We start from the raw sequence: 72,089 nt of genomic DNA, 5'->3' as shown, positions 1-72,089 counted from the left end.
TATCTTGGGAAATACTTAGAAATTAAGAAGTAATTAAGAGTGAATGTATTAATATTTTGTGTATAGGTTAGGCGTAGGTTTCTTCTTTAAAAAAATGGTAGATATGATGTAGGTATATCAATGATCAGGCCTCACTTTTAATTAAAAAATATATATATTTAAGGACATTCAATATTTACAAATTATTACTGAAAATTCATGGACTGAGTCACCAACTAAGAAGTTTTGCTTACTTAACACGTTGCACCTATAGTTAAACCTAATATAATGTACAGGTTAATTAAGACTAAAATACAAATAACTGTTTACAAAATATACATACATAGGTACATGCATACATACATACTTACATACATACGCTTGAAAAACATAACCCTCCTTCGGGCAGTCGAGTAAAAAGTTAACATTTCAGGAAAATGGGTAGAAATACGAAAAAAAAATTTTTCTTTTCCCGTAATACCTAAGTAAATCAGCTGATCGGGCTTTTGACTGGGAAGACGAAAAACATTTTTGATTTTAAGACACATTCACCCCTTAATTAAATAGTGTCGGGTAACTATTTATACACCTTCAGTGTAATATCACAAAGATAAACATTAAATAATATAGAACTAGGTTATGTATATATAATAATTACGTTAGATACTTAAATAAAATAAGTTATTAAAATTTATCATCATTTAATGATGATAACAATAAAATTCAATTTATTAAAATCTCAACCACAGGGAATTTGATTCTTGTGTACGCGGCAACACAGAATGGCGTTTAGGGTTCATGTTATGTTATTTTGTAATTTCGAAATTATACGATATTTACTGATGGTATGTGATCCCAGTGTCCGTCTTATTTCTTGTAGTATTATTTTTAAACAGTTTCACTGCGAAAACTGGCATTTTACTTCGGTTTATGACCAAAATTTAACAAAAATTTGGGACATGCACCTTACGCACAGTTTGCAACGCGACTGACTCGCCTCGGGCTCAGGTACGCCGATTTCGGCGTACTATTTGTTGCCGCATTTGACAAGTACGCCGGCGGTATCTAGTCGAGCGAGCGCGCGAGACCAATCATTTATCTAAGGGGTAGAATATCCACTACAGATGAACATAGCGAAGGCCGCCAATTTATAGCCCATTGAAGATAATTTCTCAAAAATTGGAAAATCTTGTTTTGGCAGATAGAAGAATACTCATTATCATTACTTTTGGATCACCCCTCGTAGTTGTATATATTGTATTAAGTGATACCTCACCTATTCCAAGATTAGCATGCATGCCATCCTTAAACTCCAAAGCTGCCCTCTTAATAATTCGTTCCCTTACAAGATCAGATGCCTTCTTCTCTTTTTGAACTCCAGTTTTTTGTACAATTCTCCTTTCAATTCGTTTCTCATATTTCTCTCCCTTAATCACTCTATGAACAAATATAGATGGCACATGAATAAAATCGGGATCAATTTCATCAACAATTTCTTCAACTTCAGCAATGGTTATTTTGGCAGCTCTGCACATTGCAGGGTTGAAGTTGCGAGCGCTCTTTCTGAATATCAAATTGCCGTGTCTGTCAGCTTTCCAAGCTTTCACAAGAGCATAGTCACCGACAATTGCTTCTTCCATGATGAAGTCTTTACCATTGAACCGCTGCACGATTCGTGATGTGCTTGGAATATCAATCTGAAATGATGGTTTTGCTCTCTATAATAAGGTCTACCTTGGGAAAGAACATAGGCTATCTTTATCGCAAAACAAAGACTTTAAAGGTCAACCCAATAGGGGATGAAAGTTTATTTGGTGGAACTTCGTCGCTGTCGAATATAAAAGCCGATATTTGTTTGAGCTTTTTTGAAAATTCGACCTGTGAGGGGATGAAATAGGGATTGACAGTTTATATGGAAGGTCGTCATAATCGAAGATAAATCGATGAATCTTTATTAAACTTGCCATTTAGGCACGTGATACGAGATAAATATATATTTATTCGCGCGTTTTTTTAAATTCTTCCTGTGAGGGGGCGAAATAGGGGATGAAAGTTTATATGACTGGAAGATCATCATTGTCGAAGACAACTCGATGGTTCTTCATGAAACTTGGCATTTGGGCACTTGTAAGAAATAAATAGATATTTGTTCAAGCGTTTTTGAAAATTTTACCTGCGAGGGGATGAAATAGGGGATGAAAGTTTATATGGAACGTCGTCAGTATCACAGATAAATCGAAGAATCCCATAAAACTCGGCATTTAGGTGTTAATGAGAAATAATTAGATATTTGTTTGAGCGATTTTTTTCATTCTACCTGTGACAGGATCATATAGGGAATGAAAGTTTATATAGAAGGTCGTCATTATAGAAGATAAATCGATGAATATTTGTGTTAAGGTTGTGGAAAGGTGCGGGGTTAGGTTCGTAGGAGGATAAACAGTCTTTAAGTATAATATCAAACACTTTACACCACCGGGGCTAATAAAAAAAAATACAATTTGTAATTTTTTTTGTACTTTATAAATGTAAAATAGACATCAGAAGATTCCAGGTTCGAATCCTGGCAGGGTCGTCATGTGAAGAGGTGCGGGGTTAGGTTCGTAGAAGGATGAACACGTCTTTAACTTTATTACGACTGCGCTTCTTAACCAACCTACGTACATTTACATATATGCCCACTACAAAGTATTCGATAAGAACTAAAAAAACGGTTAAATTCGACTCGGACTCGCGCATCAAGGGTTCCGTACAAATTTGTAGGTATTTATGAATATCCAGTGTTAGCATAGCCTTCTAAGCTCATGAGCAACATGTACGCAATGTGGGGTCATTTTAGATGGCTTACTGACATAGACAGTTAGACATGAAAAATTATGATTTTCAGATTTTTCTTATTTATTGTGATATAAGAGCTACCTTTATGCAAAATTTCAAGTTTCTAGGACAGCCGGAAGTACCCTATAACTTTTCTGTTAAAGCGATTTGTATGGAAACACCTTTTTAATTACTGTAGCTTTTGATTGCCTTGACTTAGACGTTTGATTTCTCACAGCTTTCTGGACTATTGACCTGAGTTTCGGGTTTTAATTTCAACTCGATATCCATACTCCGCGCGTTTACGAGATAAAGGGTCTTGACAGACGGACGGACGGATGGACTTGACGAAACTATAAGGGTTCCGTTTTTGCCATTCTGGCTCCGGAACCCTAAAAAGGACGTAAGGTGTCAAGAGTTCACTATGAAGCATTATTCCTTTCGTGTTGGCAGGGTAGAATGTAATACACGTCGTATTGCTAAAATGTGGCTACCCGCAAAATATGTATGTTTTACCAAGGACCATATACACTACTATGGTACTTTGGTATATATGGTTCTTGGTTTTACCAAAGAATGGAAGAACAAAAAAAATTAGTTTATACGAGTATTTATAGCAATATATTAGGTATATAACATGTTATTTTCAGTAAACCGTCGAAGTTTCTATGTGCTATTATTAGCAGAATAGGTATCCTAAATAAAATAAATACTTCCCAAAGGTACTATTCCGCACGGACGAAGTCGCGGGCAAAAGCTAGTAATGTTATAAATGCGAATGTAGCTCTGTCTGTCTGTCTGTTACGCTTTCACGTCGAAACCACTGAACCGATTTTGATGAAATTTGGTATATAGGTAGTTTGAACCCCAAGGATCAACATAGGATACCTTTTATTCCGGTAGAGGGCACCACCGCGCGATAACTTAGATCCGCGCAGACGAAGTCGCGGGCATAAGCTAGTTGTTTATAGTTGATACCATCTTGCCTCAATATTACCTTGCCATCCTTTGTATATTTAATTGGTGAACCACCTTCTTGAATAAGGGTGCCATAACCAGTGGGTGTGAAGAAAGCTGGTATACCGGCTCCTCCAGCCCTTATTCTTTCTGCTAAGGTTCCTTGTGGAGTCAGCTCTACCTGAAATATTTCAATATTATAACCCAGGCTATTAAATTCATGTTTAAATTATATATACTATACAGACAGTGGCGGCCTTAGGGGGTGGCGAACAGGGCAATCGCCCGGGGCCTCGCTCTTGCAGGAGCCTCGCGCAACAACCCAAGCAAATTTTAAAAAATATAGATTTTTTAAATATATTTTCGCATCACATCACATACTTTTCACAAAGGACAAAGGGCCTCATAAAGACCGCCCGGAGCCGTCAATGGGTAAGGCCGCGCTGTATACAGAACAGACCTACTAAACAATAATGCACAGACTAAATCAATGGTGCTAAGCCCTTGAAATTTGGCAGTCTTGTACCTTGAGTAACATAGACATGCACTAAGAGGGAATTTTCTAGATTCTTATAGGATAGTCAAGAACTATTTTTTTATTCTTCAATGGGGTGAAATTAAAATTTATTACAATTAGGTATTGTTAAGTTTTATTACTGAGCAAGGATTTGTCTTTCATAGTTACTCACTTTGGATTATTCCAATATTACATTATGTGTTTATTAAACAGTTAGATACCTTAGCACTCTATAAAATTTTGTCAATTTAAACATAACTACCTATTTTGGTCAAACAAGCCAAACAAGTACCAGTTAAATTAATCACAATTAAAATAAAGTACCTGGGGCCACCTAGCGCTCCTCGGGCTAAAACTCGGTAATAAGCGTTTTCCCAGAGATAAAACCAAGCTAGATCGATTTATCATCCCCGAAATCCCCCACATACCAAATTTCAGCTAAATATTTCGAGCCATTTCTGAGATTCTATATACAGGGCATCCCACGGCTATGCCACATGGAGGGGAAGTACCTTAAACATTGTAGATAGACAATTTTACTGAAAGGAGACTTTATTTTGATTTTATAAACAATTTTTAACTGCATTCAAAGATTTAAATGTATTATTTCATGATCTTCCTTTTATTTAAGATGCTAATGTTACTTGGAAATAAATAATTCTTCTGATTGAGCCTTTCAATCGGTGTAGTAAAATTATGGGTGTTTTTTTACCATTTGGCGGGTTAGATTCCCGTGCCCCTAGTGTAATTTTTCGGTTACAAAATACGTCTCGATCGCGTTCGCGTAAAATCTCAATTTGTATGGAAACACGAACATCGCAAACGTTCCGCTAGAGGCACTGTTCGTGTTTCCATACAAATTGAGATTTTAACGCGAACGCGATCGAGACATATTTTGTAACCGAAAACTTACGCTAAGGGCACCGGTTCAGACAGGCAATTATTCAAAAAACTCTGAATGCAGTTAAAATTGTTTTTGAAAGGAAAATAATGTCTCCTTTCAGTAAAATTGTCTAAGTATCTACAATATTTAAGAATTGCTTATTAAGAGGTATTGGATGTAACAGAACATTGTTGTTCTTAAGCTCAATAAATTGTTACAAAATTAAGGCTTACTTCTAATTCTCCAGTCAGAAACTGTCTCTCAAATTCAGCATTTTCACCCACATAGGATGAAATCATTCTCTTAATTTGCTTGCTTTTTAGTAGCACACCAAGACCAAAGTCTTCCACGCCTAGAAAAAAGCTTGATTTTAATTAGAGGGCATGGCACTGATGAATATGGACTCCATGCATTAGATTAGAAGTAATTATGTGAATATTATATTAGCAACAAACACAAGGATTCAGTCACCTCATGTGCCCTTACGGGAAAGACTGAACCTACTGCAAGATAGGTTCATTTTATAGAGGCCTTCATTTGAATGTGCTTCAGCCAATTACATAGATCAATAACCCTGCTGAAGACAATGAAACTGCTTCAGACTGCTTGAGACAATTAAGCAGAACATTTCTCAAACATTATTAAAAGCTAAACAAAGGTCATAAGGCCAATGTTCCAGACAAATCTGGTCACATATGGTTGGTAACCCTCGACCTAGGACAATATTACCTAAAAACACAAGTAAGAAAACTAAACATAATGTACATACAGTAGTGTTCTAACCTGCATTATTAGAAACAACAGTCAAACCGCTGACTTTTTGCTTGTTTATTGCTTGAATTAAATTTTCGGGAATACCACACAATCCAAATCCACCAACTAAAAGTCTAGATCCATCTTTAATGTCTTTAACTGCGTCGTTAACGTCTTTGTAGATTTTGCTTTTATTCTTAGAAGTGCTATAACTTGCACAGAATAAAACCTGTAAATATGGAATGTAAATTAAAATTACTTTTTGTTGCGCAATATTCAAATAAAAAAATAATTGTAAAAACCATAGTACGGTGCAGTAAAAAAATCAAGTAATTTAGAATTAAAATAACGTACCTTGTTTATTTTGTTAAAGGGTTTGTTTTTCGACAAATTAAGAACTCGAACGAGCGTTATTGTGGCCATTTTTGCACCTATTTAGATTTTTTATTAGAAATTTGTCACAAAAAACTTGTTGTGATGTTTATTTGTTTTGTTTTGTTTACTTTACGCAGCTTAACGCACTGTACACACTTACAGGGCCAGCACGGCCAGCTGACAAGAAGTGTCAAATTGCCGGCAGCCGCTGTAGTCGACCGGTATTTCAAAACTTTTTAATAGATTTTTTTACGACTATTGTTTCACCATAAGAGGCCCAGACTGCGGTTGCTATGTATCAACATTCGCGATAAAATATAAAATGATAAGAAAGAGAATCACTTGTTTGCGTCTTCGGTGGGTGGGAGCGAGGTCAACTGGTAGTCTGGTAGGTAGGTAAATATGTAACTTGATATAATGTGATGCCATTCGTTATGTAAATTCAAAGTATGTAGTATATTATGCTTCCTAACCAGTTTATTTTATAACGTTGTTTCACATTTCTATCGCATTTTTATCGTTGTCTATCGCATTGGGCATATTTACCTGTAAGGATAGATTTAAGTTTTGTGAAATTATAAATTAATAAACATGTTGATGTATTTTCGCCATTATGTTAATTTAATTAAGTAATATTTTCAACTAGGTACTTATTTATATCTGGAGGCGAGTACGCAGGTACAGCGTGGCGTGCCCCTGCCCCTCTGCATCTGCAGGGCTATACTATACATACGAAATTCGAAAATCGACGAGTTTCGTAGTAGTCCTGCTGTTGTTGCTGGGAGCCTAGCCTACTGCTAGCTACTGCGAAATTAGAAAAACGAAGTTCGTGTCATCCGTCCCTCTCACGTATTAAAATATAAATGCGTCAGCGGGACGGTACGACTACGATACGAACTTCGATTTTCGAATTTCGCTTTGAGTATTTATCTATAATGGAAGTATTTATTCTAGATAAATACTCAAAGAATTTCGGAGTAGCCCCCCCTATTCCTTGTATTATTTGGAGAATGGAACAATGTGAGTGAGTGAAAGAGATACTTGCTGTCGTACATAATGTCATATTCACTAAAATAAAAATTAAAAACCAGACTACCTTAAAAAAACTAAAAAAAAGGCACAACGGGTGACACTTTCCCGGCCCGGATAATACCGGGATGGAAATACACCGTTTTTCATGTACACTCCCATACACCTCCCATAGAAGCTCACGTCAGTTTCTATGGGTGTGTACACAAAAAACAGGGCCGGTATTTCCATGTCGGTGTTATCCGGGCTGGGAAAGTGTTACCCGGCAAAACTGTCTAATGAGAAGTACATTCAAGTACATTGTATAATTTTGTTAAATGAAATCGTACCTCACGATACTAACGCCATCTAACAAAACGATAATGCGCTTATCATAAGAGCATTTCTAAAAAAGTTTGTACATTTTGCGAAAAGCATAGGCTAATTTGAAATTAATAATTTTGTATATTATTTAATTGCATATTATTACCTAGTTCTTAAAGATTCTAAATAATATATTTCTTAGAGATTGTATCTATAAAATAAGCTGTAAAGTTTAATCAACTGAGTCGAGGCAGTCGATAATTCCTATTTTGTGACTAAGATTCAATTAAGTATAATAAAAACCACACACATTATTTAGTTGCTTTTATTGAAGAAATAAGGTAGCACTTATAACATTGTTGACGTTTTAATGCTAATTCTTACTCTTTTAAGGTCATTACAAAAATAATGAAGATAATTACTCCTTTACGTTACCATTTGGTCAAACGTACCCTGAAAAGTTACAATATAATGCACATTTCTAAAGTTCCATTAATATTATTTGGAAATTATCATTATTAAATTGGTAAATATTCATCTGAAATATTTAAAATATATGATATTTTAACAAAGTATAAACAAAAAATATCAAAACTTCGTATTTTTTTACGGGACAGTAACAATAATAGGAACATTGGTAACAAATTAGGAACTCTAAGGCACAGTATGCATTAGACGATTTTAATATTATAATTATATTATAAATAAACACACAAAAATAGTTTTTCTTCATATTAAATAAAAACAATTATTATGTAATTAAATCATATAATACAGGGTAAAATCAAAATGTTGATACAAAATGTTGTGTTATATTATTTTTTCATACCTTCTTATTATAAAGAGATCGCAGAAAAAACATTTAAAAATATTAACTTTTGACGTATGTATGTAAAGTCTTTAATATTGTACATAAAAACATGAAATTAACAGTTAACAAGAGAAATAGATGTACAATGATGATGATGATCTCTCATATTAATAAACAAAAGACATTCTCAAATTTAATAGTCTACACACTGCCTTAGGGATCCTTTTTTGTTACTCCCATTTCCTAGCCATACGCTACCATTCAAAAGTAACAAAAAAGGAAGTAACGATATGGTACCCCGACACATTTAAAAATTCGTCAAAGCAAATATAACGTACAATTTGAGCAAAGAATTTAAGCATACAAATCTTGATAAAGTGTTAATAAATATAATTCATGTCAAAGTAATAAAAAATCAAAACTTACCCAGGTTTTCCAGTAACAAAAGTGGACTTTTATTTCAGTTATGACCAACCACGCACTTGTTTCAACCAGCAGTTCGATTTTTGAAATGTGACGGTTACTGTTTAATGATGGCAACATGATGCTAGTGTTGCCAGCTTCCTATGAAGAATCTACTAAATTTTGTAGAAATACCTTTTAAGGACGAAAATGCGGTAACAAAAACTGGAATCAAATTGGAACTTTTTGTAGGACAAACTTTAATTTTTAATTTTTAAATATATTTCTTAGACAATCATATGAAAAACATGTAGAAAATGATTGCTTGAAACTATAAGAAGGTAATAAAATAGACCACTGAATCGAGACCTTAAAACTGATTAAAAAAACGATATTTAAGGTTCGAAATTTACAATGGGACATTTAACTTTTCATACAAATTGTACTGGACGATTATTTTAAAAATATGATTTTTAAATAATCAAATACATATGTATTTAAGACAGTTAATTGTTAGTTAAGATAATGAAACGAATTTTATGTTTAATAGTTCAAATAAAATATGCAGTGGCCTCGTGATTTAAGAAAGCAATAAATCGGCAGAGGACAATGACAAACGACAAATGTACAAACTTTTTTAGAAATGCTCATAAAACGCTTCATTGAGATATCTCCGTTTGTTTTAAATTCAATAATACACAAGATGGCGCTTTTAGCCCACGTGGTGCTTTGCACAGTGCACCAGCTACATCAAGAGTAGTATAATATACGGGGAAAAGAGAGCCCTCTCTCGTCTCATTCATGCAGACGGTTTTGAAGCGCCGTCTGCATTTCGTAACTAGTACCATTGATGTATATATCCATCCATACGTATAGCTATTAATAGTCACAGGTATTCTTTTACTTTACTGGATTTGCTTCCCAGCTCAAACCACATAAAAACTAAAAACAGGGCTGCAAAGAGAAGTGAGACCGCTTGAATTCAGTCTTCTTAAGTTTAAACCAGCCTCAATTTTCCGTTTGCAGCACTGTCTTTACTTTTTATGTGGTCTGAGCACGAGTTTCGATTGCAACGTAGCCATCTTGTTCCTTGTTGAGCGCGAATAGACGCCTGGCCTGACATAGAGGGTTGCTACACAAAAAAATATTTGTAACGACTGAGCGGATACAATTATGTGACTTTCATATTAGAAATTACAATACGATTGTCAATTTCGAAAATAAAGTTCATTTTTGCGATAATTATCAACGACAAAATATTTTTTAATAAATAAAATTTTGTGATCTCAAGTTTTCAGTGACATCTATCTGAAACAAACGACAACAATCTGTTTTATTTTAGGTTAGATAAAGGAGATGGCGGCGCTATCGACATGAATTAGTACGGTATAGGCGACTGTCCCCCCCTGAGCTACATATTAGTAATCTGTGCAGTGCACGCGGTATAGTGTCTTAGCCAAGTTTTATTTAAGTACTTAATAAATGGTCTGAATAAAGATTATTCCGTCAAACCGTATTTATTTGTAGTAATATATTTGGTATAAATAACGTAAATAACTAATGGAATGATTTGGTTTATATTCCAAGACACGTATTCAAAGCATTTTGAAACGTATTCTCTTTTCAAAGTATGCTTGGGACTCACAAGGGTCAAGGGAATAATTCTTTTCGTTAGATCGTAATTTACGTGCTAAGATGTTTGTAGGAAACATGAAATGGCAAAAGAAAGAACAAATTATAAACAATGAACTTTATTCGTTAAATTATTATTATACAATTAAAAATATAAACAAATAGTATGCCTAGTTTTGTAAATCTATGATATTTATTCAAGGCGTAATTTATACTAGTGACTGTACAATAATTATTTATAGGATAGACCCTAAAGGTGGGTCTACGCTAGACGAACCGAGCACGAGCGAAGCACGAGCCGAACACAATGAGGGCTATCGCGTATGAATTCGCCACTAGAGGCGCTAGTGTAGCGTGAGGTCTCCAAAATGTCAAATATCATAGTTTTTGGGTGAGCTACGCGGGTTTATTTATAATTAGAATAATTTTGTGAATATTTTGCAATATCTGAAATTAATTATGGCAAATATGCGTTCCGGGGCAGTGAATGTCTGTGTTTTGAGACAGTTTTGTCTTTCAGAAACCTTTGTCCTCCTTTGTTCCGAACAAAGCGGGGACTATGCAACACTTGTGGTATGCTCGATATTTTTATGGTACGGTTTTAAGGTGTATTAAATATTATTTAGTCTAAACTTTGTTTTCACGCTCGTAATAACAGACTTTGAAAGCCATACTTTAAAAACCTCACGCTACAGTGCGCCATCTAGTGAGACAAAAAACGATAGCCCTCATTCGTCTATAAGTCGACGCCATAATTCGTGAGACTAAGGGGCTGTTTCACCATCCATTGATTAGTGTTAACTGCCGGATAAATGTGATGCCGTCTCTATTTGTTTTGTTCGAATAAACGGAGACGGCATCACATTTAACCGCCAGTTAACACTAATCAATGGATGGTGAAACAGCCCCTTAATTGACAAGCCAATGACAGTTACAGGGTTACCAGGGTTCGACGAAATTAAATAGTGATGAAGCCGATATCGATATTCAGTGTCGATTCGACTAAATGGTGTGCTAAGTGGCATTTTTTGTACAATTTCGGGAATATTGTTGTTGCAATTGTCACTTTCATGGAGAAAAACGATATCTTTAGAATAGATGAACTACTAAATACCTACTTGTTTTTGTAAGGTTCTTAAGTATTAGGGTGGGAATTCGGAAGTACTTTGGATAAGGGAAGAAAAACTGGTAGATATTATTTTTTATAAGTAGTATTTATTACGTTTATAAATTAAGATCGATTCAAGAGCATGCGATCCGATCCGTGAATCGTTTCATAGGCTTACGATTTAAAGTGAAAAATCAACTAATGCCCCGCACCGCTCCTGGCCCTATAATACTACGAAGTGTATAAAATTCGAACTTCGTATCTTGCCGTCCTGCTGACGTTAATATTATTTAACACGAGAGTGAGAGAGGCGGTACGATACAAACTTCGATTTTTAGAATTTCGTAGTAGTCCAAGTCTCCCTGCCCTTGTCAATCGCGACACATTACCGGTGACAAATTGGCGTCTCATCTGAAGATAGTGATGAAACTATTACTTCAGTTAGCGCACTGCGCACTTGCGCATATAAAATAAATAAAGTGGATTTAAGGTGAGGCCAATCAAAACAATAAATGAAATAATTGTAGTTGGTTTGTATTTGCACTTCTTACAATGATATCTTACATTGCAAAGTAAATTATTAAACTAATTTGATATTGTCACCTTAAATAATGGACGAATATCACTAGAAGCCAATGCCGTAATGTTTTATTATATCGACACGAACAGCGCTACCCTGACTGTGGCAACATTTGAGCACAATGAATTGTCAATTTAGTCTCACGAATTATGGCGTCGACCATAATGTGGACCGACTTACAAGCCTCGAAAGAGCGCGCTGCGAGCGTTTCGTTCGTGCTCGGCTGCGTTCCGCCAGTTGTCGGTTTTTTGACGAACACAAAGGGATTTGCTTCGCGCTCGCAGTGCGCTCGTGGACGTGTCCACACTTGACGCCGCGAACGACGAAGCCGGGAACGGCTCGGCTCGTGCTTCGCTCGTGCTCGGTTCGTCTAGCGTAGACCCACCTTACCTTAAGTTTGGCCAAGAGGTTCAAATCATATAAAGAATTAAGTCAAATACATAGGTAAGGTAATTATCAATTGTTGTTTAATTAAAGTCAAGTGTGTTTGTATTCAATATTTATTCATATATGTGTAATACTGAACTACTTAATGTGTCAAAAATTTTAGCCAAATGTTGGTCAAATTGAGCAACGTATTAAGTGTACTCGTATGGCATAGAAAAAATTCTTAGCATACTTAGTAGATATTTTTGAAACATGTAAAATTTTCCTTTTTCTTGTCATTACCGTAAAACGAGGCTACTTTGCCCCCCACTGTGTAACTATGCTCCAGTTCTGTATTTTGTTTAAATGTCTTGCAGGTCGAAGTCCCGGTACCCGATACACTTCCCAATAAATTTATTTAATTTACATAAATACATATACGAATATACCACAGCATAATAATTTTAAAAATAAAACAAAGTTTACGAAATTTGGAGCAAAAATCGGTGCAAAGTAGCCTCGCTTTACGGTAGGTATTATTTATGTATGCATGTACTGATCAGCAAGGTATTAAAAATATGAATAATATCACTTATTGTCACTTTTATTTATTGTAGGAATTTAATTCATGGACCACCATGGAACCTTTTCAAAGGAAAAGTCATTACGACTTTCCTTGTTAATTAATGCTGTCACTATGACGTTTACTGAGAAATGGTTCCATGGTGGCCAATGAATTAAAATCCTTGACCGTACACCGACATTGCATAGTGAAGCGTCCAATTAATAAGTTTTTTTTTATGGAGACATATTTTTCCATATATTTTAGACATATTTCTCTCTCTCAACATCAAGCTCAACATAAACAGTCCCTTTGAATAATTTGTACTTTATTTTACATCGTAGGTATTATATAATACACATATTAATTACACTGAGGCACTTTTATTTATTTTGTACATTTAGATTAGGTATATTTATATACATTTACATTCTAGCGATAGACATCAATCAACTGTTTTTCTACTCATGTGCAGACAGGCATGCGTTATAAAAGATTAAATATTAATTCACGTCTCTAAGTACAGCCATATACTTTAATAAGCATTCTTTTAATAAAACTTTTTTTTTACGAAACCTGTGCAGCATGTACATTTCGTACGAAATAAGTTTGTTGTCTTCGCGTTACTATCAGTGATCGCGCGGAAACCTCTTTTGGCTATTTTTTTTACACAGACGCAAACTTGCATGGTGAAAATCGTATACTTAGTTATAAATGTCTAAACTGAAAAAATCCTTAGCACCTTAAATACAAATACGCACTCACTATGTAGGGACAATCTGTATTCATAAATATCCAGAGCACGTTGAATCTCCATTGGTTGTAATCATTATTGTTATTTAATTTAATAATTGCATAAAAATATCAAATATAAGTAATTAAACTTCGCCAAGGCTCAATTGTGTTTAACTGAATGCATAGCTAAAAAACATAAGTAAAATTATTCCTGTTACACGTAGTTACCGTTCGTATATTTATATATAAATTGACGTTCCAAATTTAATCAGAGTAATATAGTTATTAAGTTCCTTATCATCATAACCAATCCTCTGCACTATTACATGAAAAAAATTAGCTCCTACCGTAGGTATACCGTTTAACAGAAAGAAGTGGGGAAAACAATACAGTATTTGACTATTTTGTATGTTTTATAAATTAAAACTACACAATGCCTGTTATCGAATAGAAAAACAATTTTTAAGATACCTTTACAAATAACAAAGTTATAAAGGTTTGAAATTCAAGATTAGACAGAGAAAGACATACCGCCATACTTGCTGCATAGAGAAAAGCGTTTTAGAAAGAGACAGGTATATAGATTTTTCAAAAAATCACTATAAATCCAATTTTCAACCGATTTCAATTTTCTCTTCGCTAAACACTATCTTTTTATTTATATTTTCATAATAATATTAAGATATGGCAAAATCAGGAGTTGTCAAATACCGTATTGTCATCCCAATTTTGTTAGACAATAAAGCTGCTGGTCCTAGTACTTATTTATTTCGGACAATACGTTTTATTCTCAAATCAATGGTAAATTAAGAAACGTGGTACGTCTTTCGCTTTTGAAACAAAAAGTATATTTGAGGAGTGTCTTTCTTTTCCATTTTTCTCTTTTTGTTAACTAAATATGCAATTCTGCTTAAAACAGAAAAATACAAATGTTCTTTGAGGTTAAAGTTCTAAAATGTCCCTAATTGTCTTTTAAAAAAGGTTCAAATATCAAGGTTCGGATCAAAAGGGCCTAATTCTTCCTTATATACTGAGCGGCAAAAGATCTGGCCCTCAAATTGATGCAGAATAGGTAATTTTGTATGAAGAGTGGGCCAAATTTTGTGCCGCTGAGTATAATACTCGTATGTATACACTTATTATCTACTTTGATTCTCATTTTATAGACTTCGAAATTTGAAGCTGACTACTAAAAAATAAACAAGTAATGGAAAAAAAACATTAGAAATAGAAACGTGTTGTTCATTGGAAGAATATGCCGATAGTATATTTTTTTTATTATGATTCATCATCATCATCATCCCAGGCCTATTTACGTCCCACTGCTGGGCACAGGCCTCGATTCTCTCAAATATTAATAATTGTTATTATTATGACACCAAAATCTCTTTTAGCCATCAAAGCAATGCAATATTCTTATAATTGGATGAAGGGTAATAGAAAGAAATAGTAAGTTATTCGAAATTTGCTTAATTAAAACCTAACAAAATAGTTTTGCCACAACAAAACGGCTTAATTCCATAAAAAAAAATAACAAAAAAAAATGGAACCGACTACAAAACCCTTAAAAAATATTTTTCTAGGTACGTACTAGCTCGAAGTCGGTGCCTCAGCACGAGCCAGCAGGAGTGGACAAAAATAGTCTACCTCTTTTACATACTATGGGTTTCATTCAATCCCTCCTGTTGGGTCGCGCTAAGTCACCGACTTCGAGCTAGTACGTACCTAGAAAAATATTTTTTAAGGGTTTTGTAGTCGGTTCCATTTTTTTTGTTATTTTTTGGAGTCGGTTTTACTTTTTTGTTAAAATTTTTCTTTATTTCTCACTTTTTAGTGATTCGTAGCCAAAGTACATCTCACAACAATTCTATTAAGCCCAAACACGACTTAGTTGCTTTGTTTTATAACAAAGTTCCGTTGCCTACCTTCTGGCTTCAGCATCATATCAGTTCGAAAGAATCATTAACTTAAAGCTTCTTCTTAGTCGCTTATCGAGGCATATTAATCATGATCGTTTATAGACGAGCGAGCATTACTTAGCTTTGATGAGTTCCATTGGTCATCACGGTCTTCTTCATCAGGTCCAGGTTACTAAATGATACTTTCTGAATGTAAATGCTCATCTTAATGCTAAAAATGCCAAAATCACCATAGGTGAGCCTATCAATTTGAGGTTTGCCCTCGATTTCTCTAGGATCCCATCATCAGATCTTGACTTGGTGACAATGGGACCACCTCAGAAGAATACCCTTTCGATTAAAAAATAATTTTGAAAATCGGTCCACAATTGACTGAGTAATCGGCGAACATACAAAAAAAATACGAACATCGGAACAGAACCTCCTCCTTTTTTGAAGTCGGTTAAAAAGCTCGCATCAAAAGAACTTAACTCTGAAAATGTATGATAATTTACATTAATATTTAGGTAGATAAAGCAATGTACTTATGTAGTGTCATAACATTTATGAAAACTTACTTAAATACAATATCGAAAATAAAGTAATAATATCAAAATGGAAACCGTGGATTTATGTTTTCCTCAATTTTCCAAAAAAAGTTAAAAGTGGAAAAAAGCCCTTTTGAAAAGACACTCCTCATTTAAATAATAAAACGAGACTTAATACGAGTAATATAATAAAATTACAGAACCTATGTTATTGTCGAACGAAACATTTTTACGGATTTATTCAATTTTGTAAGTTCATTACCTCATCCTTTAAGTTCTTTAGGAGAATGATAAGAGTAATATTATCTAAATATTTTCTCTCTTCATTTATGAGAAGCAGTGATACTTTACTCTTTTTTTATATGTAGCTAAATAGAACTGGAATGTGAAATGGATGGGATGGATCTTAGCGGATTATTGATCGAAATTTACTAAACATACGCAATAAATATTTCTTATGCCTCTTAACATAAGGCGCCCTAGCTGAGCCTTCCAGATCTAGCATCTGTTATAGCTCCCCAAAGCTCAATAATGAATTCATCTGTGAACCCAAATTCTTGTAAATCACTGTTATCTATGGCATCAGCAAGTTGCATCGAGTTTGTCTTGCCCTCTGACAGATCCCACATTTGAGTTGCCAACTCCGTATCGTTGATACCCATAAATGATTCCAATAAAGAATTAATTTTCTCAATTCCAGCTTTCGATTTGTCATCATGCTGAAACAGAATTAGGTATAAACACATTGATAATATTCACAATACATGTTTTGAGTTCATTTAATTTTTCATGCAAACAACGCCAAGCGTTAATCATTGTTTAATGAAGCCCGTATTATATTAAATATTACCCACATCCATTGCTCAATAATTGTGACTCACCTCATTCTCTATAGTGGCCTGACCGTTTGCTTTAAATCTAAGAGTTTCTTTTCCCGAACCGTAACTCTGTTTCTTTCCTGCTCTTGCGCTACTAGTTTTCGGGCCAATGCTTCCAAAACCGCTCTTTAATGGTTCCACAAGGCGAATAGTAAACGTTGTCCCTTTAGGTATGTCTTTTAAAGTCTTAGCCACTTCATAATGCCTTTTGCCGACCATATTTAATCCATCTAATTTCTCAATGTGATCTCCTACCTGAAATTGGGACATACATAATTCAATAAAAAATCTGTAAAGATGTCCCTTTACTGCACTGTCCGTAGACAATAGTACAACTAAGTTCAACTAACCTCTATGTGTGGTATTCTTGATACAATGGAGCCCTCTTTCATCCTCTTTATAAACGCATATCCTGCGCCATTGTCAGTTATTGTTAACCCAAGAGCGTCTTCGGTCTTGACTATTTCTATTTCCTTAGGTCGACCCTTCCTATGCGCAAAAATAAAATCTTCTAATCCAATTTGTCCCCCTAAAAGCTTCTTCATATCAACTTTATGGGTATTCAATGTACAGAACAGGATCTGAAAGCAAAAAAATTTTTTTTTATACTTATAACGTAATTTAGAATTTGCTGGAATTTGGCACAAATCTTGTTTCCAACCATTTCTTTATAGTTTGTGTTTCCAATCAACGATGTTATCACTGTGAGTGCCCCATTACTTCTGGTCTAAATTCCTATTTCGTGACTACAAACGACCTATCAATAGTTTGCTGTTACAGCTATTTCCGTGATTCATAAATCCCTCTACACCAATGGGTATAAACAATCGTGCTACTTTCTTAATTTCGGTGCTTTTATGTTCGACAGTGGCGAGTGGCTAACCATCTATTACTTATAGTTTACTTTCATAATGGATCTGAAAATAAGTTCCGATACCAATCACTTTCGGCATACTGAATGTAGTCTGCGGATAAACTAGGACAGTCATAGTTCAGTGTATTTAATAAAAAATATTCATCAACTACCCATTAGGTATAATCCTGTGGTAGTCTTGTGCCGGGAGACGAATTGTGTTTTATTTAGGCATTTACAAAATTCATTTCATAGTTTTTCTATTATGTAAGTTTGATCGATCGTAATATTCATTTATGCAAATATCGTATTTCGCAAGGATTTTTTTGACACAAATTGAATACCAGTTTTTTTAAGGGACAATATGGGGAAATTTAATCCAGATGAGATACCTACTATGTTCATTGATTATTAGTAAATGTTCCCTCGTTATTATAATCAATAATTTAAAACTTCTAAACTGGATTACATAAATCACGATCCCAAGGTTCATTTTGACATGTAATGTACTGCGTTTTCGCGTTCATTGTTTTAGGCACAATGTGCTGTAACCTTTGGTTTACCTTGACATAAAACTCTTTTGTTCAATACAAACACACTCAAATCAAATCGTCATTCAATCCGAGTAAAAAAAGTTGGTATTAAGTATCAAGTATTATGCTTTTCGCCGTGATGAGTAACATTACTAGGTACTAAGTATCAATACTCTGTTGGTAATATAGTCGTCAATGGTTCGCTCGTTATTCCATGCAGCAAAGTTGCGCAAATCGCATTGTGTATATTTTCTGAACAGCGTCTCTCGCTATTAAACTATTACAACACTCATTGGTTAATTTCTAGATTCAAAGTAATAAAATAAGTGCCCATTCCATTAAAATTCAAGCTAAATTAGATGCGCTTTAGTTTTTGGTTCTGTAAGTGGCGAAACGACGGCCATGACAATACTGGACAATTAGCATGTGCATATTAGTGTGGCGATACCAATCCCATGGTGAGGCGAGATATTAAAGTCCTCCGGTCCTTGACCCGCAACACCCGCATACAGTAGGTCATCACACCATAGCACACGTTTGTAGTGATGTAACAGAGTGCGCATTTTTTTACATAACTTTTTAAGTCCTATTATCGGAAGTCCGAAAATGTTTCTCATACCATTTTACAATCATAACGATAACTTTTCATATATTTTTTAATACTAACGATCGAAACTCATAATCATCAGAATTCATAATATCACTAATCATACACCTTCATACTAATATTGGTTTTCATATATTTTCTTATACTAACGATCGAAACTCCTAATCATTCTAATTCATAGCGCCAATATTACTAATATTTGTTTTCATATATTTCTTAATCATAAGTGTTATTTACCCGCATTATTGACGCGCAGGGAAAATTTTTGATGGTGCAAAATGATGTACATATTTAAGGAAGGACTCCGTCAGGTAATTTGACGAGCGAAGCGAGGAGGAGTGTTAGGTAGAACTGTGACCCTAAAGCGAAAATTATGATATTCTTCTGTTATGAAGGTAATTTTTCTGAAAAACAACATTATGAGTTGAGACATGTTCTTAGTAATGACATTATGAGTAAAAAAAATATGAATACTGTCTGTTATGAGTTCCGATGTTAGTAATAAAAATTTATGAACAAAAAAAGTATAAGGAAAAAAAATATTAAGTGATTATTGTGAACACAAGTCGGTAGTAAAATAAAAAATGGGAATAAGAATTTTACGAGTCAATATGGACCCGATGTAAAATGAAAAAAGGGACCGTTTTTTTTTCACAATGTTAAAAAAACATGAAAAAAAAACTTAGTAGCCTTGTTTTTTTTCTAACTGGTTTTTTTTTCAGAAATATAATCAATAGGAAATTAATGAGGGCTATTTCTTTTGTCTTTCTAGTTTGCGCCACTGTTGCCTGAGGTTTAAAGTGTGGCTTTTAAAGTCTGTTATTACGGACGTGAAAACAAAGTTTAGATTAAAATCATATTTAATACACCTTAAAACCGTAACATAAAAATATCGAGCAACCACAGTGTTGCGTAGTCTCATTTTGTTCGGAAAAAAAGTCGCAAAACATAGACATTAATAGCCCCGTACCGCATAATTGCCATAATTAATTTCAGGTAATGCAAAATATTCACAAAATTATTCTAATTATAAATAAACCCGCGTAGCTCACCCAAAAACTATGAAATTTGACATTTCCGAGACCTCACGCTCACGCTACACTAGCGCCTCTAGTGGCGAATTCATACGCGATAGCCCTCATTGTTTTATTGAGGTATGTTTTCTAATTTCTTACATTTTACTAAAACAACAAATCGAATTAAGTACTCATGAATCAATTAAACAAAAATTTAATCTTCCTCTTTGTCAATGTCAGTAGCCAACTACGTTCAAACAAACATATACCGAACGGGGATTTCCCGAGCGCAGTTTGAATGTTGCCAATATATTCATGTAAACTTGGTACAATTCAACCAAAACGGTATGGTAGATTTATAGATAAATAAAAAACACTAATATTAACTATTAAGTATTAATCTTTTACGGAAACTGCTATTTTAATTTTAAATTCTGTACTCTTGAAAAAAAACATGCTCCATAAAAAAAACGTTTTTTTTGTTTTTTTTGTAACACTACACGTTTGGCGCTTTGCGGTGGAGCGTGTCTGCCGTCAGTCACTTAGCTCGCGCATATCACACGGCACCACGGCAGAACAGAAACTGCGCCCCTGGGCCGATTCACTTCCTGACCCAGCCATGCGTGTTTCCGCATAGTCGGTGACATTTTTACTCACTTGGTTCTAAGCACATCAATGCTAACAACCATATTTATTTTTTTCTAGCTGTTGCCCGCGGCTTCACTCCTGTTGTATTTTTTCTTTCTTTCTTCCATAAAAACCTTCTCCTGACAGTAACGAACACAACAAAAAAAGAATTAGCGAAATCGGACCAGTCGTTCCCGAGTGTTGAGCTTAGCAACACATTTTAAAGATTATTTTTTTATTTATATAGAATATAATAAATAACTAGGAAAATCAAATATTTAACCAAACTTATTAAAATTTAAATAAGGTAAGTTAAATATTGTTATTATGTAAAGACCAAGCTGCAAATACTGCGCTAAAGTGAATATTCAGTTCTTTTATTTTCAAGCACATAATAAACCTTGACAACCACGTCACGCCTTCAGTATTTTCACGAACCGTGAAATATCAAGAAATCAGCGCCTGCCAGCTATGCAATTTTCGTGGCTGACCTTTGCGACACCGCGCGATCAAGTCTCAGGGTCACTCTTTTGTTGTTCCACTGATAAAACTCTAAAAACACTGTTATATCACTTTTCAGGTTGGTAGACGTTTAATAAGTCCATAATATACAAATTATTTATAACTATAATTACGTAAAAGCCATCATTATCGTAATTAATGAAAGCAATTCAATTAACTTCGATAAAAATGGCCGCTTATTAACATAATTCTCATAAAACAAACCATTTTACTGTTGCAAATATTAATCGCAGTTTAAGTAACTTATCGCAGTTAATTTAAGCAATTTGGCGATTATTATTTAATTTTACATGTGCCACTAACTACGTATATGTTTGTTTCCGCTCTGCGGCTTAAAAATATAAAAGAGGTTTTTCTTTCTTTTTATTAAAAATAGCATAAAGTTGCTTGGTTAAATTTTAAATTATAAAGGAATCATATCGCTAACAACACGGTATTTACTAACTCCTTAATTTTCCATGTCTTATGTATTAAATTATGAAAATCTAAAAAGAAGTCGAGTACGATTTATTTTTATTAATTATTTGCCCGTGTTATATAGGACTTATAGGCCACACCCGGTAAGAGGGCTGCACTGAAAGTTTCGGGAATCCAAAACTTAGATACTTAATTTTGGCACATATTATACCTTTATATAATCTCTAAAGTTTCAGTATCTTAACACACTGGCCACATAGAAAAAAAAAATGGTTCGGTTTCAATTGTTTTTTGAAGTCGCTGATGAAAATGGAATATTTTACGGGAAGAATTGGGCGTGCGAAAGTTGTTTTCCCGCTGAATCCCTCATTTATTATCTGACGAGCAAAAAGCGACTCGTGTCGTGCCGCAAAACTTTCAATAAATTCAACGGAGGAGGCTCAAATGCAGTTTTAATGTCGTATCGGGTGACGAGTCGTGGATATATGCATATGAGCCTGAATCTAAAAGCCGACACAAGTTATTCGCTCTCGCAGCACGGCCAAGAAGATGGTGGTCACGTTTGTCTCCAAATCGGGTCATGTAGGTACTATTCCTCTCGAAGTTCGTAGAACGGTCAATGCCGATTGGTACAGAACTATTTGTTTCCCGAGTATCTTTGATGAACTCCGCAAAAATAATCCTAATCGCCGCATCATCCTTTACCACGACAATGCCGGCTCCCAACACCGCTCGGAAAACAACTGAGTATCTGAACTGTGAAAACGTCGAACTCCTGGACCATCCTCCATACAGCCCCGACTTAAGCCCCAACGACTTTTTCACATTCCCCAAAATCAAGGATAAGTTGCGTGGTCAGCGGTTTCAGACGCCGGAAGAAGCAGTGGAGGCCTTTAAAAAGGCCATTTTATCGACCCCTACTTCAGCATTCAATAAGTGCTTTAAGGACTGGTTTGAACTACTTTGAACGCATGGAAAAGTGCATAAAATATAAGGGCGAATAAGTACTTTGAGAAACAATAAAAATACTTTTATCCAATTTAACTGCATATTTTTATCTATTCCCGAAACATTCAGTGTGACCCTCGTATACTAATATTATAAAGAAGAAAGCTGTGGATTTTTGGATGTTTGTTACGAATTAACTCAAAAACTAATGGACTGATTTTAAAAATTCTTTCACTATTAGAATGCTAAATTATTATACCAAAGTGCCATAGGCTATATTTATTACCAGAAACAATTAGGGTTCCTTTAGTTCAATAATGTAACTCAAAGTGTAAAAAAAGTTGCCAAAAAACATCTTTCTTGCATGCGCTGTGGAAACTGTTGATGATAGAACAAAAAAATGTTTTACGATATTAAATAATATATAAATATCTACAAAAAACTTCCCGCTACCATATGTGCAACTTTTGTAGTTATGTCACACTTTTTAACATTTTAAAAGTTGACAGAAATGACGACTAAAATCAGACCATGTTATCCATACCTTTCTTTGTATTAATCCTTATCCAAATAAATAATTTTATATTCAAGACGGTTTCAATACCTGTAGATTACTTTTTGATTATTCAAATCGGACATTCCATTCAAAAGATATTACGAAATTAAAAATATCAATCTAACCAAAAAAGCATTTACTCTACGTTGACGCGCCCCGGCTTCGTGCGTGTCCGTAGTTTTTGGGAAATTGAGCTGAAAAATGTGTGTGAGTGAAGTGCCCTTGATTAGAGACCTTTTTAGAATTCTGTGCCCAAAGGGTAATAAAAACGGGATCCTATTATTAAGACTTCACTGTCCATCTCTGTCTGTCACTAGGCAGTATCTCATGAATCGTGATAGCTAGATAGTTGAAACTTTCACAGATGATGATAACAACAAATACTAAAAACCTTTGTCTATGGTTTTAATTTTTTAATTTCTTTTTTTTTTTAATTTTATTTTTTTTCTCCGTCTGTCTGGGGCAAAGGAACTGGCTCATGCATACATGTTTATTTAACGTTTGGGCTCCACAGAAAACCAGCGTTACTGCACATAATGTGCGGCAACACATGCTGAGTGGAGACCCTTTTTGGTATCCTGCCGTGTCACCTAGTAACATAGTTTTAGTGCTAGTTCTAGTCTTAGTTTTAGGTGGTTCTTTTTGGAGCCAAAATAAACTTTTCTTTCTTTCTTTCTTTCTAAAAACAGAAAAAAATGTTTAAGGGGGCTCCGATACAACAAACGTGATTTTTTTTGCTCGATATTATAATAACGGCAACAGGTAGTTGCTTGAAATATTCACAGAATATTTATTTGTATAAATGTACTTTAAAAATAAATAATGAAATCAAATAAAATAAATATTTAAGGTGGGCTCCCAACTCCCATACAGCAAACGTGTTTTTTTGCCGTTTTATGCTAATGTCTAATGATGTATAGGTACCTACGGAACCCTTCGTACGAGACACCGACTCGCACTTGGCCGTTTTTTTTTTACTTTGCCCGCGCGAAGCCGGGGGGGTCGCTAGTATAGATATACAGTGTTTAGCGAAGAGAAAACTTAAATCGGTTGAATATTTATTTATAATGATTTTTTGAAAAATTTATATACTTACCTGTCTCTTTCTCAAACGCTTTTCTCTATACTTCATCCTACAAAATTTTTGAATATTAAAATGAGTAATGAGTGTTTTCTGTGGTGGGATGAAGAATAACACTGGATGGAATTGACATGGTTTCTAATTTTCCAAAGCATCCAGTCGCATTAACAGTCTTTGTACGTAAAGTCTGGTGCTTGGAACCGTTTAAAATAATAGCAACACATTGCTTGCCATTTTTCTACTTCCGTAGCTCTAGCTCTGTGTTAATTTTGCATTTTTTATGGTTAAGTAACTAAACGTTTTACATACATGCTGTACATTGTTGCTTGCTACATTGTATGTCTTTTATTCTTTCTCATGGTGTTATACCTAAGATATTAAACACGGAATCTTACTTGCACTGATTACCTCCTTCTTTCGTTTACCTATCTATTTTGGTTACGTTGAATCATTTTCTTCAGAAAAAATTATCTCAAAAAGCGTATACTCTTTATGATAACATTAACCTATCAGCTGACATCAATTTGTTTAACTTGACATGTTACACAACGTTTTCAATACCTACTCAAAGTGATATATGTATATGATGCTCTCCTCAACTCCGAACAAAATTAAGTTTAATTAACTGCAGTATTTGGTCGTTCCCACATTCTTACTTTTTTTTATTAGCACCATAAAAGTGGAAACAACTTTCTTTGTTTTATTGTTAGTAAGGTACTCGTTTAGACTTGCTTGAAGTGGTGTGAAGTGGATGTCAGCAAGACCGAGTAACCATATCCATTATGTAGGTGCTCATAACTAATCCTTTCAATAATGAGATTTGCTATCGAAGCCACACTATATGTGGCGCAACTTCCTTTTAAAATGTTAATAATGTAATTTCCGGGAGATACATTGATTCACGCTTATGTAAATAATGTACTACTAGGAGTAACATTGTTAGACTATCTACAATGGCATGGAGTAAGGTAACGTAAATAGTACTGATTATGTTCCGTAGCTAAAGCAACATATCCGTCTTTCCGCGGATTAGCTGGAAGATTATTAGCACTAAAAATATAATGCAGGTATGCATAAACCATTTTTTGATTTAATGCCGAGTACAGTGCTGGGTCTACTCATTAAATTCAAAATATTTGAACTACACTTTGATCTGTCACTTTCACTTCAACACGAAAAAGGTGAGAGATATAGGATCAAATCGATACTAAGTTCGATTTTCACTATAAAACTGCAAAGACAAATTATTTAACAAAACGAACGTAAATCAACGAAATTCCCGCTCCTTTACTTTTTTTCCAAGTTTTTTTTTACTTTATGCAAGAACATAGGTAATTATGCAAGAACACCAACCTAATAAAAAAATAGTGTGTTGATTACAATCTTAAATGGGCACTCTTCCTTAGGGACAGGACTTGAACTGCATGTATAGTTAATTTATTTTTAGGATAGTTTAGTGTAACTTCAATTGTACCTTTTTAATTTAAAACAAAAATACATTAAGTATATTAAAATCTTAAATTAAATTGTTAGTATTCAAATAATGTCGATAATGAATGAATTATAATAGTCAAATTAAAATTTATAATTATTACACGATAGTAAAATATTTCCAAAATGTAAAAAAAAACCGTTCTTTTAATAAAGTATATGCAAGTATCCTCGTTGCACAAAAGCCGCTGCTCTTGTTTTTTTCTTTTTAATGAAAGCGTTCCGAATACTGCCTAAGTGCCTACCTCGTAGTTGGAATAAATACCTATTTGTCAAATTGAATGAATTTGCAACTAAACACACACACACAAACATCAAGCCGCCTTTATTCCCAGATGGGGTAGGCAGGCAGAGCACACGAAACGTTACCGCTTCGGAGCCACTTTTAGCAATTTTAGATTTTAAATTTGACAAAAACGGTACTATAGTGACAGGTTGATAGCCTGTCGCCTAAGATATATTTTACCCTATATCCTCAGTCGCCTCTTACGACATCCACGGAAGAAATGGAGAGGTGTAATTCTAACCCCACACGGGTTTGCAACTAATCTACTTATTTATATTTATGTTTCAAACAATAGAAATCCTAATAAAATTATATTTAAAGGTTCAGCAACATTTATTATAAATTACAAGTTTTATTGTTCAACCTTTTCAATGACCCTAGACAAGATGAGGTTTTTGCAGTAGTATGATTTAGTAGTATTACTGTATTACTAAAATATGCCATATTTTACAAGGAGTCCTAAGTTCAAATTACAATACATGTTATGAGTACGAGATTTGGATTTGTATTCGTACCTACAGTACCCTTAGTCACAGAATAAGTAATAGTTAGTGTAAGTTTTCAGTCACAAAGTAGGTACGTCTCGATCGCGTTCACGAAAATCTCAATTTATATGGAAACACGAACATCGCAAACGTTCCGCTAGAGGCGCTGTTCGTGTTTCATTTAATACAAATTGAGATTTTAACGCGAACGCGATCGAGACGTATTTTGTAACCGAACACTTACACTAAGGGTAGGTCTGTGCTGAACACTTTTTCATTCTGAATGCTGAACCTTTCTACTTATCGAGACTTTTGAGCATTGTCTGGGATTCTTAAGTTTCTGGTGACTTTTAAAAATGTAATTTTAAATTCATGTGTTTGTTTTGTAAATAGGTATAGGTATGTGGTTTTATTCTAACCTTTAAATTATATTCTCACTGCTGAGGTGAGAAGTTGTATGTGTCACACGAGGCCAAAGTTTTTTGCATATCGTGTTTCATTCAAAATCAACACTCGCAGCAAAGAACAATTTTGCTCTCTTGTTGCACAAATAACTATTTTAACAAAAACTTATTTGTTTTGCAGTCATACTCGTAGGTAGACGAACACATTCATACGTTGATGACCCTTAATCTACCTACCTATATACATATTTGTAAAAACCATTCATAACTTTATTTCTGTTCACACACACTTCTCTGTGCTGTTCCTTTTATAATCCCGCACCATTTCAATGAATCATCATAATTCACTTTCCTTTTCACCCGGCGCTTTATAAGCAAGTTCATTATTTTCCAGACGCTTGGGCAGGAAGGATACTATTATAGGTGTTTGAACTTGTTGACACATTGACCCTCTTAGTTTTTTTTACTTGGGCATCTAATGGAAGATAGAAAGAAACTGAACGTGTTATGCAACGCGTTACGTGAGTGTCTGACTGATAGTTTGACTAAATATCACGCGTCTTCCGACATTCCTTCACAGTCTTCGGCCCAAGTTTACGTTCTGTGTAATGTTTAGGCATACGTACTTTTGTCTATTTTGACATGGTGTTTGTTTAAGTATATATAAAATACTGTTACTATTTTTATCCAAAAAAAATGTGTTCGTTAAGTATTAAGTAGCATTTTCATTGAGAATTTTAATGCCATTTCAGAGCGTTGTTTGTATTGTACCTGCTGAGCTGGCAACGTTGAATTTTTGTTAGTTTTTCTCGATTATTCCATAAAAATTGAATGAATATTAAAAATGTGGTCTGATAGAACACTTCTTAATATATAAGTTAATGTGTCTACTCCAATAATTGTTCGTTATACTTTTATTTTCTTTGAAAATCATTAATAAACATTAAATCGTTTAAATAATCGAGAAAAACTAATAAAAATGCAACGTTGCCAGCGGGCCAATCCACGAAAACCCAATAATGGCGAATATATGCTAATAATAAATTAAATATCACGGCTGCGTTCTTTTTTCACTTTGCATGACGTTTCTCACATGTTTTTGCATAGGTTGCATGTATTATAAATAGTATACGACAAATATTTAATTAATTATTACAAAACACGCCCCAAACCTCATCGCCAATTACAAAAAAAGTTGAATAGTAAAATTCCTTACTCATTTACTAAAGATTCACTGCGTAGTTTCCGTGTTTCTTTTCATATATCTAAAGTACACATGATCTAGAATAACGAAATAAGTTATGAAGTAATTTGATAATAAACAACATAATAATAAATAAAAGAAATTTGTCATGGAAATTCGTCAACACCGTTGCATACAGCACCGTCAAAGTAAAATTTCTCGAATGTTCTTACTACCTACCGCGATCGAGAGGCCGCGCCTTCTTTCCTCAAGATCTCTTGCTAATCGGGGCAGAGCGCACGTCTACTTTTCCTACGCAGAATTATCAAATTTTGGATTTACATTTGCTTGTGGACACTTTGTCACACTTTTGCATCATTACCAACAACAAAATAAACAAGGAAAATACCAATATTACATATTTTTAAATTACTTAGGCTTGTGTATTTTATGAACAATACAATAAAAATAGCTGGCGGTGCTCTTTCAGGCTTAGTATTCAGGTAAAAAATATATATGAAGTCATGTTCATCATCGCCATTTGTTTTGTGTTAATGGTAATGATTATATGTTAACGGCAATGACGTAATTGTGTTTTTATCTTATGTAAATTACGTTTATATGTGATGTTTTCTTTTAAAAAGTATTTAAATTGGTTTAGCGGTATCCCGCGGGGACTATGCAATTTCAAAGAATAAAATTATCCTATGTCCGGGACTCAAAGTATCTGTGTACCAAATTTCATCTTGTTTATTTGATAATCAACATAACAATACTTATCTTATTCTAGATATCACTTCTGAGATCCATAATTTATGATTCTTGTGTATCTAAAGTTATTTTTTTTTTAGTTTTTCGTAATTAATTAGTCTAATCTTTGCAGCATTTTCAATCAAACAGTAGTTTTATAAACATAATTAAAAATTCACTTGTTGTCTAATTATTGAAAATTAAATTATTTCGGTTTGATTGACCTTTTCAAATTTAAATATTTCTTAAATTTTCGATACCTACACTACATATACCAAGTACTAGCCGTTACCCGCGATTCCGTCAGCGTAGAATTCGGTTATCGCTATCCCATGGGAACTTTGCAATTTCCCAGGATAAAACTAACCTATGTCCTTCCCCGGGACTCAAACTAGGTATCTGTAAACCGAATTTTGATCTAAATCGTAGTCAAAATATCACAAACGGGACTTATCACGTTTAAACACACGAGTAACATTTACCTCGACGTTTCAACCACACTACAGTGGCCGTGGTCACGAGTAGACTGAAGTGTATGGTGTCAAGTCTGCCTAGCAGCGCGAGTCCTTCGAACTACCCGCACTTAATCACAAAAGTACCGGCACTCATATCTCGAAATACCCGCACATTCTGGTCATTCTTATTTGTCATCCCATCATACCGACACACAACACTAACAACGTCCAATCGTCCCTCTGAACATTCATCATGACGCCGACACTTATTTATAACAGGATTCCATGAAGACGAAAGCTTATATCCATCGTCCGGGTTGAAATGTTGGTGTTTTTTTTATTTCAACCGCTTCACGTACCATTCTTGAGTAGAAAGAAATGACGTTCCGTGGAGAGGATTTTGGGATTGTGAAGCTCAATCCAGTGGTTTGGTCCAGACTCTAATAAATGTTCGGTTATGGCTGACTTATTCACTTAGCGATTTTTAACAGCTGCCATATGTTCCTTGACTCACAGCTATTGTTCTTTTCGTCTGTCCCATATAAGAACTACCACAACTACAATCAACCTTATAAACACGCCGTAATAAGTGACGGCGTTGGGATGAATGTTCGGAGGGCCGATCGGACGTTGTTAGTGTTGTGTGCCGGTGTGATGGGGTGACTAGTACTAATAAGAATGACCAAGTGCGGGTAGTTCGAGATACGAGTGCCGGTATTTTTTGTGATCAAGTGCGGGTAGTTCGAAGGAATCGCGCTGCTAGACAGACTTGACACCTTACATTTCAGTCTACTCGTGACCACGGCCACTGTAGTGTGGTTGAAACGTCGAGGTCGCGCTGCTAGACAGACTTATGACACCCTACATTTCAATCTACTCGTGACCACGGCTACTGTAGTGTGGTTGAAACGTCGAGGTAAATATTACTCGTGTGTTTTAGCGAGATAAATCCCGTTTGTGGTATTTTGACTATGAGTGAAAATCACGAAAGCTTAAAACATTAAATCTAAATCGGTTCAGCGGTTTAGACATGATGAATTAACAAACAATCAAACAAGCATTTACAAACTTTCGTATTTATATTATTAGTGAGATTCTTTTAAACCTCACTTTCGTACTTCGTTTAAAAATTTTGATCAATGTGTGATTTATTAAAATAAAACAATGCGAAAGGGACATCACTACACTGAATAAAACTAACTTCTATGAATGTGTAAATAAACTTCCCTCGCGGGCTTCCTACGGAAGGGAGTAGCCATTCGCCGCGTTCCTCTCTGTCAAAGTACATGCCCAACTGGGCATACAAATTGTATAAAACAAGGCGCGCTCAGATTTCAAACTAGACCGAATCGCGACGCGTTCAGTTTTCTGCTGCTGTAAAAGAGATCTGGGACATCAAGCTTGCAAAAAGATGGTGTTACATTTCACTTTTAAGTAAATTGTTATCGTATTATTGCTATTTAATTACTAAACAACAAAGTCGTACATTTTATCACAATATTATTGTCGGATTCGTTTACCACCATCGAGTCCGCACACCTGTACAAATTTCGGATCGGTCAAGCGATAAATCAGACTTCTCGCCTAGGCTAAGGCTGCTCCCTTCCGATAGGAAGCCCGCGTTGCTCTAAGCTCGTGGCCTAAAATAACTATTATGCGATTTAATTTTACTGGCCTATTATTCTAGATAAATACTCAAAGTGCTATTACCATGGTTTCTGTTTAGTTTTATAATTAAACATAGTTTATTAAAACTATTAGTTGGATTAACTTGATTTCCACAGAAAAAGATTCATTGTTCCATTTGTTACATTATTGTTATTGAATTATTCCATTATTGAAAAATCTATCATTAATATAGAATGTCGTCATTATAATCACTAAAGAAAAGAATTTTTTATTTCCGCTACCACAGAATTTCATGATAAATTTTTTGAAATTATTTATTATTCCGTATGTTCACAGTTGTTTTGTTATCGTTATAGGTTGAGTCAGTGTTTATTCAAAAATATTTATTTTTTTAAATATACGCTTTCGGAAACATATATTAGCCGAAACTCGGAAAGTCATTGAGTAAAAAAAACTTTCATTACCAATATAAATAGCATTAGAAAATATCTAACATAAAATTTCCACCGTGCATAATTATAAGTAACATGAATAAAAGATGTGTAAATAACCTTGGGATTCGCCTGCCGTTCAAAGGATACAAATGTTCAGCTCTTAGCGCTTTCTGTAGTTTTATGTCAAAAAGAACTTTGTTACTAAAAATTTAAATATTAAAATTAAGCTTATCGGATCCATAAAACAACTTCTCGCAGCCGCGTTTCCGTAAAATAACTAAAATTTACTTTATTCAAAAGTCCCTTTATTATAATAATATTAAATTAGTCAGATTAACTTGATTTCCACAGAATTATCCAAAAAAAGATTCATCGTTGAATGTATATAATTGTACTTAAGAATTTTTCGGTACCTTCATTATTATTATTGTTATTCAAGCCGTTGTTTTGTGATATTTTAGTATGAGTAGTGATTAAAAGCAAAAAAAATATATATATTACTATATATTTTACGTCATTGCCGTCAACATGTCGTCATTACCAATATAAAAAATCATTACCATACTAAAGAAAAGACATCATTACCATTGCAATCATGTAACTTTGAGAGTCGATAACCTCTGATTCGCTTGTTGGATTTTAGTGCCTTTAGTAGTTTTGTGAATGTTATTAAAAAATCTTTAATTTTATTGCGCTTTGCACGCATTTCCGATAAATTTTTAAAAATCATCAAAATAAATCAGAAAGAATCAAAAAGGCGGATCTACCATGTTTCAAGTTGACAATTGCACTCGAAAGAGGTTTTATCGTGTTATTGAAATATTTTTTTTAGGGTTCCGTACTCAACTAGGAACCCTTATAGTTTTGCCATGTCTGTCCGGGTAAGTTCAGAGACCGTTAGTACTAGAAAGCTGTAATTTGACATGAATATACATATCAGTCATGCCAACAAAGTGGTACAATAAAACAAAGAAAAAAAAATTTTTAGGGTACAGGCGTAAAGTGGGGGTGATTTTTTTTTCTCGACTAACCCTATATTGTGGAGTATCGTTGGATAGGTATTTTAAAACCAATGGGGGGTTGCTCATATAATTTTTCTATTTAGTGATCTGTTTGCGGAATATTCAACTTTAGTGCAAATTTTCATTGAAATCGAGCGTCCCCCCCCCCCCTCCCTCTAAAATATAAACTGTTGAGTGGAAAAATTTGAAAAAATTCAGAATGGTAGTAAATATATCAAATTTACAAAGAAAATTATAGCGGCTAAGATTGCTTGAAAATTAGTAGTAGTTTAAGAGTAAATAGCAGCTTACGGTATAAAATATACCTAAACTTGGAAGATTCAGTACACAATACTAATGTACTAATGTTAATGTCTTTCAAAGCCATAAAATAAATAATATGATTCATAGTTTAAAAATTATCTATTTATGTAGTCTTATGTATAGTAATAAAACTGTGTAGTATATCTTTGTAGCGGTCCGAGGGTCACCAACGGTGCTGGCTGAAAATCAGCGCTGGGGTGTTTATTATTAACGCTTCAGCATTATGCTGAGCCAGTGTCCGATTCACAACCGCAATGACACATACTTTCCTATGTGTTGGCTATTTGTACTTAATACTATTGTTGTCTTGTGTTGTGAATAAATGTATTTTCTTTCTTTCTTTCTTTCTTTCAATACGAAATCCTTAGAAAAATATTATTTGATTTTTTCGTAATGGCTACGGAACCCCATCCTGGGCGTGGCGTGTACGACATGCTCTTGGCCGGTTTTTTTTTTCAGTTGATATGTTGATTTTAATATAAGTTGCTTCATATTATAATTTAAGATATAATCAAATTTCAGATATCTGTATTCTGTATTCTTAAATACATACTATGTTCTTTAAATAACACGTAATTAAACCAATACCCATTAATGGACACATTTACAGATTAGTAAATGGTGTAATTATGTATTGAAATGGATTGAAATAAATCACAGTTGATAAGATTATTAATAGCGATTGATACATGATAATAATAAAATAAGATATAGATGATGTATAAAAAAACCTACAAACATAGAATTATTTGTATCAACTAAGTGGTTAATAATTAGTGGTCTATAAAGCTAGAGATTTTAAGTTAAATCCCGGTAGCGACATCGCACCTTTAAAATTAAACTGTAATACTTAAATTTTTTTTTTCATTCTGGAAATGTGAATATATAAAATTGTTTCAGTTTATTTTTAAAGGTGCGAAATATGCAAAGCAGCACATTCATCGATCAAATACCTTTACAATGATTAAATAAATATAATAACTTGCCAGAAATGTGTTCTGTTAAACAGGAAACATTGCAGGTAATTAATATGTTTTGACCATTTAGTAACCACCACAAGAGTCATTACATTATACATTGGTATACATCCGTCCTATATGTATACTTTGTTATTTCTTCATTTACTATTTTGCGTCATTGTTTGTCTATATTTAAAAACCAGTTAAATGACTACCGCACACTTAACAACTATGCCGTTTTTTATTTAAATGTCACTCAGATTTTTACCAATCCTAGGTATGAATGACCTTATCATAAAACAATTAAAAACCGGCCAAGAGCGTGTCTGCGTGTCGGACGCACCCAAGATAGGGTTCCATAGCCATTACGAAAAACTCAAATAATATTTTTCAAAGGATTACACATTCAGTACGGAATCTTCCAAGTTTAGGTATATTTTATACCTTAGGCTGCTATTTACCCTTAAACTGCTAATTATTCTCAAGCAGTCTTAGCCGTTATAATTTTCTATGTAAATTTGATATACTCACTATCATCCTGATTTTAATGAAAATTTGCAATATAAAGTTGAATATTTCGCAAACAAATCACTGAATCGAGAAATCGTCTGAAACCCGTCTGAAATTAGGATAACACGTTGCACCTATAGTTAAACCTAATATAATGTACAGGTTAATTAAGACTAAAATAAATAAAAAAATGTTTACAAAATATACATACATACATGCATACATACATACATACATACGCTTGAAAAACGTAACCCTCCTTCGGGTAGTCGGGTAAAAAGTTAACATTTCACGAAAATGGGTAGAAATAAGAAAAAAAAATTTTTTCTTTTCCCATAATACTGATTGGGCTTTTTGAATGGGAAGACGAAAAACATTTTTAATTTTAAGACACATTCACCCCTTAATTAAACAGTGTCGGGTAACAATTTATACACCTTCAGTGTATATAATATCACAAAGATAAACATTTAATAATATAGAACTAGGTTATGTATATATAATAATTACGTTAGATAAGTACTTAAAATAAGTTATTAAAATTTATCATCATTTAATGATGATAACAATAAAATTAAATTTATTAAAATCTCAACCACGGGAAATTTGATTCTTGTGTACGCGGCAGCGGCAACACAGAATGGCGTATAGGGTTCATGTTATTTTATTTTGTAATTTCGAAATTATACGATATTTACTGATGGCGTGTGATGGCGGTATCTAGTCGAGCGAGCGCGCGAGACCAATCTTTCATCTAAGCGTGAACGGATCCTCAGTGCCCTTAGTGTAAGTTTTCGTTTACAAAATACGTCTCGCTCGCGTTCGCGTTAAAATCTCAATTTGTATAGAAACACGAACATCGCAAACGTTCCGCTAGAGGCGCTGTTCGTGTTTCCATATAAATTGAGAGTTTAACGCGAACGCGATCGAGACGTATTTTGTAACCGAAAATTTGCACTAGGGGTACAGGAAAATACAATATCGACCGCTTACTTTCACAACCTCGTATCTGCCCACATAAAATTGTTTTAGAATCATCTTTCTGTTAAGTGCTGCAATCTTCAACTGACATGCCGGAATATGGCAGACTTAATAGGCGAATCTCAAAATCCATGCGACACGATGTGCGTGCCTTTAATACTTTCACAATAAATAAAATAAAAAATAAAGTATTAAGGAAGCAATTGAGCGGAACCAGGGCTCTAAAGTGTTTGCAAAGAATTCGTCTATTGGGAAAAGCCAAATGACTAAGTTGAAGATCGACGATGGCAGTATCATCTCATCGAAACCGGAGTTGTTGAGAGAGCTTGAAAGGTTTTACAAACAGTTATATGCCTCGACACAGAAGCCCGTTGTAGGTGCAGCTCAAGATACCAGAGCTAAACTAACCCGTCATTACACTGAAGACATCCCAGATATCAGCCTGTAGGAGATTAGAGTGGCTCTCAAACAACTTAAAAAACAACAAGACTCGGGGGGATGAGGATGACGGAATCACGACAGAACTTCTGAGAGCGGGTGGTAAACCGGTACTTGTAGTCCTCCAGGGGTTATTTAATTCCGTCATACTCGTGTGTACCACGCCGGAAGTATGGCACAGGAGTGTGGTGGTGCTCTTCTTCAAAAAAAGGCGACTATACCTTATTGAAGAACTATAGTCCCATCTCACTCCTGAGTCATGTATACAAGTTGTTTTCGAGGGTCATTACGAATCGTCTCGAGCGAAGATTTGATGATTTCCAGCCTCCCGAACAAGCTTTAGCACCATAGACCACATTCACACGCTCCGCCAGATTATACAGAAGACCGAGGAGTATAATCGGCCACTATGTTTAGCGTTTGTGGACTATGAAAAAGCCTTCGATTCAATCGAGACCTGGGCTGTATTGCAGTCCCTTCAGCGATGCCATATTGACTATAGATACATCGAGGTGTTAAAGAGTTTGTACAGCAGCGCCACTTTTTCGAACCGGTTGCAGGACGAGAGTACACAACCAATCCAACTGCAGCGAGGTTGAGACGGAGACGTTATTTCTCCGAACACAAATGCGTTGGAGGACGTTTTCAAGCTCTTGGACTGGAACAGGTTCGGCATCAATATCAACGGCGAGTACATAACCCATCTTCGTTTTGCCGATGATATAGTCATAATGGCGGAGTCGCTGGAGGAGCTCAATACTATGCTCAGTCAGTGACCTCAGTATCGTCTCCCAATCCCAACAGGTGGGTCTTAAGATGAACATGGACAGGACTAAAATCATGTCAAATGTCCATGTCACACCCGGGCCGGTTATCGTTGTGAACGATGCACTCGAAGTTGTTGACCACTATGTTTACCTTGGACAAGTTGTCCAGTTGGGTAGGTCCAACTTCGACAAAGAGGTCGCCCGAAGAATCCAACTCGGATGGGCAGCGTTCGGGAAACTTCGTGATGCCTTCTCGTCCAATATTCCGCAGTGCCTGACTAGAGTCTTCGACCAGGTGCCAGTGATGTTTTATGGCGCTGAGACGTGGACCTTGACTGTTGGCCTCTTAGAGAGGCTCAGAGTCACGCAACGAGCTATAGAGAGAGCTATGCTTGGAATTTCTTTGCGCGATAGAATCCGGAATACGTAAATTCGTCGAAAAACTAAAGTCACTGACATAGCTAGAAAAATATGCAAATTGAAGTGGCAATGGGCAGGCCACATCGCTCGAAGAACGGATGACCGTTGGGGGAGTAAAGTCCTCGAGTGGCGACCACGAACCGGAAGACGAAGCGTTGGCAGGCCTCCCACCAGGTGGACTGACGACATCGTGAGAGTAGCGGGAAACCGGTGGATGCAAGTGGCGAGTTGTCGTTCATTGTGGCGTTCTAAGGGAGAGGCCTTTGTCCAGCAGTAGACGTCTTCCGGCTGATGATGAATATTTTGTCTTACAAATAAACAATTTTACTCGCAAATGTGATGAAAAACATTGTATGTCGCACGGGCGGTACTAGAATTACGAACATCGACTCATTAAAATTAAAGCTTCTAATAGACTCTTGTTCGTAATTCCTTATTTACCGCCCCTAAGACACAATGTACTATTGCAGGACGTTAAAAAAATACCTACACACATAATATTTGTTCCAAAAAACTCAGTCACATGTGTTGACTTAATCTTATTGTAATGAACATGACAATAAAAGCCTATGATTGGTTATTTGGAGTCTTTTTGTATTTTTTATTTCAACTCCAAATTTGTTACTTTTACGGGTATCCCGTGAAACCATATCGAAAATACAAACTTAGACATGGATGCACAGAAAAACCAGAAAAAGAGACCAGCGCTGGGAAAAAATACAAAAAGACTCCAAATAACCAATCATAATTTGATTGCTTAGTAGCGACATCTCTTGTCTGGGTGAGCGGTTGGTTCCGAAAGAATGTGACGTCTCTCGATGAGAGCGCGAAACATAGATGTCGCTAGTGCTGCTGCATAAGTAGCATAGTAGAAATAAGCAACCTGAGATATGTATGCATAGGAAAAATTCGTGTCTAAATTCCTGTCCAGCGGTGGTGTAGGGGTTATAGCACGCAGCACGGATTGCTGAGGACCTGGGTTCGATTCCCAGCGCTGGTCTCTTTTTCTGGTTTTTCTGTGCATCCATGTCTAAGTTTGTATTTTTGAATAAAAGCCTACTTTTTTTTCACCTCACTACTAGCGCGAAAAAGCTTTCTTCCTTCGAAAACTGCGTGGAAAGTCGCTTTTTATCCTCTTGGCTGGCAAGCTTGACATTCGAATGTTATCGTGAACGGGGTCCGTCCCCCTTGAAAATACATATCGACCGCTTACTTTCACAACCTCGTATCTGGCCACAAAATTGCTCTAGAATAGAATCTTTATGTTATTGTACGATAGCTGATTTATTGTATACGATTCGGGTAGATACGAGGTTGAGGAAGTAAGCGTGGAATATTGACGTGTTCACAAAGTTCCTCATACATTGTTGAAGTAATATTTAAATCTGTTAATTAATCAGTTATTTTATTCTTATTACTAAACCTTTATTTAGTAATAATAAAGCTCATTTCAGTTTTACGAAATTATTCCAAATTCGTCTATAATCACAAAAAAATTACAGAACAAACAAGAAAATATAGATATCAAATGATGAAAAGAGATTCGGAAACGCACCCGGAAAAAAAGCACAATGACACGTTCTGAAACGTGGTTTGTCATAAATGATTTCATTAATATAAATGCGTTAGTGTTTTCATTCTTGTTATTTTATTTATTAATACAAAAAATAGATAACATTTATTTACATTTTGTTCGATTACATAAGTTTTTTCGTCTTTATTCACAAAAAATAACGACAAATAGGTAAATAGATAGGTATGTGCACTGATGTATTAAACTGGGTAGTGGTCCAATGAGGGTTTTCACAGAGGCGAAATATCGCTAGATGGCGCTAGTATCGTGAGGTAGATTTGACGTTTGCTTGCGAATCTTGCGATTGGCTCATTTACTTTTTTAACCAATCACGAGCAAACGTCAAACGTCAAGTCAAACGGATATTTCGCCTCTGTGAAAACCCTCATTCAGAATTCAGAACGCACCCGGAAGTAAAAAAGTTCACACTGTCAATATTATCAATTCTAGTAATAATTATTATAATTTTAAGTAGTTTAGCTGAAAACCAGCTTTCATCGTTCATCCACCATCACCTCTCATATTTCGTTTTCTAGATTTTTTTTACCGTACAACGGCAAAAACTACTAGACACTGGCAAAATTGTCCTCCGATGGACAGAGCCATATTTTTTTTAAAGAAACAACAACAACAAGTAGTTTAGCTACTTGCATAATGAAATGTAAAAAGTACCTGGCTAAACTCACTTATCCAACGTCCAACCAAACCCTGAATCTAAAAAGCTGAACTTTTACTTGGACTTCGAAATTCCCTCTTTTTATGGAGACAAGATATTTCCATGGGATAAGAATTCTGCGATTTAGAAAAAACCACTGACTGGCATAAGCTACTTAGCATAACCTGAAACTGATTTATAAAAGTGTGTTAACTTACACATCACACACACACACATTAACGTGTAGTGAGTGACGCATCGCTAAAGTAAATTATTTTCTTATCATTCACCTTGTGGTTGCCTCATCCGTGTAGCAGCCACATGCATTTGCACAATGCCATTACATTACACTTCTAACTTGGGACTGGTCATGAGTATAGTCATTGGTTCCTACCGTACCATGCGTATAGCTATATTCAACCATAAGGAATTTTATTTTAATGATCTAACATCTAAGATATGTCATAACAGTTTGTGACTAATGCAGTCCTATTTGTTTTTCTCGCTACGTGACTCCTCGGATTGGATTTTGCCACACCGCGAAACAATAAACGCTCATTGATGCAAATTAATGGCAACGAATCGCGAGTGCGTATTGAATTAAGGTAGGTAGGTACACCTACCAGCTAGGTAGTTGTGAAATGTTCTACTTTTTAGTCTAACCTAACTCAGTGTTTAATAAAGGGAATAAAACCATATCAGTCATTTTTACAGCCAGTATGCAGATAGTTGATGCCGAGTTATTATTACTTTTTTGAGAATAGTCTGAATACCTAGTCCATAAAAAATATTCTCCCTAAGTTACCACAACAACCCTTTCATGCTTCAATACGAAAGTTGAGACCAAGTCGAACTGAGACTACCTAGCTAGGTATATAGAAAATAAAAACAAGTTTATCGAAGGAACGGATCTGGCCGAACAGGTTTGAGGTAATTATTTATCATTACAAATTATAGATATAAAAAAATGGTTCCTTACGTCTTCTGGAGGGAAGTCGTAGCATTCAGCAATTTTCTGGTACAACTCTTTGACATTGGAAAATCCAGAGATAAGCCCGAGAGGGCTGCCGTGCGCTTGCTGGCAGTGGAACACAAGCTGCGACTTCTGTGACCCGTTGTTGTTGTCCACTCCGTTCGACGGCGGAACCACCTCCTCAGCCGGCACGGGCGGCAGAGGAGGCGCCGTGTATTTCGGCGCTTTCTTCTTAAACAACGACATCGTAATATTTGTAATCCAGCACTAAGTGTAACGGTTGTTAGTTTCTTTACCGAGAACGATAGCGGTCAGACACACATTCTACCTCAGTTTAAGCACTAGTCTCTTATCTTGCGAGAACTTTAAAATACTGTCGCGTCATAGCAAGAGATAACGTATCGCCCAATGGCGATAATTATATTGGATAAGATTGTGTAGCTATAGTTGGGGAAAGAGCATTGGGCGGAGGGGGCGCAAGGCTATCGCCGCGACGCGCGGGCCTTTACTGAACTGAGTGACTCGCACTCACTCGCTCGGGCAAGCGGGCGAGCCGCGCGCCGCCCGCGCCTCGCCGCCCGCGTCACGGCCGATGCGGCATTCCCGTTGTCGATGATTAGTTAGTAGAACTATTTACAAACTAGTACAGCTGAAGCTGATACCAGTGATGCGCAGGTTACCATGAACGGTAACATCGTCCAACTGACTCCACACAATTACTTTTATACAATGTACCATCATTTAATGATAATAGGTAGTTGAAAACAAGACAATTAACTATCTATGTACCTATAGGTAATAAAATTATACTTAACACTGGTTTAAGTGAAGTCTTGAAGAAGACTCAGGAAGACCCGTAGTTTACTTACATTACTTTTCATCACACTTGCTCGTAAACTGTGTCGTAACCTTGTCGTAACATAACGGGCGGTACAAGAATTACGAACATCGACTCATTAAAAGCCTTCAGTTCAGTCTTCGACTTCGGGATTCTAATATAGACTCGTTCGTAATTCCTTATTTACCGCCCTTAAGACACAATGAACATATTTGTTTCGATTATATTAAAGCGTACTCCTCATCGGTACTGCGATAATAAACATAAATATTCCTGTTTTTTTTTTAAGGTAATTGTAATGTCAACCTAAAGAAAAGTATAATGTTTGCTTTTTTTATTACAGTGAAGTCGATTGTGCAATCCATACTAATATTATTTATAAATGCGAAAGTGTATGTTTGTTCGTCATTGCAATTTGCATAGTACGTTTTTTTTTTGCAAAGAGATAGTTTATGGGCCAGAGAAAACGCGCAAAACCAAAGCCGCAGGCGAGGGTTTGCTGTTTTTACTTCTGCGCGGACCTAGGTTATCGCGAGGTGGCGCCCTCTGCCGGAATAAAGGTTTACGATTCAAAGTGAAAAAAAAAACCGGCCAAGAGCGTGTCGGACACGCCCAAAATAGGGTTCCGTAGCCATTACGAAAAAATTACGTACTTAATATTTTTCTAAGGATTTCGTATTTTGTACGGAATCTTCCAAGTTTAGGTATATTTTATGCTTAGGTTGCTTAAACTACTAATAATTCTCAAGCAAACTTAGCCGTTATAGTTTTCCTTGTAAGTTTGATATACTTACTACCATTGTTTTTTTTTTTCAAATTTTGCCACTCACCGGTTTAGATTTAAAAGGGGGAGACGCCCTATTTTAATGAAAATTTGCACTTTAGTTGAATATTTCGCAAAAAAATCACTGAATCGAAAAACCGTCTTAGCTAACCCCTAATGGTTTTAAAAGACCTATCCAACGATAGCCCATATTATAGGGTTGGATGAGAAAAAAAATCACCGCCACTTTAACGTCTATGGGAGGTACCGTAAAAAATTTTTTTTTTCAATTTTTAATTGTACTATTTTGTCAGCACAGTTTATATATATATATATATATATATATATCCGTACAAAATTACAGCTTTCTAGCATTGATAGTCCCTGAGCAAAGCCGCGGACGGCCAGACAGACAGACATGGCGAAACTATATTAAGGGTTCCGTTTTTGCCATTTTGGCTTTTTCCCGCTTTGTAGCGAAAACTGCCTAAGAATAGAAAACGCGCCTAGCGGGTTCTTGGCACTGAATGTAAATACCTATGCGTTTTCGGTAGTTTGCCCAGTGCCGCTGTCATAATTATTCATACATTTTGAACGCACACGTGCGTCGGTGGCACCGCACCAGTGGAAGTCAGGTGGCAGTGAATGCGTTATGTCAGAGGTTCTATTATAGAAATCAAACAGCACATTGACTTATTGTTTTATTAGGAGTTTAGCAGTAAATTTACGAAGATGCTACAGCTTTCTTGGGAGTAGGTCTGCCCTCCTTGAAGCCATTGCGGAAACGCCTCCTGACGATCTTGAGGTGGCGCATACGGCCGGTGCCAGTGGTCTTCCTGCGCTTGGCCTTCACTGACCAGTGGTCTGTAAATTAAAAATATTTTTTGTTAATAAACTTATTCATTTAGGGCAGATTGCCGTACTCGCCATGCTTGACAGACAAGTCAGGGCAGGCCTTCCAGTAGCGGATATCCTCCAGTTGATAATTACGATGATAATTATTGTTTAAATTTTACTTTAGAGTAGCAGTCAAATATTTTGGAATAGCATGTAAATAAACCACATGATCTTTATTGACATTGACATTTACGTTGTTGCGGCTTAGTAAATTTTATAGTTACTACTTCCAGAACTATTAAGTTTTGTCACTAATAGCATAAGACAGTCAAGTCTCAAAACTCGTACCCAACAAAAAAGTATAGAGCAAATTCTTCATACAGTGAAGTTTACTCGTAACATGTGTGGGTGGAGCGTGATTGACTAAGGAAAGGATAGCCGTAAGAGGTATTTGAGTGATTTATTTCGACCTGTTTGCCGTTTAATATAGCAGTGAATATTATTTTGAGTTGTCTGGTATTGGAAGATCCAATATGAATAGACTGGTTCATCAAACACTCCTTTGCAGCCAGAGAATGCGGACTTTGCAGGAGAAGTGTTTGATGAATGTGGCCATCGAGTTTTCCAATGAGGCTGGCAGTCTGTCAGGTGCACTTAACCTCAAAAAAAAAGTGTGGCCTAATCCAGTTTGCTTGCATGGGCACCAGGAGGGGGGTGCAAGGAGACAAGTTACTTGCACCCCCTGGTATAAAATTAGAGGACATGAATATTATGCTAGAAAATCATTCATATCACAAAGGCTCTGGGCATTTAATTAACATAAAAAAAAATCTAGTTCTATGAATGAAAAGATTTTCTCTTTCAGTTGTTTGAAAACTATAATAAACAAATGATCCACAGAAACCATTTGAATGGATATTTTCAATTTCTTTACCTACATTATACAAGGAAATATTCTTATGGCAAGGAATCTTCCTCAATCAGTGCAGGATATCTGATATTGACGCAAATGTCCATAATAATTGTAATTTTTTATCTATGCCAATATTAAGTGTGTTTGCATGAACTTTGCAGAGAATCTTGGATTTTACGATAATGTTTATTACCCTTTGACCGCCACAGTCGGCAAAACGCGACAACTGAAAATCGTGCCATAGGCGCCATGTCGGAATTACGTGGCGCCTATGGAGCGATTTTCCGATTTTTTTTTGTCGTCTGTGGCCGACCGTGGCGTTCAAAAGATTAAAAAAAAAACTGATGAAGATGCAGTTGTATTATAGTTATTTCCCACGACTTTCTCTGCGAAGAATTAGTTATCACTTATGATGGCACCCGTGGGAACAATACATTTATTTTTCCAGTATAAATAAATACTATCCTACGTCTTGTTCAGTCTCAGACTACCTCGATTGAACTAAAGCAAAGGGGGTCCCAAATAGATAGGTTAGGTTAGTGTTAAAGTTATATATGGGATCCCCTTTGCTGGCGGACCCACTTTCTCATTTATAATATTACTAGCGACCCGCCACGGTTTTGCACAGGCAAAATAAAAATAAAAACGGCCAAGTGCAAGTCAGACTCCCGCACCAAGGGTGCCGTACCTATACAACATTAGACATTAGCAAAAAAATAACATGTTTGCTGCAAGCCCCCCTTAAATATTTATTTTAATTTAATTATTTATTTTTAAAGTGAATGAATATAAAAATATCTCTGAAGCAAGTCAAGCAACTACCTGTTGCCGTTATTAAAAACATGTTTGTTGTATGGGAGCCCCCCTTAAATATTGATTTTATTCTGTTTTTTGTATTTGTTGTTATAGCGGCAACAGAACTACATCATCTGTGAAAATTTCAACTGTCTAGCTATCACGGTTCATGAGATACAGCCTAGTGACAGACAGACAGTGGAGTCTTAGTAATAGGGTCCCGTTTTTGTTGTCCTTTGGGCAGAGAACTCTAAAAAGGTCTCTAATCAAAGGCACATCACACACATTTTTCAACTCCATTTCCCACAAAAACTACCCTGCGCGAAGCCGGGGCGCATCAACATAGAGTAAATGCATTTTTTGGTTTGATTGATTGATTGATATTTTTAATTTTGTAATATCTTTTGAATGGAATGTCCGAATTGAATAATTCAAAAAGTAATCTACAGGTATTAAAACTGTCTTGAATTTAAAATTATTTATTTAGATAAGGATTAAAATAAAGGTATGGATAACATGGTCTGATTTTAGTTGGCATTTCTGTCAACTTTTAAAATGTATAAAAGTAGTTATTTATAGTGACATAGCTACAATAGTTAGTATTGCAAAGTTTTTTGAAGATATAAATATATTATTTAATGTCGTAGAACATTTTTTTGTTCTATCATCAACAGTTTCCACAGATGTTTTATGGCAACTTTTTTTACACTTAGTTACATTATTGAAGTTTTAGTAGGGAACCCTCATTTTTTCTTGTAATAAATATAGCCTATGGCACTTTGGAATAATTTAGCATCCTCATAGTGAAAGATTTTTTAAAATCGGTCTAGTTATTTTGGAGTTAATTCATAACAAAAATTCAAAAATCCAAATCTCTATTAAATAAGTATAGAATAGTATAGATAATCACTCATTTTATGCCAAATTTGAAGATTTTAGTGACAGAGTGGGTCACCGTGTATATAAATCCTGTTTTTTCATATTAGCTTAGAAGTTGCTAAGGCAAAAATTCATCTTTGTAGGGAAAGATCAATTGGTCAATTAATCAAGGCTTTTATATTTGAATGTATATATTGTGAAACTCAATTGTGCATCATAATTGTGCACCAATCAAATATTCAGCAAAACAATAATTCAACATTAAATAAACGATAAATTTAAACAATCAAAAAATTTGTTTGAAACAAAATCCAATTTCAGTATCATTAATTCAGCCTGTACATGTATAGACCACATAAATTATTGGTGTAGGTAAACTGTGTTCAATCAAACTGATTAGCAGACAGTGAGTTAAGCATTATAAGTCAGATTACCAAGCACTTAAGGTTAGTTTTCAATTATGTCTACCAAATGAGTTCAAATAAGGTTATCAGATTTAACTTAAAAGAATATCAAAAATATCACAGGCATATTATTTTACAATAATTTGGAAACCACTATTAGAAATCACACGAGTCAGTACATTGCTAGGAACACACGAATACTTACAAGATCGGAGCTTCGCCGCGGGATAACCACACTGCGAGCATTTGGACTTCTGGATGTGGTACGACGATCTCCCACACCTCCGGCAAAGAGTGTGGGTCTTATTTCGGCGCTTTCCGAAACTTGACGTTCCTTTCGTCTGAAATAAACATTGATGGTTTTAAATAAACACCGACACTTATCTAGCAACTATTAAGTAATTTGGTTTGAAATATATGCAAGAAGACATTATACACCACAATTTGAACATAATATTAATACAAAACTATGATTGTAACGGATTAAAAATTAAACAGAATAAAATACAGTACCATCTTGCCGACTTTGACAAGAAAAAGAGTCTACTCTTAAACGTCAAAATTGATTGTCAAAAACAAGGCAAGCTAATGTTGCCAGTTATCAAAATTATGATTGTTCAAGCACCGATTTTAAATGCCATCATTGTAAATCTACATCTGCGTATAATACACAGAAAAAAAAACGTTGACAGGGCTACTATGAAACTCGATGTTCGTATCATACCGTCCCTCTCACTTTCGTGTTAAATAATATTAGCGTTAGCGGGACGGCTAGATACAAAGTTCGAATTTTGCACTTCGTAGTTAGTATCATAGCAATATCAAAGTAAAAGAGGAGAAGTAAGTTCACTATAAAAAAAAGTACATCGCGCGGCTCTCCATTGACCAGGGCTTTAAATACCGTTAAAAAGTGGTAACGTTACCAACTGTCAAACCGATTTAACGTTAAATGATAATAATGGTAACGTTATCACCAATTCATTAAATTAACGTTAATTCAAAAGTATCGTTAAATCATTTTAACGGTATTTATATTACTATTTACCGGTAAGCTTGGGTAACGTTAAATGGCAGATTATCCTCATTTATCGAGCGAGTATGCACGCGCTAAATTGGCAACACGGTAGCATAGCAAAGCAAAAATTACCGATAGTGTTACTTCGGTATCGTTATAATAATGTGAATTGGGTAACGTTAACAAGCCCTACAATGTAAAGTAAATTTACCGGTAAAAATAACGGTAATTAGGTAACGTTAAATAATGTTAAGTTATCAATTAACGTTAAATTTTAATACCGGTACTAGGTATTTTTATGATTTTTACCGTTATTTAACGTTACTTATAGTGTGAATTTGGTAACGTTAACAAGCTCTGCCATTGACTACTAAGACTAGATTATGTTGCGCGTCAACACCGGGCCAACGAAGGCCACGAATGGGTTCGTTGGTCCTGTGTGCACGGCTTAACGAACGCCAACGATTGTTCGCCGGCGATCCGAAGCGTGGCGGTAACATTGGCGCGTACACAATGGCCCAACGAACGAAACCCGTTCGTTCCCCTATATTATAAAGTACTCTGCAGGGCTACTACGAAACTCCAAAATCGAAGTTCGTGTCGTACCGCCCCTCTCGCTCTCGTATTAAATAGTATAAGTGTCAGAGGGAGCGCACGACACTAACTTCGAGTTTCGGGTTTCGTAGTAGCCCTGCTGTGTCGTTGGCCCGGTGTGGGTGGACGCGCCATATGACAATGACAAGTGACAAGAATGAGACGGTACGAGGCGCGGGGGAAGTGGAAGCACTTTTTGTCACTAACTTTTTTTTGGTCGCTAAGACTTAAGCAAAAGTCGCCAGTTCTAGCGACTAAGTCGCTAAATTGGCAACACTGGTGACGGATGCGTCACCTTATTTTTTTCTGGCTCGCGCGGTTCAAAGAGTATATAATCACTGCGTTTTGCGCATCCGCCAAGACACGTAAAAGAAAAGTAAGGAATAAGGAAACGAAATCAATAGAAAATACGGAAAACGGAATTCAACAGGAGATTACATGGGATTAAAGCGAAAGAAATAAAGATAGGTATTTTACATAGGTACACATGATAGGTAAATTAAATCTAGTGAGATGAGGAAATGCCTCACCTTTTCAAAAAGAAAAACTGATTCATTACTAGACGTAAGATAATTTCTTGCTATGCGTCTGCCTCAAGCTCGCTCCAGTGTGACAACTCTATATACCGAGACACTAGCGAAGCAACACTTGTGGCTGTTGAAAGTGTTACTTGCGTCATATAGCACTATACTCTATGGCTATACTCCAACATAATAATATAAATAAAATCGTTCGTTAAATAAATTCGATAACTCAACAGCACTCGAACGAGGCGAAAAAAATTGCAGTCGGAGCTGGCCTTAAAGTTTACATACAAATAATGTGATAAATGTATAATTCATAATAGCAATCAAAAATTCAAGTAATCTATACTAGTAATCTATACTAGGTACATAAAAATCTTAAAATTGCCAATTGGCTACGTTTATAAAAAGTTGGCCACACTGGCCATCAATAATATTGTTATAAACTTATCGTATTTTTACTGTTAATACACCAATAATTACGTAGGACATACTTTCCGATAAAAAGTTAAGTTTTATTTTAGTAGCCGTAAGATGCTTGTTTTCCCAAGCTCGTGCACGAAGCCTCCCGAACGTAGTGGCCCCTTGCCGATGCGGGAGTCGATTTCTGCATCAAGTGAGCGATTGCTCGACACTTGCGAACCCAAATAGTAAAACCTGCCGACCACCTCCAATGGAGCATCGCCAAGCAAGATGGTTGGAGGTTCTGGGCAACCCTGCGCTAATACGACGGCATCTTACGGTAAATACGAAGATGCTTGTTTACCAAGCGTGTGTCTTGAGCACACTCCTGTACGGGGCTGAATCCTGGACGACATATTCAAAACAGGAGCGTCGACTATATTCATTCCATATGCGTTATCTTCGAAGCATACTAGGCATTACATGGAGGGATCGCGTGACAAACGAGTCTGTTCTAGGCGCGGCACAGCTTCCCAGCATTACGGCCGCACTCAAACAGAGGCGGCTACGGTTGCTGGGACACGTGCACCGCATGGATCAGGGCCGTTTGCCTTGGCAAATTCTGCTAGGAGAGGTCGCAGACGCAAAGAGGCCCATTGGCCGACCTATGTTGCGTTTCAAAGATTCTGCCAAGCGCGACATGGTTGCATTTAAACTCCCTAGCAACTAATGGGAGGAGCTAGCTGAAGATCGTAGTAAGTGGCGGGGCCTTGTTCACAAAGGTCGAGCACTACATGATGACGACTGGTTTCACATGCTAAAGGAAAAGCGCACGAGGCGTCTCGAGCAGGCCATCAACCCCCGACTACCTGGGGGGGAGTACACTTGTCGCGTGTGCGGCCGGGGGATCCTGTCCCGAATCGGCCTATTTAGTCACGAGCGCAAGTGTCGTCGCGATGCTACTTAGATCATCTGCAAAAGATGTCAAGGCCTATTATTATTGTTATTATTTTAGTAGACTCGACGTGTCAGCAGGGCTACTACGAAACTCGTACAATTTTTACCACTTTCGAGTGGTATAATCCTTTCAAAGAAGTGATTTTAAAAACTGGAAGCGATCGATGGGAAAACACAAGGCAAACGGAGAAACGTGATTATAATTACGTCAATAAGGAAAATTGGGACTAGAAACCTTATAGAGTATGCCGAGCCTGCATGATTTATTTGCGTGGGCTGTCCTGTAGTTTCCCGTGGATACGAATGTATTTTTGGTTCAATTTAAAAAATAACCACACATATTTGAAGTACCATCAGCCAAATATGTGGTCTACCACCCTAAAGTTGATTATCGTTTGCATGTCAAGTTCGTGTCGTGCGGTCTCTCTCGCTCTCGTATTAAATAGTTTCGAGTTTCGTAGTAGCCCTGTTGACCTTTTATTAAGCCCAAAAACACTGCATCCAGTAATTTTTGTTGGAGCTCTGTTCACTGACAAGTACGGTTCCGAAATGTCACGAGAGGCGAGCGAAACTGTTTTATTAAACGAGTATACCCGGCGGGTTCATACCTTTGACAGAGGGGAAATGCGCTTCAAGGTTGCTCCATTCTAGATAAATACTCAAAGATTCAGGGCTACTAAGAGATGAAAGAATTTAGAATAATAAAATCTAAATATTTATTGACAATATACACGATTTTTTTAACCAGTAAAATTCCCAATTATCATTATTATAACTACATAAATTATTTTTTGCAACTAGGGGGACACAATACAATCACATCACTGTGATTTGTTTAGTATAGTACTTCAATGTTTACTTGTAGTTTCAATATTTACTTGTAGTAGGCTGGTGGCTTATCTAACCAAATCGAAATCTATTTTTGTGCACCTTGTGAAAGCATTTGGTGCATCGAGTGGTTGTTCCACTCACTTTACCCCAAGGCCGGAACTGCCATGTGACTTAGCAAATGTCTTTTTAAAGCAAAGATTTGCGAAAACTGTTTATCACATATTTCACACAAATAATTTTCTTTGTGTTGTTTTTCGTGTGCTTTTAAATTGCACTTTTTTTCAAATTGTTTGCTACAAATTTCACATGCATACTTTTTTTTTGCGGAATGGTTGTGGATATGATTAATTAAACGATATTTTCGTGTAAACTGGTGATTACAAATATCACATGTGAATTGTTTGTCTTTTGTGTGGGTGAGTTTATGTCTTGTAAAAGTAGTGAAGTCTCGAAATTGATTAAAACAAAAATTACATGAGTAAGGTCTTTCCTTAGTATGTGTTCGTATGTGATCCAATAAATTACACTTCATTGCAAACCGTCTTTTGCATATTTTACAGGAAAAAGGTCTTTCCCCTGTATGTGACCGCTCATGTTTTCTTAGATTACTAAGTTCTGAAAATGCTCTGCTGCAAATACTGCAAGAATAAGGTTTTTCTCCTGTATGAGTTCTTTCATGGTTTATCAATTGTGATTTTATTTTGAACTGTTTTCTGCAGACCTCACACTTGTGAGGTTTATTTATATCACAATTTTTTAAGCTGGTATTATTTTTAAGCTGGTATTATTTTTGTTTACATGAATCCTTGCTTGTTTCATGATATTTGTGGCTGCATTGCATATTTCTTTTCTTGCTGTTTTAATTTTTAGATGACGGCGCATATGATATGTAAAAATCGACCTTCGAGAGAAAGTTTTTCCACAAGTTTTGCAAATGTACTGTTCCTTATGCAAAATCATGCGCTGTATCTTAACAAAACAGTTTTGAACTTGAAACAGATCCTTCTGGCTCAAGTTATGCTTCACTTTGTTTATTGCTACAGAAGGTAAGGCTGTGTCTTTGCAGTTGCAGTTTCTTAGGCCCTCCTCAGAAGTTTCTCCATTTTCTATTTTCACTGTAACTGAAATGAAATATTTTTAACTGAACTAGTAATTAAAAAATATCTCTTACAACTTAGTCTTAGATAATTTGGGTTCGGCATTGTAATGGCTTCAGCCTAAGAAAAATGTAAGATTAAAAAAAAACATTTTAAGACTGGTACAAATCTGGCAAATTTATGCATTATGAGCCCAATCCTGAAAGTGCTGAACTAATCGTGAACATGAACTCTGTCTTGCTAATGCTATAGTGAAAAAAACAAGCTTAAAGTCTAAACACAAAGTCTTAAACAATAATAAATAATAAATATCATGGGACACTTCACACCAATTGACCTAGTCCCAATTAGTCCCAAACTAAGCAAAGCTTGTACTATGGATACTATAATCATAGCATAGGCAATAGTGCGACAGATATACTAACTTACCCTCAATGACAGGAGCGGCCACCTGTTGCACCTGTTGTAGCAACTCTGGACCTATAACTAATTCTTGTTTCACTTTGTGATCTGCATAGAGGTCTTCTAGCGGCGCATATTCGGATAAGGAGCTCTCCCAGACTGGCTCATTCTTTACACATTCAACTTCAAGGACCTCCATAAACCCAGTACCAGGTTTTAATATGTCCATTGTACTGTCACCTGGCTATTATCTTCACCAAGTACCTATTTAAATGATTGATCCTTGATTGATCAAAAAAGGACACAATGACAAGATTCGGGAAAAGAAAAACAGAGGGGCACACTTAAAACGTCACTTTTTTAATTGCACTACAGCGCCCCTAACGTCAAGATGAAGACAAAAAATGTGTCAAACGCGGACTTGACAATTTTAAAGTCTTTCCGCCAGGGAAAACTAGGTACCTACAAGGTACCTACATAACCTACATGATGAAAAGGGCGGGAAATCTCGAACTGAGCGCGCGTGTTTTTTCTAGCTCTTAATTTTTATATTAATTAGTGGTCAGCGTAGTGTAAATACGGTGTATATTTTTAATTATTTATTGTAAATACCTTTATTTGTGTACATTTCTTCTTTTTTGGTAAGTTTTTTAATATATTTCGATGGAGGAGCCCGATGACCCTGGGGGCGGTGTCCCCCAGGTTCATCACACCGTAACTATTACTTCAATTAATAAACCAGAACCAGATAACGGTATGGATACTGACCATACAGATAGTTCCGTAACATCGGATAAAAATAGAAAACGAGTTTGCCCGTCAAGGAAAATATGCCGCCATTGCAATAAAAAAAGGCGCAGAAATAAAAATAAAAATCCGGACTATATTTTGACTGAAAATGATTGTAATTGCACTAATGATTCTGTAAACAAAGTTGATATTCAACCAATACCTACAACAACTATTAACAACTCTACCACAAATATGAACTCTCCATCTCCACCTCAGCCCACAGACACATTCAGAAAAGTTTATGTAAATACTGATTGCTCACCATTTGTAGTGCATGTACAAAGAATGCAAGATGCACCGAATGACGGTACCTCTATTCATCCCATTTCCTTTGGAAATTTCTTAAAGAAAAAGTCATTTAAGAACATCATTAATGGTAGTGTGAAAAGAATTGGGAGGAATAGAGTCACATTGTCATTTTCTCATCTTGACGATGCTAACAATTTTTTGAATGATAAAACCCTCACTGATAATAAATATAAAGCTTTTATCCCATCCTTCAGTGTAATGAGAATGGGAATAGTTAAGGGTGTTCCGGCTGAGTGGTCCCTAGAGGAGATCCTGTTGAACGTTTCTGTACCTTTAGGTACAGGAAAAGTAATTAAAGCAAGAAGACTGAATTACAAAACAATAGTAGATGGTTCAGCAGTTTGGAAACCATCCCAAACAGTGGTGTTAACATTTGATGGTCAAGTTTTGCCTAAAAGAATATTCATCTGTTATAATGCTCTACCCGTAGATCTGTACATATTTCCAACAATCCAATGTTACAATTGTTGCCGATATGGTCACACAAAAACACAATGCCGATCCAAACCATGCTGCTACAAGTGTGGCCAGGGTCACTCTGGGTCTACATGTGATGTTGAGGAGGACTGTGTTTCTTGCTTTTTATGTACTGGACACCATTTTGCAATAAGTAAACAGTGTCCAGAATTTGAAAGACAAAAAAATATTAAATTATCTATGGCACAAAGTTGTTTGTCTTACGCTGAGGCATCAAAGCTGCATCATCCAGTCAGCAAACCTTATGCAGATGTTCTATTATCTCCTCCACCACATCAAATTAATCAGTCTCAAATTAAACAGCCCAATCATCAGACTAACACACCAACATCATCATATTCATACAAAAAAACAGTTTTTCTCAAGCCTCGAGATAAACCTAAATATCAAAAAGGTTATGATAAAAGTGCTCATAATGATCTCATTAAAGAATATGATATGCCTTCTACATCTGGCAATGGTACTGCCATTCAGAAAGATAAACCCAACAACAACCAACCCTCCATTAGTGAGCTCATCCTTGAGCTTATCAAATTACTATCTTCTTCAAACATAATACCGAACAACGTTGCAGATATAATTAGTTTTATTTCAAATATTATAAATGTCAATAATGGCCAACAGCAGCCACATTCTGCAGTGGAACTGTCGCAGCATAAAGAATAAAAAATCAGATTTACTATATTTAATAAATAAACTAAATCCTTTTCTTATAGCATTAAGTGAAACATGGCTCAGAGCAGACTCATGTTTCAAAATTCCTGGCTATGCATGCCTCCGTGAAGATAGGTCAGACGGACATGGCGGTGTAGCTATTCTTGTAAAAAATTCATTTCATTTTACATATCATCCAATACCATCCCATAGCAGCAATTTCTCTATAATTGCTGCAATTGTAAATAATATCTGTATAGTTTCATTGTATATTCCTCATCCATCATTAGTTATACTTAGGGAAATAAAATCCATCTTAGTTTCACTTCCTTCTCCTCTTGTCATCCTAGGAGATTTTAATTGTCATCATCAAGCATGGGGATGTAGCGATTCAAGTGACTTTGGTGATGAAATTTTAGACATTGTTGATTCTCTTAATCTCTGCATACTGAACACTGGTGCACCCACACGCCAAACAGCTCCACATGAAAATACAAGTGCTATTGATTTATCAATAAGTAGTTCCTCAATCGCCAGTACATTGTCTTGGGATGTACTTCCATCTACCTATGGCAGTGACCATTTTCCAGTGATAGTTTCATTCCCTTTCAAAAATAAACCGTTCTTAAAAAGGACTTCTATGTTAAAGCATGTAATAATTAAAAATAAATGGGATGATTATAAAAAACAATTGGACGATAAATTCAGTATCTTGCCAGATTTAAGACATCCTAGCCAAATTATAGAATCCTCCAATGCATTTGCCAAATTACTGACTGAAGCAGCAACTGAAGTTTTCCCAGTTAAAAAATCTTCTGGTGCTAGGATTCCCTGTCCACCATGGTGGGATTCTGAATGCAGTACAGCTGTAAAAAGGCGAAAAGAAATGGAGTTAAGATATAGGGCTAACATGAACGAGGAAAACTACAACGATTTAGTGACCATAATAAAAGAAACTAAAAAGCTTTTGAAGAAAAAGAAAGTAGATAGCTGGAGAAATTTTTGCGCTTCCCTATCTCCTAATACACACACCTCTGAAATCTGGAGGAAAATAAGGATGTTTAGAGGGGCTTTTGTTGATAACACTGCAACTAAAATAGAGCCTTCAGTAGTTGAAAAATTCTTAGATAAACTCGCTCCTCCATTTGTCACAACAATCCCATTGAAAATAGAGTCAGTTTCTTGCGACAGCGATAGCCAACATTTAAACAGTCTATTTTCACTATCTGAGCTGAAAAGTGTACTATCGTATGTAATTGACTCTGCACCGGGATGCGATGGCATTCCGTATTCATTTTTAGCAAATTCCAGCGACCAAATCCTAACCTATTACTTAAGCCTTCTTAACTTCATTTTCATTTCAGGCAATATTCCTCCAGAATGGAAAACACAGTTGGTGTTGCCATTACCTAAACCAAATAAACCCCGGAATGATCATAATTCACTCCGGCCAATAGCTTTATCGACCGTTTTACTTAAAATATTGGAACATATGGTTAAAAACCGCCTAGAGTGGTTATTTGAAACAAAAAAAACTCTACCGGACAACCAATTCGGTTTCCGCAAAAATAAAAGCACATCAGATTGCGTTGGTTTACTGGTTTCGGATATATTATTAGCTTTTTCTCAGAATAAATCGGTAGTAGCATGTTTCCTGGACATAAATTCGGCATATGACAATGTAAATATAGAGATACTTATAAATAAATTGGTAAAATTGGGTGTTCCGACAGGCCTCATTAATATAATTTCAGCAATGTTTCACGAAAGGATTATAAAATTAGTCTTAGATTCTGATACTTTATACAGAACTGTTTGGAAAGGTTTACCACAAGGTTCCGTTTTAAGCCCATTACTCTTTAATGTATATACTCATGATTTTCCGTCTATTCTAGTAAACCCTGTATTATCCATACAATACGCTGATGATTTGGTACTGTACTGTGCAGATAGCAGTGTCAGTGACGCTTGTGCAGTATTAAATACCAATCTTAAGCAACTGAAGTGCTACTTAGATACAAATGGTCTGGAGCTATCAATCACTAAAACAACAGCGGTCTTATTCTCAACCAGAACAAGGAAGTGTGATTTGAATCTAGTTTATGATGGTGCATTTATTCCACTTAAAAATGAAGCTAAATATTTAGGTGTAGTTTTTGACAGTAGACTCTCGGCCAAAGCTCATTGCACATATGTAAAGATTAGATGTGAACGGTCTCTAAATATTTTAAGATGTCTGGCTGGAGTTTGGTGGGGTAGTCATCCATTCTACCTAAAACTAGTGTACAATGCTGTCATTAGAAGTGTATTGGATTATGGATCTTTTTTGCTTCGTCCAGGTACAGATACCGCATTTGAAATTCTTAATAAAATCCAAAACAAGGCATTAAGAATAATACTGGGAGCCATGAAAACTAGCCCTGTTAATGCGATGCAGGTGGAATGTGTCGATCCACCGTTACATTTACGACAGCAATTCCTAGCAGATAGGTTTATTTTCCGTTCCATGCAATTCTCAAATCATCCCATTATACCTAAATTATCTTCTCTTCATAAAGAAATAGAAACATCTTCACACTGGCGCAATAAGAGTCCTCCTTTTATCATCAACAGTTACTTAAAATTTCTACCTCTGTCAAGTTCCACCCATCGATACACAACTCTTCCCTTATATAGTGTTAAATTTGAAGTTTTATTACTTAAGCCAGCGGTATTTCTTGATTTGGGTCTTATAAAGAATACTTCAAGTGCAAAGTCATTATTCAACCATTTTCTTGATGTCCGTTGGTCTGGATGGCATTATATATACACAGATGCATCCAAACCTACATTATCTAGCTGTGTGGGAGTTGGAGTGTATCACCACCAGTTCAATATTGTGCAAAAAATTAAACTTCCCCCAGAATCCTCAGTTTTTACTGGTGAAGCTTATGGGCTTTTCAAAGCTATTGAGTATATTCATTTGATGAAATTAGGAAAATCCGTAATTTTTTCAGACTCAAAAAGTAGCCTACAAGCATTATTACATCCTCCATTTAAACTAAAAAAAATATATATCCCATATTTTTTGATATTAGAGCTCTGTTACACGAGTGCAGTATCAAAGGTCTCGAGATTCAGTTTGTCTGGGTGCCAAGTCATTCTGGGATTTATGGAAATGAGAAAGCTGACAATCTGGCTCTCGAGGCCGTTCATTCCGGGGATCTTTTCCCCTATAAAAATTACACCCATGATCTCCTAGCCCTTCCTAAAAGATATCTACGGAACTCCTGGGAGTTCTTTTGGTTTTGGAGTTCTCTAGAGACCGGAAACTACTATTATAATTTACAACAAAAAATTCCACTGAGACCATGGTTTTATAATTCAAAATTAAGCAGAAGAGAAACATCCATATTGACTCGGATGAGACTGGGCCATACGTGCGCCCCTTCTCATCTGTTTAGATTCAACATAATCAATAGTGAAGCATGTGAATGTGGAGCTGCGGTGGCTGACCTAAATCACATCTTTCTATCCTGTCCATTATATGACAGAACTTCGTTTATGGAATCACTAGTATCCCACAATATACCTCTACCTACAAGCGTATTTTCCTTGCTCACCTTTCCCAATATATATAATATAATTGCATCCTTTATTTCTAAAAATGATATTAAAGTATAGTATTTACAAATTTATGTAATTTATTTTGCCTTTGTGTTCTACCTACCCTGACCTTCTATATTCCAAATTCCGTCTACCAAACTACCCTTTTCCCGCGTCCAATTTCCCTAACTTGAAAATGGCTAAGGGCAACACTAAAGCCCAAGTCCAGTAACAAAAAAAAAAAAAAAAAAAAACCTACATGATGCATAATAAATTTGGGTTTTGACAGTTTGACTTGACAACTGTTCGACGCTTGGCGCAACCACATGAACCCACAATAAACATGATATGAAATGAACAAGTCCGTGCATGAACCACATGAAGGTGCGGGTGCGGCCACATGCAGTCGCTCGTCTTTCAGTACTCTGAGTAGTCTTTCTTTTTGCCTATTTCTGAAAAAAAAATATTAAAAAAAGTCAAGACGTCAGTGTCATTCCTGGTATTTTTGGAATGACAGACAACTTCATTAAATAAACGAAGGAATATTAATAATTAGTACAGGAGGAACAAAGATTGCTTCGTTATTTACTGATTCAATTGAAATACGAATATTCATTCAGGTATGTATGCAAAACTATATCCTGGTTAAGGGTTAAAAGTTTACTGCGCCGCGAATATTACAGTCAGATAATTTTGAGTCTGTGTATGAGTTGTAATATATTTTATAGACTAAACTTGTTACTAGTCAGGCTGAACCTGAATACAATGAGCAATTATTAATATTTTAGATATCAGTTAGAAATGGAGCTGCTTGATGCTATGAAGAATTTAACTGTTCAACATCCAGACAGTAAAAACTTACTGTTTAAGAGCGTTGCTGCAGACATTGACGATGTCCAAACTGAACTAGTTCTTGCTGAATACACTGACAAAACTTTAATTATTATTTCACAATTCCAAAAAATTGGTAGCATGTTGACTGTTCAGAGAGATGAAGTGCATAATCCTCTTGGCACTAGTGATATTTATACTACAAAAGTCATTTTTGGTGCTACAGGAGAGGAGCACCAAGTAGCAGCAAGGTACTTGGCTGAAGCCATCAAAATAACCAAACCCCTCAACATCTTCATCAACCTGAAATCATATGATATCGAGACTGTAAAGGCTTGCGTAGGCATAATTCAAGATCTGAAGAAAGAAGAAAGCAAATAAAATGTCCATAACAAGTATCAATAAATTTAAAACTGTCCACAAGTACTATGGTCAGCTGGTTCTTGGACCGCCTGGAGCTGGGAAAACTACCTATTGTACACAAATGTCTCAATTGTTACGTAAACTGGGCAGAAAAGTGATTATTGTTAATTTAGATCCTGCAAATGAATTGATGTCATATGATCCTGATATTGACATAAGAAAACTGATTGTCCTTGAAGAAGTCATGGACCAGTACAATTTGGGACCAAATGGAGCATTACTGTACTGTATGGAATTCTTGGAGAAAAATATAGATTGGCTGCTTAATCAAATTCAAGGAGATAACTCTACTAACTTTATATTTGACTTGCCTGGTCAGGTAGAACTGTACTGCCACCATGAGAGTTTAGCAAATATTTTTTCAAAATTATCTTCACAAAACAATTTGCAGTTGTGTGTTGTTCACCTGGTTGATTCTCATCATTGCTCTGATGCTGGCAAATTTATTGCAGCATTAATGTTATCATTGAGCGCAATGTTAAAGATAGGATTGCCTCACATCAATTTACTAACAAAAATAGACCTTTTAAAAAAACACATGGACAAGTTACAATTTGGTATTGACTTTTACACTGATGTACTAGATTTAAACTACTTAATAGATTCATTAGACAGTGATGCATTCACTAATAAGTATACAAAGTTGAACAGTGCTTTAGTTTCTATTATTGAAGATTATAGTTTGGTTTCATTCCAACTTGTGGACATGTTACGGGAAGAGAGTCTCATCAAGGTTAAGAACTTGGTTGACAAAGCCAATGGTTATGTATTTAAGGCTGAAGAAGGAAGGCATATAAACAGCATGTTAGCATGTGCTATGGGGGTTGGTGAGCCAGCAGACTTAGAAAGTTATTAAATAAAAATTATATTTCCGAAATATGTGTTTTTATTTGAGAGCTTTTGTTACCAAAATTGGTCAATATTGATTGACGTGGGCATGGGTATCGTAAAAGAAGACTATTAAGGCATTTGCAATTTAGTTCAGACTGAATAAAAATTAAAGCAAGAACTGCAAACAAATGAGAATGGGTACAACTACACCTTGGCCGCGTGTGCGCCTGGCTGTAGTTTACTTGCGCTTCTGTGCGTGCACACGTAGGCTTACGGGACACACTTGCCATTGACAACTGTCCTCTCTTTTTATTTTATCCGATTTAATTTTGTTGGGAACAAATGATAGGGCCTTGGTTTCATCCTAAGGTTTCATCACATTGATATGACAATCGCTACCTAATATAAACCTGAGGCCGTATTGTCTAATGTTTCAGACTCTCGCGATCGCAAAATGAGAATTTTTGAATGCGAAATCTGTCATTTGATTCCGATCTCGAGCCTGAAACGTTAGGCAATAATTACAATACGGTCGTCTTTGTGCGAGTAATCAATCACTATACTTAGTTTGGATAGGTATCAACTAAATGTAAACAAAACAATGTTAATTGGTGTCTTTAGCATTGAAATTCCCCCATTAACTATCTAAACATTTATATTTCTGTATAGAAATTCACTAGTTTGTATTACAATGATAGATAAGTAAAATGTTTCTCATCACACTTGCTCGTAAACAGTGTCGTAACATAAGTTAAGGCTACCTTGGTTGCAACCCCCCAAATAAAAACTTCGACCTTAATGTGCTTGTCAATGACAAGTTCTCATGAAACCCAAGGTCGGTATGAGTCATTGCGCGTACAATTTTTTTTGTCATGAAGCCCAAGGTCGGTAAATGAGTCATTACCCGTACTAATACTGCTGCGCACGCAGCAGAAGGACCACATGCATGCTGCAATGCTGCGGGAGGGGGAGGGTGGCGCTGCCAAGAGCGCAGCCTAACTAAGGTATCGGCAATGTTTGTAAGAATTATATTTTTCTTTTACAAATATAAAATTTTACTCGCAAATGTGATGAAAAACATTGTATGTCGCACGGGCGGTACTAGAATTACGAACATCGACTCATCTTCACTTCTAGTAGACTCTCGTTCGTAATTCCCTGTACCTACGTTCATGGTCTTAAGGGCGGTAAATAACGATTCTGACAGCTGAAGCTGAAGGAAATCTGCACAGACTACATTATTATAACTGAAAATCTGGCAGCTGAAGTTTGTTTACATTTAGTTAAATACCTATCCAAACCAAGTATATGACATGGCATGTTTTGTGGCACCAAAGCGATTATTCGAGCGTTGAAACGCCTATCGGGTATAGATTTTGATTTAGTTTTCGATTATTTGTTAGAGTTCCTGTATTTCTTACCAGATAACTATAAAAAACGGTACCTACCTACCTATCAGAATATTCGGCCCTTTTTACAGAAATGTCCAGAAAAATGATTCGGTTGAAACGCTTGACGCTCGAATAATCGCCCACTAACACTTATATTGAGATGAGAATAGAACTTTTGGTGGCTTCACAAATTTGCGTTCAGCGCAAATCCTCTATACCCATAACAATTATTATCCGATCTGCTTTTGTTACTTTCAGATGACGTCCAAAAATAAACAAGAAATATTTGATAAGCTGTCGAAAGTTGAACTAGAATTAGACAGACTGCTGGAAGGCAATGAAAAGTCCATCAAAGTACACCTCCTACACCAATACAATGACATAAAAGATGCCACACAAATAGTTATAAACTACGTAGCTAATGTTGAAGGAACCACTGTTACTGAAATACACAAACGGCTTAACCTTTGTGAATAAATAAAAGCACTTGATAATGATGGAACGTTTTATTTGAAGACAAATACAACTGTTTTTTACAATTTAAATGCATCCAATATTTTTTGTGTTCAAACCAAAATAGTAATGAACGTTTTATAAACAATTCTCATTGTTGGGTTACATCCTAAGTTATAAGTGTTTTCAAAAAGCCACAGTTCCACTTTGCTACAGTTCAGTTACGAAAATGTTATGTATTACCACAAGTATTCTAATATATTTGATTACAATTATGTTGACAATATTAAGTGACTATCGTCGGCAAACAAGTTTATAATGTAGTAAATGTATTAATATTGTTGGATAATCTAAAACTATAGTGAATAATGGTTTTAAAAGAGAAAAATAAAGTCTACTTCTTTGAACCATCACTATAATGAACCATTACACTTTAAAATATGTATGTGACAAAGAATATTTAATTAAAGAGCACAAATACGATTGAATAACGTAAAGGCAGGAACAATTCTGTTGTATCAGGCAGTACACCCACGTTAGCCTTCATTGCCTTTTGGTTATAGAACCGTTCATTGTTATTTTATCTTCTATAACATGCTTTATGTTGTTACACATAATTCTTAAGGAAAACAAATTACATTGAAGTTAAAAGTTCTAATGCTACACATCAGTGTTTTAATAAGCAAGCAATAATATATGTTTAAATACATAGTATAAAGAGTCGCACGTGGCGACAGCTAGCGAGAGCTTAGCATGCGAGGGCCGCGGCGGCTGCGGCGCCGCCCGGCGCGCGACGGGGGTCGCGCCCTCGGTACGAAGTCAGATGCATTAAAGTTACATTACTTTGTTTGGCAATTACTTGGAACAGCGCAGTGGCTACTATATAGTGAGTTCTGCACTCTAGTTCTGTTCATATTTTAATTGATAAAATCAATTATATGTATTTTTGCAACATATTTTGTCTTCTGGCCTGGTTTTAAGCGTTCCAAAAATTGTAAAGTCTTCATTTGGTTCCATTCTGGACTGGCGCGAACTGTCTGTCTTATTTGTATGTTCATGAGTAGACTCGAAATGGAATGTAACTGTATTGAATATGTCGCGACAGTTTACCACCAACCGATTATCTTAGCAAGACTTTGTCTCAAATATTCTCGTTAGTCATTCCAGCTACATTTAAGTATATATAACATTATAACAAATTTACAAAAATACATATAAAGTGAAGAACATTCGCAATATTGAGCTTCCAAAAATGCGTATAAATATATCACTAACAATCTAAAATTTCCTATTGAAATAATACCCTATAGGATGCGGACATGTCGATATGCGAATGTTCATTCAGTTTCATTTAAAGGTCTATTATAAGACTTAAATCTATGACTTTCAGACTCGTTTCAGGCAGTCCCACGGATCCTAAAGCACCAACCATCATTCAATAAATGCAATTCTTATACTAATTTATCAATCGTACTATTATTGTGGTATTATCAATCTTCATCACATTACATGCGAGTAGACTTACAATACAACATAATAATGAACAACACTGCATATTCATCACCATAACACTCAACCACCCAATAATGCCTAAAAAGCGTATCAAGAAATACCGAAAACAAGTCTGAAAAATGCTGGTTTAGTCCATGCGATCAAATAAGAGCAACGATACCTAGATACACAGGAATTAGCTATTAATTTTGACGAACATTTTTAGAGTCCATAGAAGTCACCCAACTAGGCAGTTATTTTGAAGTCTTAAACGCTCTGGACGACCTTTATTACGTGGATAGAATAGACTAAACCGAGCTCAAAATAAAAATAATAATTTGGTAAATTGTAAATATTACTATATGTAAATAAATAATGCTGACTCAGTACTTTATATGCTTAGAATCAAAACATATTATTTACTAAGTCATCTCACTTTTAATCAAACGTGACTTAACAACCAACATGTTAATTTATTAATATATATTTCTAATTATCACTTGTCAGATAACGGGTGCTTTCGAGGTTTGTTTAGCTCGCAGATTAGATCTACCGCGAGCAACATTACCTACTCCCTTTGGGTACTTTGTTATTTGCTTGCTGTCTGCTTCGAGCACGTGTACTTTATATCAATTCTTTATTGCAGTAGCTTTAGTGCACATCACAAAGTATCCAAAGAGACAATCTTTGTCTTATTAGGGTTTAATGGGGCATGTTCTGCCCCAGTTGTCTCTTGTTATTAATATTATAATTAATTGTACACGTTACGTGACAATCAACGTAATATAAAATCAGTCTCTTATTGGGAAGTCTTTTAGATCTTCAGGCACGTATACAATTCGACGGGCGGCCGGCTCCCGCAACAGCATACGAAATAACAACGTCTTTAAAATAGACGCTATCATTTATCTGCTTCACAAATATTATGCAACCTCACAAATTACGTGCTACATTAGAACAAAGATATTTAGACGTCAATAGTTATTTTTCCCAAACAATTTCCTGTTGTTACTTCATTACTGATAATAATTATAAGTAATGTGAGTAGTATACACCAACATTGTTATTAATGAATTGTTTTTCTTTAAAGTGTTATTGAGAAGTTGGTGTATACTACTACAAATAAGTGTATACGAATAATGTTATTGAAAAGCTTTCCCCCACAAACATAAATGAAAACAATACAACTGAAGCATTACAACTAAAACAACAATGAAAATGCGGCCTGCGGGACCGGTTACAGCAGCTGATCCACTATCTTTACCTCAAGTGATGACAATAAGAAAAGCACAAACAGGCCACTAGAAAACAACTACGTCAAGTATAAATAGCTAACAAAATAAAAATGTCTTTACCTCCGGTATTGTTTGCTTGGTTGGTAGATGAAAATAATACCAACTTTTTGAATTAATATTAATTAGAAACTGGTGCATCACCTTGACCAATATGTTCTTTGTCCGAATTATGGCCATGCTCCGTCATCTAAAATATATTAGAGACTGAGTAAAATATAATTACATGTGATTAAGAAGAAAGGTATAGATAAATAGGGAAAGCTTTGATGAAAATCCTGTTGTATTTAGTGGCTGTTGATTATAATTATTTATTCAGCGGTCACCTTATTCTTGTCCAGTGGTCCATTAGCTTCCAATGTCTGGGTTACATCAGTCTTCGGGTTGGAATTCTTCTTTTTACCTTTCCCAACATTTTTCTTGGCATTTTTAGCAGTCTTCGTTCGCAATGGTTGGGCTCCTGTAAAATGGTATTAACCTACTTGAAATCGCTTTTGTTGTACATACAAATTAGAAGGCAATAAAGTTACGTTAAAACTGTGTGAAGTTCCATTTTTATAATATAAGTCTTACAAACCTTCAATATCGTTGTCGGCGGCAGAATCGTCACCCCTTGGGCTTCCTTCTTCTCCCTGCGAGACCACATCTTCAGGTCGCACTGTTTTGCTGGAACATCAAAGTCGTCATCACTTTATTGTGTTTAGCAGCACGATACAAATTTTACCGAATCTTATGAAATTTTTTCTTCTTCAAAAAATATTTTAAATCACTTGGTACCATCATAGTAAAAGAGGAGAAGTAGGTTCACTACAAACAAAAGTACATCGCGCGGCTTCAATGTGTGCGCGCCGGTTGGCGCCGGTACGCACGCACCCGCCGCACGCACACCACACTGTTAATTTAAGAAGGATTGAGTTTTCTAGAGGTGGGTAAATCCGGATCTGAAGATTCAAAAGAGTCAGATCCTCAAGCGGATCCGAATCCTTTAATGACTCCTTTCAAATCTTATTGACTCCGGAGTTACTAACTCCGACTGGATCGAGCGGCTCGCCTCGCTCGTGATCGCCGTCACGCTCACTCACACTGACTCGCTCCGTCCGCCTGCTTTCGCTCTCGCTCGGCTCGGATCGGATCGGCAGGGCTACTACGAAACTCGAAGTTTGTATCGTACCGTCCCTCTCGCTCTCGTATTAAATAGTATAAGTGTCAGAGGGACCGCACGACACGAACTTCGATTTTGGAGTTTCATAGTAGCCCTGCGGATCGGATCTTGGACTTGGATCTTATTATCTATGTTTGGTTGGTCGGTTCGGTTCGGTTCGGTTTGTAGTAGCCCTGCGGATCGGATCTTGGACTTGGATCTTATTATCTATGTTTGGTTGGTCGGTTCGGTTCGGTACTCGGACTTGGACTAACGAGCGAATCTTTCTCTCTCTCACGAATCTGTACTTCAGTTCAGTCAGCGGGTGGGGCACCGCAGTACCGTACCGACACCGACCGACCGAACCGAGCCGGGGCGGATCGGCCATAGATAAATTAATAATCGTTCGAAAGAACCGGAGTCAATAAAGGAGTCGGATTCAATAAGCGGATTCGGTACCGACACCGGAGCTGGATCTAGTGAGTCAGATCACTTCGCGGAGTTGAGATTACCCATGTCTAGAGTTTTCTGTAGTCAAGGCTGCGCTGCCGTCGGTGACGTACGTTTCGGTTTTAGCTAGCTCGTCTGGCGCTCGCTTCGCGAGATGATCACCTTTTACATTCGCGTACACGTACTTACATATTTTTTTGTATTAGGTATAGTTGTAAATTAGTAGTTTAAGTTTATATCAAATTTTAAACAATAATTTACCACGTGAGCACCACGTAAACATTTACAAGTAAAGCGATATCCGTCACGCAAAAACTTTTTTTTTTCTATGCTTGCCAATGCCAAACCAGATTATTAGCTAGATTTGACCAGATTTGACGACCAGATGGCCTAGTGGTTAGAGAACCATGACTACTGAGCTTGAGGTCCCGGGTTCGATTCCCGTGTCGGGGCAGATATTTGTATGAAAAATACGAATGTTTGCTCTCGGGTCTTGGGTGTTTAATATGTGTTTAATATGTATTTAAGTATGTATCTATCTATACTAATATTATAAAGAGGAAAGCTTTGGATTTTTGGATGTTTGTCACGAACTAACTCAAAAACGACTGGACGGATTTTATTAATTCTTTCACTATTAGAATCACAGAATAAGTAATAGTACAAGTACAGAAGGTTCTCTCTTTTGATGTTGACGAAAGCCGCCATTTTACATGCCTACGTAATTTTTATTAGCAAAATTACCGCGCGCCACCAATCAACATTAAACTCTAGGGCTGCGCGCGAAGGTCGTTATTATTCAGCACCAACGTTTTAGTTTAGGATAGGGTTGTAAATCAATAAAAAAATAATACTCACATATAACTTAAAAGTAAATCCGGACAAATCCTAGCATTTTTAATTGACGCGCCTACGATCTCCGACGGTCACAAAATAGATAATTGTACAAGGTCGCGTGCCGAATGCGTCGTCGGCTGCCTCAAAGCAGTGCCCGCAGTGGGCATTGGTAAATCGCGAATTACCTATCTGTTCTTTTGTCGCACTCTCACTTAATGTGGTTTCGAACAGAACTGGGTGAGTTAATGTAATGTTATGTACAGAACAGAAAATAGTAAGAATACATTTTCATGAATTTCCAAAAAAATAAAATTCATGTTCAGATAACATTATGTAGTTTCCATACTGTTTAGTGTGGCTATAAATATACTGTTTCAGCGCTCAAATTGTACAATTTTAATATATACTTACTCCTCCCTCATCCCAAAAATCGAAACACCACGCTATTTCATGATACTTATATATAACTGTCATGATAGATATCTAATATCCTTACCAATCATAAAATCGCGAGGTTTATTTTAGGTTTTTTTTTTGCACTCATCGTGAACCAGTTTAACGAAAATCACACAGCTACACGTAGCGTTACGCGGCGCGACTAGTTCGAGCGAGACTGCGAGCGTGCTCATAGCCCTAGTGAGTTAACCCACGCCGGCGTGGGGTGTTTTGATACTTACAGAATCGCACCTATATCGCGGAGTGCGCCGCGCCTGTTAGAATGCTTAATTATTCCAAAGTGCCATATGCTATATTTATTAACAGAAAAAATTAGCACTGTAGAAACTATTGATTATAGACCAAAAAAATGTTTTACGATATTAAAGAATACATCAAGAATCAAGATCTACAAAAAATTTCGCGATACCATATGTCCAACTATTGAAGTTATGTCACTATAACTACTTTTTAACATTTTAAAAGTTGACAGAAATGCCGACTAAAATCAGACCATGTTATCCATACCTTTGTATTAATCCTTATCCAAATAAATAATTTTATATTCAAGACGGTTTCAATGCCTTTAGATTACTTTTTGAATTATTCAAATCGGACATTTCATTCAAAAGATATTAAGTACGACATTAAAAATATCAATCTAACCAAAAAATGCATTTACTCTACGTTGACGCGCCCCGGCTTCGTGCATATCGGGTGTAGTTTTTGGGAAATTGAGCTGAAAAATGTGTGTGAAGTGCCTTTTAATTAGATACCTTTTTAGAGTTCTGCGCCCAAAGGGTAATAAAAACTTGACCCTATTACTAAGACTCCACTGTCCGTCTGTCTGTCTGTCACTAGGCAGTATCTCAAAACAAACTTTCACAGATGATGTATTTCTATTGCCGCTATAACAACAAATACTAAGAACAAAATAAATGTTTAAGGGGGGCTCCCATACAACAAACGTACTTTTTTTTGCTCGTTATTAATAAAGGCAACAGGTAGTTGCTTGAAATATTCACAGAATATTTGTATAAATGTACATTAAAAAGGTATTCCTTTGACTTGTTTAAAAATGTTTTGCCTAATTTCACTTTGTATAACAACTTTTGCTATAATGAATAGTTTGTCTACAGGCATAGAGATATTTTATGGGCCAGAGAGTGACATAGCCTACTTTTTATCCCGGAAAAATGCACAGTTCCTGAGGGAAAGCGCGCGATAACCGAATTCCACGCGGGCGAAGCCGCGGGCATAAGCTAGTAAAGGTATAATTCCAATAATTGAATAGGCGCTATACCGTTAAGCGATTCGAACACAATTAGGGTGTAACATAAAGACGTCACATAAAAAATGTATCTCAAAAATGCGTCAAAACTGAGTATTAAGTAATGAACTTTTAGGCAGATTTATATGGCCCGTGGTATGATTATATTTATCCGTTGCTTAGTACCCACAACACAAGTTAGCTAAGCTTACCTACTTCGGGACTAGGTCAATTGGTGTGAATTGTCCCGTGATATTTATTATTAATTAAACCGGGGCCCCTCTTAGCCTAAGCCTAAGTTAGGTGTGGGCCCGGGGCGAACCGTCCCTGTCGCCCCCCCTTAGTCCGCCACTGGTGGCTAGGCAGTTAAGTCTCCTAAAGGGTCGGAGTGTGTATACTTCTCCTATTTTACTATGGTACCATCAATTTAAAATACCCGAGATACCCTGCTAACGTTTAAAATGTGTCTTGCTACAACTGTGCTTAAACACCTTCTAAGCACAGTTGCGTTGCGTTCCTATATGAATAATTCCGCAATTTTGGAAAGTATCCTTTGGCACAGAGTACATATATAACAGAGACACCACCTAGTACAAGCAAATGGTATCACCCTAATACTGGCTATTCAACTGGCTATTTTTATTTCCTTTGATTTACCAATAGATGGCACTAGTGAGAACACAAATAACACGATACGTATTGCCATCTAGTGAGACACTAAGGATACGGTACACTGACAACAACCAACAAGCTCACCAACTGAGCCTAGTCTTATTTACGTCAGTAGAAGAGAATGGCATGTTTCTCTCAAATAGTTTCGACGAATGTGAGCAAGCGCGGGGCAAGCCCAGCAAGCGCATTCCGGTTATTCGCCATCTAGCGTCACAATTGCAAAACACTACGAAAGCCTCATAGCTAAAATGTAGCCACATGTTGCCTATACTTTCGTATTCTCAATTTATTATTTTTATGGTGTTTCTTATCTTCAAATTAAGGAGTTGAATTAAGGTTGATGTGAAGTTGTGTTTATAAAATATGCTAGTCTTTATTTTAATCTTAATATTTCTACTTAATTCGGCTTATTCACATTTTATAATTTACAAATGTTAATAGTAGTGCCATCTATTGCTGTTTTTTTTGTATTAAACATAGCTTGTAGGGATTGGTAGGCCATGCCTTTGGCAAATCAGTACCCTTACCCGTTGACGGTGAGCGTGAGCGGCTTGGCGGGCTCGTCGTCGCGGCGCGGGCGACGCGCGCCTCGAGCGGCCCCGCGCGCCCCGCGGCCGCGCCCGCGCGCGCCGCGCCAGCCGCGCCCGCCGTAAGAGTTGCGCGGCGTCGGCGTGTATCCCACGTATCCGAGCTGCTGCTGCTGCTGGGAAACCAGTTATGTTATAATTCTATTCAAATACCTTGGGTACGGTGGCACTTAGGTTTTTCCATTTCATCAAATAATTGTACTTAATAGTTTAAGGATCAATTGAGTTTTTAGTGTACTTTGCAGTAGAGAAGTGTCCATAGAACCCTATTCCCACCGGCTTGCCCAAAATGTACAAAATAGAACAACAAGCCATACAGAATTTATGAAAGATGTAAGCGATCTTTGCTTCGGATTTACCATGGAAATATCTGACACGCCACGCCACTGGTATCTTGTTGCCATGGTAACGTCTCTTTGTTACTTATTAAAAGTATGACTTTATGGGGTACAAATCTACTAAAAGTTAGGAGTTGTGACAGTCTTAAGGCAATTCTTTCAATAGTATAACATTGCAAACATTTTGCTAACATAGTGATGCACTGATGTCTCCTATATTATGTGACAGGATAACATACACCAAATTTACCGGGCAAGCGGCAGACATTAAAACCCTCTCGACAGATGTAGTCTATTAAATATTTAGTTTAAGTAGAGAACCAGAAGCCATACGATAAATAAATAACATACACTAAATAGTTGATTGACTCAAACTCTTTAAACTAACAACATGCTGTAATAGTAAACCAAATGGTAATCCTGCCCAACTCCATTAGTTACCATTTTTAGTCATACCTACTGTACTTGTATTAATATCAGCCCCAGCGGAGCGTGTAGAAATATCCTACCTGCCCTAGAAATAGTGCCGTATCAAGGTTGCAAGGATAAACACTTTCGGCCCCGGCAACGATCCACTAAGCTCTTACGCTATCCCCCAGCAGTCACTTCCTATGCCAGTAATATGTATATGTGTCACAGACGTAATACATTCCGGTGCCAGTGACACAACGTCTGTGACTTTTTATTCTTACTCCTAGGCCAGTGATACGCATGTCGTGTCAAAATAACTCGTACCTCCTAAAGTTTGGCATAGCGTAAGGGCTTAGCGGAACGTTGCCGGAGCCGAATACGATCCACTATGCTCTTACGCTAGGCATATCGCATACCCCACAGCAGTCACAAATACGTGTCACTGGCATAGGAGTAAGAACTAAAAAGTCACAGACGTGTCACTGGGGCCGAAAGTGTTAACTTCATGGTGGGTTTGGTGGAAGTACTTCCTTGTAGCCAATCTTTGCATGTTAAACTGAGTCTTTGCGGAGTTGCAGTGGAAGATAGGCATTAGGAGCACGCTCAACACAAAGCTGCCCAGGGTTTTTGAAATTGAAATTAAATATTTTTTTGTCAACATGGGTGTAAATGTAAAATGGCCGTAAAATAAAATTATGTAGTCCTGTGTAGAATGTACCTGCGGGTATCTAGTGGAGCGCGAGGGGTAGCTCCCGCCCCATTGACCGACGACGACGCCGGCGATCTCGAGGCGCGCGGGGCGCGGGCGGCCGCGCCAGCCACCCAGCGCGCCGCCCACCACGCCCGCCACCAGCGGCAGCGGCGGCATCGCGAACTCCACCTCGAGACCTTCCAGGATCGCTTTGCGCATGCGCTCCACCTGTGGATAATAATAAGTACATTAATGCCTAGGTCCCGAAACACGCAACTAATAACCGAACAATGTTTAAAATAGTGTGCTTTTGAGTCAGTTTGATAACAGAAAGCTAGCAATTGCTGTTCTGGTTGAGGCGGATATAGGTATAGTTTCTCAAGAATCTAAAACGGAATCAACAAACAAAAATAAATATAAATTTTCTCAAACATGCTCGGAAATGTATGCTACATAACTTCTTGGCCTAGGCCATAAGGAATGTGTGAAAATCCATTATTGTCCGCTGCTCTAACTTTTTAAATTTGCTTACTAACATTAAACTGACAAAGGAAAAATTACAAAAAGCCAACCACCAACTAGACTCTGTAAGCATTTGCGATATTGCGATGCGATGCCATGCACGGATGGATGGATGGATGGAATATTTCCTCACATTGTTTGAGAAAAGTACTATAAAAACCTCGGCCAGAACAGGGATTGCTGGACTTGTTTTATCCGTCTACCCCAAACTCGTCCATCAATCCCTTACTTCATGGCCTCTGCAGTAATGTACTATTAATTGACTTTGTAGTATTGAGTATGGAGTGTAGACGGAAGGAGCATTTAAACTCTATGGTGGTAAGTATTAAATAGGCGGCGCTACAGCCAAGCCCCAAAGGGAAAAATTTTAAACGAAGTTATATAACGGTATCTTATAAAGTTTTACAACTCCAGAACTTCCTTCAGTTTTGTTACAATTTTCTCAGTTTCGTTACAATACAACTTCAGTTCAGTAGCAATTTCGTTCCGGTACAATTATTCACAGACGGAGTCGCTGGCAGCAGCTAGATTATACTATTAGTAAGATTTACCTTGACAACAGTATCAACATGGTTGTCGCACAGTTGCGCGAGATGCTTGCAATGACTGGCCCGGTGCAGGTTTCGCTGCAGCAGTTTCCCGTCAAAGTAGAGCCAGGGCGCGGCCACGAGCCACGGCACGGGCGCGCCACACGCGTCGTTGGCTAACAGCGCAGCCTCCGCGCCCGCCATCACCAGGGCTCCGAGCTGCACGCCGCGGGAACTTATACCGTTCACCTGCGCAACAAGTTAACAACATTGGTCGAGTAGGCTTACAGAAAGATGAAGTTTTATGTCTGTATTCCATTAAGACCCACTCTGCACTGGGCCTGCGTGGGAACTACGGCCCTAGAGGCCTCTAATTTTGAGAGGCCTGTGCCCTGCGGTGGGACATTTAATAATATG

At 36.4% G+C, this 72,089-nt stretch overlaps 8 protein-coding genes across 10 annotated transcripts in view; 3 read left to right on the top strand and 5 right to left on the bottom strand.

Annotated features, from left to right (window-relative positions):
• SCOT (Succinyl-CoA:3-ketoacid CoA transferase) overlaps nt 1-6,676 on the bottom strand; it is a 13,153-nt gene extending 6,477 nt beyond the window's left edge. The window contains exons 1-5 of the mRNA XM_074095408.1: nt 6,261-6,676; nt 5,937-6,135; nt 5,387-5,505; nt 3,794-3,934; nt 1,256-1,676 (exon numbers count right to left, since the gene is read on the bottom strand). Coding sequence (XP_073951509.1) covers nt 1,256-1,676; nt 3,794-3,934; nt 5,387-5,505; nt 5,937-6,135; nt 6,261-6,329 — 949 coding nt within the window. The 5' untranslated portion in view covers nt 6,330-6,676. The remainder of the gene's footprint in view (nt 1-1,255; nt 1,677-3,793; nt 3,935-5,386; nt 5,506-5,936; nt 6,136-6,260) is intronic.
• A 5,403-nt stretch (nt 6,677-12,079) lies between these two features.
• Nucleotides 12,080-40,532, bottom strand: kermit (PDZ domain-containing protein GIPC-like protein kermit). The gene is made up of 4 exons (XM_074095407.1): nt 40,018-40,532; nt 17,484-17,714; nt 17,137-17,388; nt 12,080-16,974 (listed from the first exon to the last, which is right to left on the bottom strand). The coding sequence occupies exons 1-4, from the start codon at nt 40,255-40,257 to the stop codon at nt 16,735-16,737; spliced, it is 963 nt and encodes a 320-aa protein (XP_073951508.1). The 5' UTR covers nt 40,258-40,532; the 3' UTR covers nt 12,080-16,734.
• Nucleotides 40,533-42,300: 1,768 nt separating this feature from the next.
• On the bottom strand, nt 42,301-46,046 carry RpL37a (ribosomal protein L37a). Its single transcript, XM_074095406.1, has 3 exons — nt 45,954-46,046; nt 45,646-45,781; nt 42,301-42,476 (listed from the first exon to the last, which is right to left on the bottom strand). Exons 1-3 carry the CDS (start codon nt 45,954-45,956, stop codon nt 42,337-42,339), a joined length of 279 nt encoding a protein of 92 aa, XP_073951507.1. The 5' UTR covers nt 45,957-46,046; the 3' UTR covers nt 42,301-42,336.
• Nucleotides 46,047-50,519: 4,473 nt separating this feature from the next.
• Nucleotides 50,520-57,411, bottom strand: LOC141433699 (uncharacterized). Its single transcript, XM_074095797.1, has 3 exons — nt 57,335-57,411; nt 51,290-51,744; nt 50,520-50,884 (listed from the first exon to the last, which is right to left on the bottom strand). The coding sequence occupies exons 2-3, from the start codon at nt 51,489-51,491 to the stop codon at nt 50,520-50,522; spliced, it is 567 nt and encodes a 188-aa protein (XP_073951898.1). The 5' UTR covers nt 51,492-51,744; nt 57,335-57,411.
• Nucleotides 51,797-54,360, top strand: LOC141433385 (uncharacterized). The gene has a single exon (XM_074095403.1). It carries the CDS (start codon nt 51,926-51,928, stop codon nt 53,504-53,506), a length of 1,581 nt encoding a protein of 526 aa, XP_073951504.1. The 5' UTR covers nt 51,797-51,925; the 3' UTR covers nt 53,507-54,360.
• Nucleotides 57,412-57,573: 162 nt separating the features above from the next.
• On the top strand, nt 57,574-59,210 carry LOC141433386 (GPN-loop GTPase 2). 2 transcript variants are annotated; one of them, XM_074095405.1, is made up of 2 exons: nt 57,574-57,699; nt 58,137-59,210. In XM_074095405.1, the coding sequence occupies exon 2, from the start codon at nt 58,293-58,295 to the stop codon at nt 59,187-59,189; it is 897 nt and encodes a 298-aa protein (XP_073951506.1). In that variant the 5' UTR covers nt 57,574-57,699; nt 58,137-58,292; the 3' UTR covers nt 59,190-59,210. The 2 variants fall into 2 exon arrangements, with proteins under 2 accessions (XP_073951506.1, XP_073951505.1); XM_074095404.1 differs by having other exon boundaries at nt 57,868-59,210.
• LOC141433698 (proteasome assembly chaperone 3-like) lies at nt 57,881-58,291 on the top strand. Its single transcript, XM_074095795.1, has one exon. It carries the CDS (start codon nt 57,881-57,883, stop codon nt 58,289-58,291), a length of 411 nt encoding a protein of 136 aa, XP_073951896.1.
• Nucleotides 59,211-61,046: 1,836 nt separating the features above from the next.
• Nucleotides 61,047-72,089, bottom strand: part of LOC141433384 (constitutive coactivator of PPAR-gamma-like protein 1 homolog) — a 22,857-nt gene continuing 11,814 nt past the window's right edge. Inside the window, exons 14-19 of one of the 2 annotated variants that reach the window (XM_074095401.1) lie at nt 71,697-71,921; nt 70,651-70,851; nt 69,124-69,299; nt 64,369-64,457; nt 64,118-64,251; nt 61,047-63,981 (exon numbers count right to left, since the gene is read on the bottom strand). In XM_074095401.1, the coding sequence (XP_073951502.1) occupies nt 63,913-63,981; nt 64,118-64,251; nt 64,369-64,457; nt 69,124-69,299; nt 70,651-70,851; nt 71,697-71,921 (894 nt within the window). In that variant the 3' untranslated portion in view covers nt 61,047-63,912. The remainder of the gene's footprint in view (nt 63,982-64,117; nt 64,252-64,368; nt 64,458-69,123; nt 69,300-70,650; nt 70,852-71,696; nt 71,922-72,089) is intronic. The other variant, XM_074095402.1, reaches the window with a different exon arrangement.

The sequence above is a fragment of the Choristoneura fumiferana genome, chromosome 12, assembly GCF_025370935.1.
Source record: "Choristoneura fumiferana chromosome 12, NRCan_CFum_1, whole genome shotgun sequence".
Classification (NCBI taxonomy): Eukaryota; Metazoa; Arthropoda; class Insecta; order Lepidoptera; family Tortricidae; genus Choristoneura; species Choristoneura fumiferana.
The sequence above is the reverse complement of the archived record's forward strand: the minus strand, read 5'-3'. Positions and strand labels throughout refer to the sequence as shown.

Bases quoted from the DNA above. Each gene is read 5' to 3' on its own strand.
- LOC141433385 (XM_074095403.1), top strand. From the start codon at position 51,926: ATGGAGGAGCCCGATGACCCTGGGGGCGGTGTCCCCCAGGTTCATCAC.
- LOC141433698 (XM_074095795.1), top strand. From the start codon at position 57,881: ATGGAGCTGCTTGATGCTATGAAGAATTTAACTGTTCAACATCCAGAC.
- RpL37a (XM_074095406.1), bottom strand. The intron at 42,477-45,645 runs GTAAGTATTCGT...TTTAATTTACAG, and splicing joins CGCGGCGAAGCTCCGATCTT to ACCACTGGTCAGTGAAGGCC.
- LOC141433699 (XM_074095797.1), bottom strand. From the start codon at position 51,491: ATGGACATATTAAAACCTGGTACTGGGTTTATGGAGGTCCTTGAAGTT. The intron at 50,885-51,289 runs GTAAGTTAGTAT...ATTTCATTTCAG, and splicing joins GGCCGCTCCTGTCATTGAGG to TTACAGTGAAAATAGAAAAT.
- kermit (XM_074095407.1), bottom strand. From the start codon at position 40,257: ATGTCGTTGTTTAAGAAGAAAGCGCCGAAATACACGGCGCCTCCTCTG. The intron at 17,389-17,483 runs GTTAGTTGAACT...TCCCAATTTCAG, and splicing joins CAAGAATACCACACATAGAG to GTAGGAGATCACATTGAGAA. The intron at 16,975-17,136 runs GTGAGTCACAAT...ATTCTGTTTCAG, and splicing joins AGGCCACTATAGAGAATGAG to CATGATGACAAATCGAAAGC.
- LOC141433386 (XM_074095405.1), top strand. From the start codon at position 58,293: ATGTCCATAACAAGTATCAATAAATTTAAAACTGTCCACAAGTACTAT.